Genomic DNA, 72,089 nt, shown 5'->3' with positions numbered 1-72,089 from the left:
AACGAAGGAAAGACTCTTAAGAACTGTGAGACAAAAGCACCAGGTAACCGATAAAGGAAAATCTATCAGATTAACAGTAGATTTCTCAGCAGAAACCCTACAAGCTAGAAGGGACTGGGGCTCTATCCTCAGCCTCCTCAAACTAAAAAATTATCAGCTAAAGATTTTGTATCCAGTGAAAGTAAGCTTCACATATGAAAGAAAGATAATCTTTTCCAGACAAGCAAATGCTGAGAGAACTCGCCACTACCAAGCCACCACTACAAGAACTTCTAAAAGTTAGAGATCTAAATTTTGAAACAAATCTTGGAAACACATCAAAACAGAACCTCTTTAAAACATAAATCTCACAGGACCTATGAAACAAAAATACAATTTAAAAAACAAAACAATACAGGCAACAAATTGCACGATTAATGGAATGGTACCTCACATTTCAATACTAACATTGAATGTAAATGGCCTAAATGCTCCACTTAAAAGATACAGAACTGCAAAATGGATAGGAATTCACCAACCAGCTATCGACTGCCTTCAAGAGACTCACCTAACACATAAAGACTCCCACAAACTTAAGGTAAAAGAGTGGAAAAATACATTTTATGAAAATGAACACCAAAATCGAGCAGGAGTAGCAATTCTTATATCAGACAAAACAAACTTTAAAGTAACAGCAGTTAAAAAAGACAAAGAAGGACATTATACAATGATAAAAGGCCTTGTCCAATAGAAACATATCATAATCCTAAACATATATGCACCTAACACTGGAGCTCTCAAATTTACAAAACAATTACTAATGGACCTAAGAAATCAGATAGACAGCAACAGAATAATGCAGGGGACTTCAACACTCCACTGATAGCACTAGACAGGTCATTAAGACAGAAAAGCAACAACAACAAAAAAACAATGACTTTAACCTATATGCTGGAACAAATGGAATTAACAGATATATACAGGACATTCCATCCAACAACCATAGAATATACCTTCTATACAACAGTGCATAGAACTTTCTCCAAGATAGACCACCTGATAGGCCACAAAATGAACCTCAACCAATTTAAGATAATTGAAATTATTTCAAACACTCTCTTAGACCAAAGTGGAATAAAACTGGAAATCAACTCCTAAAGGAACCTTCAAAACCATGCAAATATATGGAAATTAAATAACCTGTTCCTGAATGATCATTGGGTCAAACATGAAATTAGGATGGAAATTTAAAAATTCTTTCAACTGAATGACAACAGTGACAATACCTATCAAAACCTATGGGACACAGCAAAAGCAGTGCTAAGAAGAGAGTTTATAGCCCTAAACACCTACATCAAAAAGTCTGAAAAAGCACAAACAGACAATCTAAAGTCACACCTTAAGGAACTAGAGAAAAAAGAACAAGTCAAACCCAAACTCAGCAGAAGAAAGGAAATAACCAAGAACAGAACAGAACTAAATGAATTGGAGACAAAAAAAGAAACAAAAGATAAATGAAACAAAAAGCTAGTTCTTTGAAAAGATAAATAAAATTGATAGGCCATTAGCAAGATTAACCAAAAAAGAAGAAAGAAAATCCAAATAAGCTCAATAAGAAATGAAATGAGAGATATTACAACTGACACCACAGAAATACAAAAGATAATTCAAGGTGGCTATGAACACATTTATGTGCCCAAACTTGAAACCCTAGAAGAGATGGATCAGTTCCTGCAACTATACAACCCTTCTAGCATAAATCAGGAAGAATTAGATACCCTGAACAGACCAATAACAATCAGTGAGATTGAAATGGTAATTACAAAATTACCAATAACAACAAAAAAGTCCAGAACCAGACAGATTCACAGCACAATTCCTCCAGACATTCAAAGAAGAATTGGTACCAATCCTATTGACAGTATTCCACAAGATAGAGAAAGAGTGAACCCTCCCTAAATCATTTTATGAAGCCAGTATCACTCTAATACCAAAACCAGGAAAGCACATAACCAAAAAAGGAAAACTACAGGCCAGTATCCCTGATGCACATAGATGCTAAAATCCTTAACAAAATACTAGTGAACCAAATTCAACTACATATCAAAAAGATAATCCACCATGATCAAATGGGTTTTATATCAAGCATGCAGGGATGGTTTAATACATGCAAGTAAATAAATGTAATACACCACATAAACAGAATTAACAATAAAAATCATATGATCATCTCAATAGATGCAAAAAAAAAAAAAAAAAAAGCATTTGGCAAAATCCAGCAGCCTTTTAGGATTAAAACTCTCAGCAGAATCAGCATACAAGGGACATACCTCAATATAAAAAAATGTCATCTATGACAAACTTACAACCAACATAATACTGAATGGGGAAAAGTTGAAAGCATTTCCTCTGAGAACTGGAACAAGACAAGGATGCCCAGTCTCACCACTCCTTTTCAACGTAGTACTGGAAGTCCTAGCCAGAGCAATCAGACAAGAGAAAGAAATCAATGGCCTCCAAATACTGTTTGCTAATGATACGATCTAAAGTCTACCACAGAAAGCTCCTAGAACTGATAAAAGAATTCAACAAAGTTTCTGGATACAAAATTAATGTACATGAATTAGTAGCTCTTCTATACACCAACAGCGACGAAGCTGAGAATCAAATCAAGAACTGAATCCCTTTTACAATAGCTGCAAAAAATAAAATACTTAGGAACATATCTAACCAAGGAGAGGAAAGACCTCTACCAGGAAAACTACAAAACACTGCTGAAAGAAGTCATACGTGACACAAGAAACCAGAAACACATCCCATGCTCATGGATGGGTAGAATCAATATTGTGAAAATGACCATACTGCCAAAAACAATCTACAATTTCAACACAATTTCCATCAAAATACCACCATTATTCTTCACTGGTTAGAAAAAAAAATCTAAAATTCAAAGTGCTGGGATTACAGACATATGCCATGTCCCTAGCCAAAAATTTCATTTTGGATAGCTCATTTTTAGTGTAAAGAAAACCCTGATTTGTAAATGTACAAATGTGTATTGAGTTTGTATTCTACAACTTTACTGAATTTATTATTTCTAACAGACTTTTAATGGAGTCTTTAGTATTTTCTATATATAAGATTATGTTGTCTGCAAATGGAGACATTTAACTTCTTCCTTTCCAATTTGAATATTTTTATTTTTCTTGCCTAGTCGCTCTGACTAGGACTTCCAGAACTGTGTTATATAAAAATGGCAAAAGTAAACATCCTTGTCTTGTTCCTGTTCTTAGAGGAAAAGTGGTTGGCTTTTTCCCATTTAGTATGCTGTCAGCTTATCCTATAGGGCCTTTATTTTGTAACACTAATTTCGGCAATAGTTTTATGGATATGACACCAAAAGTACAGGCAACAAAATTTAAAAAAAAAAAAAAGTTGAACTTTATCAAACTAAAAAGTTTCTGCACAGCAAAGGAAACAAGCAACAAATTAAAATCAACCTGTGGAATGGGAAAGAATATTTACCTAATCATATATCTGATAAGGAGTTAAAATCCAAAAAATATATATAAGTGATTAACAGAACTCAATAGCAAATAATAATAATAATAATAATAGATACAAAATGGGCAAAGGACTGGAATAGACATTTTTCCAAAGAAGACATACAAATCCACAATGAGTATATGAAGAGGTGTTCAAAATCACTAATCGTTAGAGAAATACAGAGCAAAACAATAATCAATCATCACCTCACACTTATTAGGATGGCTATTATCAAAAAGACAAGCTATAACAAGTACTGGTGAGGTTGTGAAGAGAAGGGAATCTTTGTACTCTGTTAGTAGGAATGTAAATTGGTGTAGTCATTATGAAAAGCATATAGAGGTTTCTAAATATTAAACGTAAAATCATCGTATGATTCAGCCATTCTACTTCTGGGTATGTATCCCAAGGAAATAAATTAGTATCTCAAAAAGATATCTCCACTCTCACGTTCATTGAAACATCAGTCACAAGAGATAAGATGCAGATGTTGAAACAATTTAAGTTTTGGATGAATGGATAAAGAAAATGTGAGATATATACACACCAATTCACACAGACACACACACACACAGACACAGAATATTATTCAACCAAAACAGATGGATGAATGGATAAAGAAAATGTGAGATATACACATACAAAGATGCACACATACACACCCAGGGAATATTATTCAGCCACAATTGATGGATGAACGGATAAAGAATATGTGATATGCACACGCACACATACACACAAAAAATATTATTCAGCCATAAAACGTAAGAAAATCTTGCCATTTGCAACAACATGGATGAACCCAGAAGACATTTTGCTAAATGAAGTAAGCCAGAGACCAAAAGATAAACACTGTATGATCTCACTTATATGTGGACTCTAAAAAAATCAAACCTACAGAAGCAGAAAGTTGAAAAGCAGTCACTAGGGCTAGGAGGTAGGGGGGAAGTTGGTCAAAAGGTACAAACTTTCATATATATGATAAATAGGTTGTGGGTATTTAAGGTACAGCACAAGTGGTGATGGATGTGTTAATTTGATTTTGGAAAGCATTATACAATGTATATGTATATCAAATCATTATATTGTACACCTTTAATATATGCAACATTTATTTGTCAATTAAATCTCAAAAAAATTGAAAAAAAATCCCAACGTAAATTAGGGGCCATATGCTGCATTTCCTCATATAAAATAAATGAATCAACCTTCCAGTTTTATCCAAGACATCTCAGCATTCTATGTAGTATTTTTAGATACATTTTCTTAACTTTAAATAAGTTTACAAGAAGGAGAATTTGATCCAATCAACTTTAATTGCCTACCAACATAATCCAATAACCTCATTTCACTTGTATTGTTAGAGGAGTTAATTGGACCTGCACAGCCACCAGCTAAACATATTGGTTTATGCAAACAGTAAATCCAATTTCCGCTATAAACACATCTCTGCAGGAGGAGTACAGACAGAGAGAAGAGATAGAGGATACTGAATGCAACCTCAAAATATCATTAAGTCCAATTATCTGCTTTCATTAGATGGAGAAGGAAAACATGTCATTAATGTATTTAAGTAAATATAAGTGATTGTGCATATGTAAAACAAATAGTATATTTTACATATATGACACGATACATAATGTGATTATGTATACAAATTTATATGTACATATATACACACAAAGACACACACATATGTATTTGATCACATATATTTATCTTGACCCAGATACATTATTATTTTCCAATTGTAATATGTCAGTGTATTAGTTTGTTTACTCACTGCTATAAAGAACAGCCCCAAACTGGGTAATTTGTAAAGAAAAAAGGTTTAATTTATTCACAGTTCTGCATGGCTGGAGAGGCCTCAGAAACTTCCAATCATGGAGGAAGGGGCAGCAGGCATGTCTTACCCATGTAAGTGAGAAAAAGAGAGAGTGCGAAGGGAAAAGAACCCCTTATAAAACCATCAGCTCTTGTGAAAACTCACTCACTATCACGAGAACAGCATGTAGGAAACCTCCCCCATGATGCAATCACCTGCCATGGGGTCCCTCCCTCAACATCTAGGCATTATAGTTTGAGATGAAATTTGGGTGGGGACCCCGTTATCAGTCAAATGTTATCAGTCAACAAAAAAGGATGTGATAAAATTTAGAGCACAATTTAGTTCAGCCAAAATCAGCAGGGAAGGACTTTTTTTCCTCCCAGCCTATCGTGCCTCCTACACATTGTCCCCCAAGGACTTGGGGAATTGTTCTAGGAGTGATGAGAGTTTTGTATTTGATGGATTATTATTATTTTTTTAAGATGGAGTCTCGCTCTGTTGCCCAGGCTGGAGTGCAGTGGCGTGATCTCGGCTCACCACAATCTCTGCCTCCCGGGTTCAAGTGATTCTCCTGCCTCAGCCTCCTGAGTAGCTGAAACATCAGGCACCCACCACCATGCCTGGCTAATTTTTGTATTTTTAGTAGAGATGGGGTTTCACTATGTTGGCCAGGCTGGTCTTGAACTCCTGACCTCGTGATCCACCCGCCTTGTCCTCCCAAAGTGCTGGGATTACATGCGCGAGCCACCGCGCCTGGCTGATGGATTATTTTTAAAACTGCAGTTTTCCTATGGGTATGTCAACATTTGCCTCTAAAGAAAAATGCAATGTATTTAGACTTCAGTGTCTTAATATTGGTGTAATTCAGATCCGTGGTTACTTGATGTATCAGAATGAATTTGAGTCGATTACTTTCTGATCCCATCATATGACTCACTCGTCTTCAGTCTCAGGAAATTCATAAATTGTCTTTAAGCCTCACATTCTTGCTCGTGGAAGTCTAGCAATTCTGCTTTACTTACCTGATAGATCATGCAAGGTATAAATGAGAAGATGCTTTTGAACTGCAAGTATAATACTACACAAAAAGAATAAGCCATTTAGAGGCTAAATTAAATGCAAATAATGTAACAAGTATAAAAGAATACATTATTTTACTTCAGAGAAAATGTTGTTTTCCATTACTCTGGGAACATTGTTCACACCCTAACAATAAATATGCTAATGCAAGCCTTCATGAAGAGTTCCCTAAACAAGCTTGTCTCTGTGGAGCATTTTCCTATAACATTTTGTTTATCAAATTCTAGTTATTGTGCCTTTTAAATATGGTTTAAAATGTGTTTTTCCACCAATTTAAATTGATTTCCATTTTAATTACTTCAAATTAGTGAACTGGTATTCTAATCACATTCACTGTCTGACTTGCATCACATCTGGAAATGTATGTTGAAACACAAACACCTCTGCCTTCTAGAAACTACAAAAAGTACCCCTTCTAAAAGTTTTCTGAACTTCCTCTTTATCTAAAAAGTTACCATAAGTGAAAATTGAAGAGACAGAATAATGATCTTTTCACTCCACTCATTTATAGCAATTTATGGTGAGGGAGGGGCAGAGAGGAATCACTAATGTTACCCACGCCTGTGTCTCGGCTTCCAGCGTGAGACCATTCCATAGCATATATTTCAGTGAGTCTAAGGAAAGAGTAAGTGTGCCGGTTAATTTTAGGTATCAACTTGACTGGGTTAAGGAATATCCAGATAGTTGGTGAAACTAATTCTGGGTAGGTCTGTAACAGTATTTCCGGGAAATATTAGCATTTAAGTCAGTAGACTGAGTAAAGAAGATCTGCCTTAACCATTGTTGGGGGGCTGGAGGGTGGGCATTATCCAATCCATTGAGGGCCCACATAGAACAAAAAGGATGAGGAAAAGAGAGTTCATCCTCTCTTCTGGAGCTGAGACATCCATTTTGTCCTGCCCTTGGCCAGAACTCCAGGTTCTCCAGCCTATGCTCTGGGACTTATTACAGTAGCTCCCCAAGTTCTCAGACCTTTGGATTCAGACTGAGTTACACCATGAACTTCCCTGGCTGTCTAGCTCTCTAACTTGTAGACGGCATATCATGGGACTTCTAAGCCTCCATAATTGAGTGAACTAATTCTCAGGATGAATCTTATCTATTTATCTACTATCTATCTATCTCTTTATTTATCTTCTAATAGTTCTGTTTTTCCAGAGGACTCTGAGTAATACAGTAAGTTTCCCTGGCACTCATCTGTTAGACTTACTGTGAGGCTAGCCAATCTTCTTTGCAAAAGCAATGCCAAGTCATAGTCTCCCAGAATCCATTCTTAAACATGTTTACAGAGAGTACACCTAGCACTGGTTCACCATGGAAGAAATAGAAGGTAGGTGATTGTTGCTAATTAATCGTCATGTATTAATAATGGACTCAATGCATGATCAAGGGAGGTAATGTGTGAATCAAGCTATCAGTACCTCAGAAATGGACAGAAGAAAAATTCAATGAAGAATATGACACTGGGGAAGTATTATTAAAGGAGCAGATATAAATTGAGCCTTGACGCGAGCAGAATTTAAACAGGATAAACTGCAAGAGAAGTATCCAAGTTAGGATTGAGGGGTGAAACTTTTGAGCGCTTAGGGTGGATATATATCTTTGACTTATTTTATGGTGCTTTGCTTTGCAGGGAATGAAATTCAAATCTGTGATTAATTCATGGCCTTACCTATTTTTTATGTAGTTGAGATGACAATTAATTGTTCAGATTGACATTCAGATCACCTTCTAGGACAGGTATTTCTCTTTGTCCAAGGAGACAGCTCCTCCAGGCTCTACTCCATCTATATTGTTTCTAGAGGTATAACATTTTCATGGGACTTCATTCCAGCTAAGTTTGGTTGGGAACTTGACCCAAGCTGGAGCAATGAGTGTCTTCCATAGGGAAAACAACATGATCAGTCTCTCCCTGGGGCTAAATCTGTGAGACATAGAACTAGGCAACTCTTGGCAGTTGTGTTTTGACCATGAGGAGAAAGCTGTTCTGAGGTAGGATAGAAGAACAAGGCTAACACAATAAAAAGAGGATAACATCTTGATGGTTCTAATATTTCTGAAGTCCAGTTACAAAACTGTTGGCAGGCTCTGTTGTTATTCCAGCAAATTCCCTTTCTGAGTAAAAAAGTTCAAGTTTTTGTTAATTTCTTTGCTACCCTATTTGTAACCAAAAATCATCCTAAACTAGACATTGCAAGTTAGTAATTGTATAGCAAACTTTACAAAAGGTCCGGGGCCTGGTCTAGTCTATATAGTGCCACGTAGTACCTTTGTTTGAATTAGAGAAAGATGCCCCCTCTGGCCAGGTGCAACTCCATCAGGGCTGTGTTGATGAGGAGACCACAGACTGGATTCCAACCCTGCCAGCCTCAAAGCCACACGCACAACCATATGTGGGAACCCTCAGCCTGGGTTGCAAGCACCACTGTGGTTTAAAGGCTGCCTCTATTTCCCAAACAGCTTGTCCTTTACTGTGATTTTGCAGCTTGCATAAAGCATCTTTGGATATTCACAGAGAAAGTCTGTGGACAACGACCTCCATGATAATCCACAAATAAGAGAACTTTGGATGAAGACAATGGATAGTGCTAAATGAGTATGCTAAGGAGTCGTGTTATTCGAATCTTCTGCAGGAAAAAAAAAAAAAAAAAAGTTGATTCCTAGCTCATTAACACTTTTTTACATTTACACTTGGCTGAGTCACCAAATTATGTTCCCAGGAAAAATGCCAATTGGTATCTAAAAATTATGTTACAAAGTAAATGAAGTCATAACACACACACACACACAAAAATTGCTCACAGTGGAAAAGCTGTATTTGGACAGGTCTAGTTTAGCTTTATGGCCTGCATAGGCATAGCTCTACTCATAGAGGGCGCTCTTCCCTTGGCCAGGTCTGGGATTCTGGCGACAACCAAATAAGGCAGCTTCAATTCTCAGTGAAAGTAGTCAAGAAAGTCTCCAAAACAAAAAGCCGATTTTATTTGCATCTTAAAAAGGTGCTCTTTTCCCCACACAGCAAGGATCTTTGGAATATATAATCCTTTTTGTAAAAATTTCCTTAAAGAATGCAATTTAGGTTTTTCACTCAGAGAAGGAAGAATGTTCTTAAACATTCAGGTTTGCCCAGGACTGAGGGGTTTCCCAGCACAAAAGACTTTCAGAGCTAAAACAAAACAAAACAAAACAAAATCTCAGGGCTTGAATGGCTCCTAAAGAAGGGCTGAGTGAAATAATGCAGAGTGGTCCCCTCCCACCAAGGACTTCCAGAATCCTAGCTGCAGGAGCCCCCATGACCCCCACAGACATTTCAGTTGGCAGGGAAATGGCCCAGAGAGTAGACAGACAGAGCACAAATCCACATGGAGCCCAGGTGGTTTGGCGTGGGGACAGCTCCAGTGGAACACAGCTATAAGTTCCCATCAAAGCTCTCCATGCTTCTCCAGGTGGTTCTGGCCTTTGTTCACTGGTGGACATGGATAAAGCAGAGCTGTCTTTCTTGCAGGACCAGAGCGAGTCTAATCTGCACATCCCCCTGTCTGCCAGCTTCTCTGAGTCCCTGTCTGGCCACACTGACTCACAGTGCAGCCTCAGCTGCCCTGCCAGAGTGCTTTTGCCAGTGACTACCGTTATAGAACTTTCACTGGTGACCCCCGCTGCCTCACTGAAGCAATTTTGCTGATGACCCACTGGAGCACGTTCACCTATGACTTCACTGCCACCCTACCAGAGCACTTTCATCCACAACCCTCAACAGAGTGCTGTTGCCAGTGGTCTAGGAACACATTGGTGCTCCCCCAGAATAGCCAGTTTTCAACCTCAAGGGGACAAAGCTGTGGGCCTGGTCCCAGCACCCCTGTGTTAGAGCACATAACCCAGGAGTGCCAAGACGAGCCTTGGGTCTCTGAAAGCATCCAGAAACAAAGCCATTTGACTATACTTATCTTGCACCACAGTGCAAAACCTCAAGGGCAAAAAAAGAACATAGAAACAAGAAGCCCTATCTAAACATCCAAGGATAAAGGAACATCTGTCCTCACAGATAAGAAAGAACCCATACAATAACTTTGGCAACTCTAAAAGTCAGAGTGTCCTCTTATCTCCAAATGATCATACAAGCTCTTTAGCAATAGTTCTTACCACGTTGAAATGGCTGAAATGTGAGACATAAAATTCGGAATCTGGATGACAAGCAATCTCAACAAGATACAGAAGAAGGTTGAAACTGAATCCAATGAAGAGGACTCAATGATCTAAACGTTGAAAGATGACACAGCCATTCTTAAAAAAAGAACCAACTGAACATCTGGAAACGAAAAGTTCACTATAGGAATTTCATAATACAATTAGAAATATTGACAACAGAATACACCAAGCTAAGGAAAGAATCTGAGCTTGATGACCACTCTTTTGTATCAGCGAAGGCACAGAAAAATATTTTCCTTGTGAAACTTTTCTTATTACCTCAGGACAACGTTGGTCACCGTTTTCTCTAAGCTTCTGTACCACTTTATATATACCATTTTAAAAGTATTTCTTAACAACATAATTAAATTGTGTGCTAGTTATATGATTGTACATCTGTTTCTTTGATAGACTAGAAGTTGTATGACTCAAGGGACCATGTCTTATTAATTCCTGCTGAATTCATACATATTACAGATTATTAAAGAAATAATGTGTGTAATGTATATTCATTCAATTAAATAATAAATCAACAAGGAAGAAAGTAGCTGCACTTTAAATCATTAAAAGATCATTAGCATGGTAGATTTGTATTACATCAACTCAGTTACGCTTGAACTGCGGTTTCCAGAATTCTGTCTTCTGGATATTTGTTGTACATGTGGCAGAGTACAAGAGAAATCTCGTATTAGATTGGGAAGACAAAGACAACCCAGAGTCACCTTTTGCATTTAGACTCAGAGGGCTGAGAGTAGTACACAGATACTTTTGCAGCTCAAGTATGGCGTCAGTCACCTGTTATCCCACCTGGTTGATATAGGGCTACAGACCAACAACTGCTATTGGATGCCTGCCTTCAACTTTTCAGTTTCTGTGTCAAATTGATATTTAGTTTCATGATGAAATGCACCACCGTCTCCTCCAGTACACCTGTATCATAGAAGGTGGAAGCTTAGAGGCAATAAGAGACTGACCCCAGTTCCAGTTTACCACAGGTACCAGAACAACCTTGCAGATTCCTCTTTGCCATTGTTTGCACCATTCAACTTTTGCCCACCTGCCCCTTTAGATTTTAGTTTCTAACACCTGGCCCAGAAATGGCCACCTCACAAAGACTGTTTAATCAGCTCCCATGAGTACTTAAGATCAATAGCTAATTTTAAACCGTGTGTGTGTGTGTGTGTGTGTGTGTGTGTGAGAGAGAGAGAGAGAGATCCACGTATCCCAGTGATTGCAGTGGTTGTGCTTTTCTTTGCTAATCCTGACGTGATATCACTAGCCATCAATGGCAACAAAGGCTAAAGGTTTAGACTTTCAATAACACAGAATTTCATGGAAGGGAGCAAATTTTGTGTTTTAGAGCATTAGAGAAAGTGTCTGAATGAGAGAGACCTGGCATTGGGTCTTAACATTAGGAAAGAGTTAAGTAAGTGTAGAGAAGAGCCATTTTTGGAACCTTATGGGATAATGATACGAAAGTATGTTTTACTAATCTTAATACTAACTATTATAGACTAAATTGTAACACACACACACAAAATATATTAAGTTGAAGCCCTAACTCCTAGTGTCTTAGAATTTGACCTGATTTGGAAAAAGGGTCATTGCAAATGTAATGAGTTAAGATAATGTCATCATGGAACAAAGTGAGCCCTTAATCCAGTATGAATTGTATTCTTACATGAAGATGACTATGTAAAGACAGAAACACAGGAAGAACACCATTGACAATGGACAGAGATTGGACTTTAGGAAGGCTCAAGCCAAGGGATGCCAAAGCTTGCTGGGTAGAAGTGAGGGTTCTCCTGGGGTTTACACAGGCGCATGGCCTAATCAACATCTTGATTTTGAACTGCTAGCCACCAGAACTGATGTTTTAAATATCTTTTGTTATAAAATATGTTGTTTCTTAGGGCTGCTATAACAAAGCACCACTCAAGTTTCTCTCCGCTGTCTGCAGTCTAGTGGGTGGTCTAAATGGCCACGCACAACACTCAGTTGTATTTTTAATGCAGGCCAACAATAGCAACAAAGAGACCTCAACTTGGAAAGTGGCACAACCACAGTAGAAGAGTTATTATTTATGTATTTTGCTTACATAATAGTCCAAGGCATGTGTTTCTGGTCAGCTGATAACTTTCGTCCTTGTGGTGATTCAGGAATTCAGAAGTTTTATCATGTGATCTCTATTCCTTGCAGTGTAGTCTTCATGTATGTTTGGTCCAGGGCATGGCAGAAAGAACATGGAGAAATCATGGGAGTATGTCTATTGATCAGATCTAAAAGTGGGGCTTTCTGCTCTTATTTATTGGCTAGAACTCAGTCATATGGTCACACCTACTGCAAACAGATATGGGAAATGCTGTCTAGCTTTGTACCTAGAATATTTTTATGGATTTCTCCCAAATAGCTAGCAGTCTCTGCTACTCAGGTCATCTTGTTTTAGTCAATAATTTCTTCTCCCTCTTTCTAACAGTCATTGTCTCCCCCAAATGACTGTACCAAGTTGTCATCCGTATCCAATGTCTGGAACACTACATGTTATACATCACAGTCTAATCATTATGCTGATTTTACAGGCATATTTTCCTCAAAGTAACACTTGCTGCATGAGCTAATATAGGTATCTGCTGACCTTAGACTGTCATATTTCAAAGAAGAGCTGTCATCCAATCTAGAAATAGTTTAATTAATTTCTAATATTTTGTGTTTCTGTAAATGAAGTAACTATTAGTAACAATTGTTGCATTTTAGCCATTATTTTTAGTAACAATTGTTGCATTTTAGCCGTTATTAAGCAACCTCTGAAAAATCACAATTTGACTGTAATCCTATTATGTATTAATAGGATTGTATACTTGGTATTTTACTAGCACTTTATATATAAATCTTAAAGAAAAACTAAAATAATACGTTATTATTACACTATTCTAATGATCCAGTGGCCTAGATATGTTTACAATTTGTTCTAGGGATTTGAATTTGTGTTATTCTAGCTTCAGAGCTTATGCTATTTATTGTAGAACATAACTCATTCTTTTCACATCCCAGTCAAGCATTTAAAATACATAATATATTGTAATTGTGAGCCTTCTTGGGTCACCATGGACACAGAACTGCATTTTGCCCATCAGACCTGCACTAAATTGAGGGTCAAGATTCATATGTATACATCTCTTAGAAGAGTAGTGAGAATTATGCCTTCTGAAAATGAAGTTTATTTTTGTGTGATTGTTAGGCCTCTTTTAGCAATGACATATTTGTGATGTATAATTGGCAGATGATAGCAGTACCAAGAGAAATAAGAGAAAGCTAATGATTCATATGCCTAAAGAGTTAAGGTTTTATTGTTGGGGGCCCAGAGCTAAATCAAATAATTGTTCTTTAAAATGGTAACTGTTATTTTAAGGAGTCAGATAATATTTCCAAAGCTTCGTATGGGGCAGAGTGGCATCTAAAGAATCTCAAATTATTTTAGGACTATTACAAATCCAAACAAAAATATACATTTAATTGCAGTGACAGCTTAATTGAATTTGATTTTAAAATGTTCATTATTCAATTTTAAGCTTAAATGTCATTACTAAAGCACACTGTCAATGCTGAATGATAAGATAATATTTTGTATTGGTTCTGAAATTATCTTTTGAATAGGACAATTGTATTTCAATTTTTGATGTGTGTGTATGTGTAAAAGTACTATTTGTAAACTGTGAACATGTAAAGCATATCACAATTTTGTAAGCCTGTCTAGATGATTAGTTAACTAATTTCTATATACTGGCATTCATGGAAAGTAGAATTAGGCCAATTTTTCTTCAACTACTCAACTACTGAGAAGTCTTGGCTCTACTTCAAGATACTTGGAGATAGTAAAAGGTTTTTTCCTAGAATTTTTTGTCAAGTACAAATGTCATCTGGACACCCTGGAAATGGAATAGCTGCAGGACTGTTCCTACACTGTTATTTGCCTGTGAGCCCAGGCACTGGGTGCCCATAGTTTACCTTCAGAGCATCTGGGCTCTAAGAGCAAGTGATTCTGTGTCACACTCTATGAGGCACACAACATTGTGCAGAGAAAGTACAGGAGCTTGAAGATGAAGAGAGAGGAAAAAGAAAAAAAAAAAAAAAGTCTAGCATGTGACTGGAGGTTATTATTTATCTACTATCCAACAGCCAGCCTGCTTTGGAAAATATTCTTATATGCTCCCCTAAGATGAACCCTTTCTAAAGGAACTATAGCAAAAATTCATCTTTTTATATTCTGTTTACTGCTCTTTTCTGGAATTTGATTTTAGAGGAGTCTAAGAGTCTACAGTATATATTTAAATTTCCAAATGACCAAATGCATGCTGAAGTGATCATTTACGGCCTGGCATGAAGCTATCACAGTGGTGCAGTAGTGGTGCAGTGAATTATCCCTACCTGTGAAACTGTGATGGATACAGCTAATTATCCTTTGAGGGAGAAGTGAAGTCCTACCATGTCCTCAATGTCAATATCAGTAGCTCCTTCATAAAATATTAAACTTCTAAGATCCTGACAAAGAAGAATTTTTGCAAGCCTAGCTTGAGGGTAGGAGTTGACTGCTTTTCTGGAAGAAATCTGGGACTTTAACTTCTGTTCTTTGTTGCTTTTCATTTGAAAGCATCTTGGATCTCTTTAGTAGGACAATCCCAGAACCCGCCACAGGCATAAATTAACTTCTACTTGTACCCTGTTGAGAGTAGAGCGATTAATGACTACTAATGTCCATTACTAGACAGAAGAGGTTTTTCTGAAGTAAACCAACTATAAAAAAATAGGAAGATTTTCACAGCAAATCAGTGTCACTGTTGGGAAGGAGAGACAGTATTCGAATGGCCGAGATTGGTGCTATAATAACTGAAGTTGTTGCTGTCTTTCAATGCTGCTTCTTTGTTTCTTTTCAACAACTGGTTTTCATTATAGGGGAAGATAACTTATATATTTCACACTTGTATTTCAGTTGTTTTGTTTGTTCAGGATGCTTTGGCTGCTTTAAATACCTTATATTTTTCTCACCGTGGTCATGCAAGCTAGGTAATATTATTCTCATTTTGGGAAATATATAACTCAAGCTCAGAAAGATCGAATAAGTTCTTTAAGGTCATCCTTATTAAAACGGTAGAGTCAGGATTCAAAGCAAAACTGAGACTCCGAAGCCCCTATGGTCTTTTGGCTTAGTTATGATTGGTGATTTTCCCCTTCATGTGAAAAGTCTAAATTCAGATTAGGATAAAGAAAAATAGCCTGAGAGGGAGGGAGAATATGGAACCAATAAAGAAATAAAATGGCACATGACCAGATGGGGATTGTGAGCAGGCTGGAGAGGGGCCAACTACTGTAAGAGGGGTGGGAGGGCTGCCTGGTGTCTGCTTGTCATATTTGCCTAAAGCTTTTCCATCAATGCCCCAGGGAAGAAATCGTGACTTGGACAGCGCGTGTGTTTATTCCAGACACTGTCATGTGTACCATTGTCATGTCCTCTCTCTCCCTCTACATTCACTGGCTTAAGGTATTACAACAAAATAAAGGTGGATTTAGTCAAAGGGAAATAAGCACCAGCCATAGTTAAACAGTCAAGGAAGGGTTTATTTTTCCTTTTTAAAGATTTATTTTATTTTTTACTTAACAAATCATAATCATATATATTTATGGGATACATTGTAATGGTACCTGTGGCGCACGGGGTAATGGTACCTGTGGTGCATGTTAGTACATGCGTAGGTCGTGGAGTGATCATGACTATTTCAGTGGAGAAGAGAGATTAAGCAAAACTTTGATGAAACAAAAGGGAGGAGGGTTCTTAAGCACTGGGATGAGCTAGTAGAAAAGGTCTGGAGGACTTTAGAGGGAAGGTTGGTCAATGTGTTTGTTAATTGTTTGTCAAAGGTAGTCTACCTTCCTACAGAAAGTGAGAGATAGGACCCTGTCTTCCTTAATCATCACATTTCAGAAGAATGGCTACCAAGTCCTTAAGAAGGCTATTTCTGGGTTATAAAACTGGATAGGGTCTGGGAGAAGATTTAAAATCTCAAAGCGATTTGAGTAAAGACAAACAATTTACAATTGCAAGTTTTATAAAGTAAGTGCTCTAAAAGCAATTTAAAAAAGAGAGGACGGAGTCTATAGTCAAAAAGAAACACGTCTAAAATTTAGTCAAGCTGAGGAGAATGAGACAATGTCTCCAAACACAAGGTTTCTTGTCTTGAAACCTGGAAGGACAAATGATATCAAGAGAAATTCCATTTTAAATAGTTATGTGATAAAATAGCTTATTGAGTAAACAATGGCTATCTCTGGGGAACCTGAACATAGGGTGGAGAGATGATTCATATTTTTAAGCACTTAGCAAATAAAATGTCTAAGTTTGTTATAATGGTTGTTAATAAATTAAAACAGTTTACCATTTTAAAATAAGTGCTTGAAACAGATTGGTAAGATAATAGTAATAGTAAAAAGTATAACAACTCTTAGTGGTGGGATTACAGGTGTGAGCCAGTGCACCCAGCCATAAATTCACAACTCTGTCAAAGGGAAGAGAGAGCTAGCTGCTCCTGCCTCAAGATACATTAGCCCTTGTGCAAGGATCAAAATCCCAGTATGTGCCAACAAGTCTCAGATGTGTCCACAGGAAGGGTTCAGCTATTGGCACATAGTGGGTTCTCAAGATATGGCTATTAGACTTATCTCATTTCCTTATAGCAACATATAATTGCCAGATAGTTTCCCCAGCCAGTCAATACGTTTCTCATCAAACTTCAATCATTTTAGTTACATGAGATGTTTGCAAGGAAGAATTGATGTCACGTAAGTTAGAATGAAATCTAAATAAGAAATCAAATCTTCCATAAATGAAGTAGCCCAAACATCAAGTTTAAAAGGATATTCTTGATTTTACCAATTCCCTCCAAGGAAATGTGGGGCTCTGCCACTACACTTGTGAGATTTGGTGTCAGTGAGTCAGGAACCACCATCTAAATCATTAAAAGGAATTGTTGCCAGAGAAAATATGCATGGATATTGATGAATTACAGAAAATGGCACACCAGCTTCCAGACAGTTATCTGAGTTTGTTTGTCACATATTTCTTAATTGTGTTACATATAAGTGTGCCTAGACAAGAACTTCAGTGCAAGCAGTTTATTTGGAATATTAAAGAATCACTGTCAGGAAAATTAGTGAATGAGATAGGGAGTAAAAGATATTTGGAAAAGGATTATTGTTTTGGAATGGGGTCAAGAAGCAGACACCAAGATGAGGATGCTTGGGAAAGTGATTAACTATAAAGTTGTGCGGGAAGAGAATAAGCCAAATCAGCAAAAACAAAACTCCCCTAGGAGGTAGGAAAGTGGGACAAGAGGGAACAAAATCAAGCAAGCATGTGATATTCATCTGTCTACATTTGTCTCCATCCATGTCTGTGCCTGACCTCACACTTTTCATGCTTTCTCTCTCTTTATCTTTGTTATTGAATTCTTGTGTTACAAATCACTCATTTTTTATACTTATGCCAATATGCATATTCACATGGGCAAGATACAAAATAATGTTGAGTCATTAGAATGTTTAGGAAAATTATAAACACCTGAAATGAAATAAAATAGTCTATAATTGAGAGGCATCTTTCATTGATTTTGCTTTATTTTAATTTAAAAGTTGTTGTCAATGTCTAGATTTCTTACACTTTCCATCCTTATAGATTCCTTATTATGAAAGGTAAAAAAAAAATAAGAACCCTGAAATGACCTGTGGCTTCTGAGCTGTGGGTTGGGGTGACAAAGAGAAGGGAAGGGTCCTTGAAACAGAGAATATCTGCATCCCATTGAGATTTCAACTTACAAAACCACAGCATAAGGATCAATTTAAAATTTCTCCTGATAACCACTCTTAAATGTGTCACAACGAAGATCAAGATGCCATCTCAGCCATGCCACCACAGCCCAGTTTTTGGGAGGTTTAGAAGCAATGAGGGTTTCTTTCATTGCTTTTAGGGCTACTAAATTATTTGACCAGTGTTTACGGGCCATGATGAATAGATAATTCATATTTTTAAGCACTAAGATGGTACCCGAAACAGCAATGTGTTTACAATATAAGTGCTCTAAGTAAGGGGACAACATTGTCAGGTCTTAGCACCTTCTAGAAACAGAGAAAGCAGTAATAAGAGACAGTGCTTTGCCCTGTTTGAATGTTTGAATAGTTTCCCTCTTCCTCTGTCTACACATTTTCCCTGGATATATTTTGTGGGGAAATGTCTATACCCACAGCATATGCTCCACTTATACACAAGGGCTGAAAGTTATGTTAACTGCATTTGAAATCAGGCTCCTTGATTTCCCCGTGATGTCACCTTGGGCAAGATCCTTAGTTTCTCTAAGCCTTAGTTCCCTTTTCCACTGGTTGTCGAGAGATTAAGATAGCAACCACGTAGCACTTAGCACAGTGTGCACAACTTGTAAGCACTCAGTGAACACATGCTGCTGTTACAGCTAGCCTCTGGTGGTCGTCCATGTATAAAGGACTTGGTGCCAATTGAAATCTTGACTCCAAGAGTGTCTCCCACTCATATCTCCTTCAACTACGTGTTTCAATGAATCTCTGTCAAGGCCCAGGACTTCATAAGTTGTCTAACAAAATGAGGTGCTTACATTGAGCTTGAGATTCATTACTAGTCGATTTTGTTGATATCTGCTCATGTTCGCAGAGTTAGATTTCAGGAAAACTGTCTGTGATCTGGGCTAGGACTTATGTTCATGTTCCAGGTAGGTCACCTTCTATCTGAACTGACCTGCTGTGGTAAACTGAAGTAGTGATCAGAGAAATAAGTGTCTTCAAGAAGTCCCTGAGGTCTCTCGTAATGCCAACTGAGAGTTTATAAAAAGCATTTCTAAGTTATTTTCCTTTTCTCTGCATTTTCTCATGTGGTGAATAGACAGTGGGACCAGGGTGACAAGATGCAAAGCTGGAGGAAATTTAACTGAGCACATGTGGCCATTAAGACATCCTTCTGTGCGCTAATCAAATCATTCCTTTGGGTAAATGCTGTTACCTTGACAATATTATATTGAAAGATAGCTATTTGAAAAATGAGCACACTAGAAGGATGTGGGCAGTGAAAATGAACTTTAGGTATTACAGAGAAATTAGAGGAGAGAGCAAACATCTCAGGAACCGGGGAGCCTATATTAGTATTTGTCAAGAGGCAGTGCTATCCATCTTAGTATATTAAGCAGAAATGTAAATACCGAAACATTCATGAAGGGGGATGAAAGCAGGGAAGCTGAGTTACAGTCTAGGTCTCTGACTTGTGTGGACACTATGCTGACAGGATAAAGGGAGAAGTGAAAAAGGATACACAGAAGGACAATTTTGCATGTTCAAGTTTGTTTTCTGTGTTTATAAAATTTCATTTCTATCATGACAATAACAAACAATTTTTTTAATGTAGTCCAGCATGGAACTTTTGAGACCAAGTACAGGCTTGAACACATCTTCCTGGGATTTCTGTCTCCCAGGAATGTTGCTGTAGATATTTATCTGCACATTACTGGGGGTCCTGTTAGTGGTGAGTGGAGTGAGAGGGGGAGAGTGAGAGAGAGAGGCTGAGGAGCTGATCGTTGAAGTCTCAGCAAAGTGTCACAGCCTGGTAATTTGACTCTCCTCTTACATGCTTGAAAGCTAGAATTCAGTTAGCACTACACTTCAACAACCGTGCCCTGATTGGAATGAGAGCAGATGAGACACTTCCCCCCAAAAAGATGTGCCAATAATACCAATATGGGAAGCCTGGTGGGGTCCAGTCTACAGGACCTTCAGGAATGAGGCTTTCTGTTTGTCAAGACCTCTGTGACCCTCAGCACTGTGCCTCTGCTAGGATTAAACTGAAGTGGTTTTCTTTTCTCCTTCCCATGAAAAGAAACTCATTTATAGAAACAAAGCTAAAATGACAGAGGACAATGCAGGAACATATGAATCCATTCATTAGGTCGAACAGTGATGGCTGTAGGCAACTTTGTTCCCAAAAATGCATAAAGAAAGGTAATAAATTGTGCTCAGATGTGTAAATTGCCTGGAATGCTAAAAATACTAACTGCATTTGCTTAATAACAATTTAAAAGGAGTATAAGCTGCTCTCCACTGATGTACTTTACCTTTCCATTTTATGAATGGGCAATTTAAATTTCCTTCAACAATTTTGATTTAAGGAGAGATTGTTCTCTTCATTATTAAACGTAGATTTGAAAAAAATGTTAAGATGATACCTTGGATAGCGTCTATAGCAGAGAAGAACATTTAGTAACTTGATAAATTAAGGATCAAAAGGATATTAACAGGTTGAATTATGAAACTGCCTTTACTTCTATTATGAACCATAACTCATTTAAATTCTATTCCAAATTAAATATGGAAAAAAACCCTAGTTGATTCATGATGAATAAAGAAATAAAATGTATGAAATTATACAAAAGTTTAGAAATACAAACACATTTTACTTTACTACTGACACTAGTGTCATTAGTTAAAGCAGAAAATCTCCCTAAAATTGTGAGATTGGCCTTGACTGATGAAAGTATGATTATTGAATTTGTTCACTATTTTTTCTTTCAATTTTTATAAAAAATTACTTTTAATTATTATAGATACATCAGAGTTGCACATATTTATGGGGTACCTGTGACATGTTGATATAAGTATACAATGTGTAATGATCAATTCAAGGTAATTGGGGTATCCATCACCTCAAACATTTAGTATTTCTTTGTGTTAAGAAAATTCCAATTCTACTCAGCTATTTTGAAATATACAATAAATTATTGTTAACTATAGTCACCCTATTATATGAACAAACACTAGATCTTATTTCCTATTATTTCTATGGGAATTTTTGTACCCATTAACCATTCTATCTTCATCCTTCCATCCCTAATGCCTTGCCAGACTCTTCCCAGACTCTAATAGCCATCATTCTACTCTAATTTTTGTCAGTTCAGTTTTCTTTTAGCTCCTACATATGAGTAAGAACATGTAATATTTGTCTTTCTGTGCCTGGCTTTCTTCACTTAATGTAATAACCTCGAGTTCCACTCATGTTGTTGCAAATGACAGGATTTTATTCTCTTTATGGCTGAATAGTATTCTGTTGTGTATACTTACCACATCAGTCACTGATGGACACTTATGTTGATTCTGTGTCTCAGCTCCTTTGAATCCTTTTGTAATAAACATGGGAGTACAGACATCTCCCTGGAATACTGATTTCCTCTCTTTTGTAGATACAGCCAGCATTGGAATGACTGGATCTTATGATAGTTTTACTTTAAGGTGTTTGACGGACATTCAAACTATTCTCCATAAAGGTTACACTAGTTTATATTCCTACCAACCATGTATATGGGTTCCCCATTCTCCACATCCTTGCCATCATTTGTTACTGTATTAGTCAGTTTTCACACTGCTGATAAAGACATCCCTGAGACTGGGTAATTAATAAAGAAAAAGAGGCTTAATGTACGCACAGTTCCACATGGCTGGGGAGGCCTCAAAATCATGGTGGAAGGTGAAAGGCACGTCTTACATGGCAGCAGGCAAGAGAGAAAATGAGAGCCAGTTGAAAGGGGTTTCCCTGTGCAAAACCATCAGATCCCATGAGACTTACTTATTCACTACCACGAGAACAGTATAGGTGAAACTGTCCCCATGATTCAGTTATCTCCCACTGGATTTCTCTCACAACATGTGGGAATTATGGAAGCTTCAATTCAAGATGAGATTTGGTTGGGGACACAGTCAAACCATATCAGTTATTGCCTGTTTTGGATAAAAGCCATTTTAACTGGGGTGAGCTGATATATTATTGTAGTTTTTATTTGCATTTCTATGATGATTAGCAATGTTGAGCATCTTTTTACATGTCTGTTGGATATTCGTGTTTCTTCTTTTGAGTAATGTCTATTTAGACTGTCTATTTTTAAATTGGTATTTTTCTATTGAGTTGTTTGAGCTCTTTATCTATTCTGATTATTAAGTCTTTTTGTCAGATGGATAGTTGGCAAACATTTTCTCTTATTCTGTGGGTTGTCTCTTGACTTTGTTGATTCTTTCCTTTGCTGTGCAGAATCTGTTTAGCTTTATGTGATCCTATTTTTCCATTTTTGCTTTTGCTGCCTGCATTTTTGAGGTATTACTCAAAAGTCTGTGCTCAAACCAATGTCCTGGAGTGTGTCCCCCAAAGTTTTCTTGGAATGGTTTCACAGTTTGAGGCCTTAGATTTCAGTCTTAATAAATTTTGATTTGATTCTTGTATATGGTGAGAGATAGGTGTCTATCTCCCAAGTAGCTGGGATTACAGGTATGTGCCACCATGCCAGCTAATTTTTTGTATTTTAGTAGAGACTGGGTTTTACCATGTTGGCCAAAACGGTCTCAATCTCCTGACCTCGTTATCCATCCGCCTCAGTCTCCCAAAGTGCTGGGATTACAGCCATGAGCCACCGCACCTGGCCAATATGAACATTTTAACAATATTTCTTCTTCCATTCATAAATATAAAATTTATTTTTCAGTTTTTCTGTCACCTTTATTTATTTTTTTTTTGTCAACGTTTGATAGTTTTCATTGTGGAGGTTATTCATTTCCTTGGTTAAGTTTATTTCTAGTTATTTTATTTTATTAGTAGCTATCATAAATGGGATCACTTTCTCTTGGTTTATCTTCAGATTGCTCGTTGTTGGCATATAGAAATGCTACTGATTTTGGTATGTTGATTTTGTATGCTGCAACTTTACTGAATTTGTTTATCATTCAATAGATGCCAAAAAAATTCGATAAAATTCAACATCATTTTATAATAAAAACTCTTAACTGCGTAAGTAGAAGCCTCAACATGATAAAAAGCCATGTATAACAAATCCAATAGCTGACATCATACTGAATGGGGAAATCTGAAAGCCTTTTTTCTGGTGGAGTCCCTAAGTTTTCTAAATATACGATCACATCATCTGCAAACGAGGATAATTTGACTACTTCCTTTCGAATTTGGATGACCTTTATTTCCTTCTTTTATTTAATTTATCTGGCTAGGATTTCCAGTATTTGTTGAATAAAAGTGGTAAAGGTGAGCATCCTTATGTTGTTGTAGATCTTAAAGGAATGACTTTCAGATCTCCCCATTCAGTATGATGTCAGCTACTAGGTTTGTTATATATGGCTTTTATCATGTTGAGATATATTTCTACTTCCCCAGTGTGTTGAGAGTTTTTATCATGAAATGATGTTGAATTTTATAAAATGTTTTTTGGCATCTGTTTAAATGACCATACGGTTTTTGTACTTCATTCTGTTGATGTGATGTATCATATTGATTGGTTTGCATACACTGAACAATCCTTGCATGCATGAGATGAACTCCAGCTGATCATGGTGAATGATTTTTTTGGTGTGCTGTTAAAATTTTTTAGTCTTTTGTTGAGGATTTTTGCATCTATGTTCATCAGAGGTATTGGCCTGTAGTTTTGTGTGTGTGTTTTGTGTCTTTGTCTGATCTTAGTATCAGGGTTAGTGTCAGACTTTGTAAAGTGAGTTTGTAAGTACTTCCTCCTCCTCAAGTTTTTGGAATAGTTTGAGTATGATTGACATTAGTTTCTCTTTAAATGTTTGGTAGAATTCAGTAGGGAAGCCATCAGGTTCTTGGCCTTTTTTTTTATGAGATACATTTTATTACTGGATCTATCTTATTACTTGTCATTGGTTTATTAAGGTTCTGGATTTTTATGGTTTAATCTTTATAGGTTTTGTATCTATGAATGTAACCATTTCTTCTAGGTTTTCCAATTTATTGGCATAGAGTTGCACATAATAATCACTAATGATTCCCAGCATTGGACAGATCATCTAGACAGAAAATCATCAACAAATATCAGGTTTAATCTTCCCTACATACCAAATGGACCTAACAGACTTTTATAGAACATTGCATTCAACAGCTACAGAATACACATTCTTCTCCTCAGCACGTGAAACATTCTCAAGAATAAACCACATATTAACCCACAAAACATGTCTCAAAAAAATTTTACAAATAGAAATCATACCAGTTATCTCATCTGACCACAATGGAATAAAGCTAGAAGTGAATAACCAGAGAAACTTTGGACTAGCTTTTTATTTTTTCCTGCTCTAGACATGGGATGAGTCTCTGATAATAGCACAGATTTGTGATGACTGTGTCACTGGTGTGTGTGCTTGAGAATCATGCTGTTGGTTACCAACTGTATGCACCGGTGCAGGGTCCAGTCAAAATTCTCTTGTTCTTTCTATACTGTTGCAGGCTGTGCTTTAGTCTGTGGTCAGAACTACCTGCTTAGGAAACTGGTTGTGGACAACTTTGACACTAGTTGCTGTTTAAATTAAAGCATTCCTTTAGACTCAGCCCATGTAGCTCTTAATTTCATATGACCGAGGCCAGTTATTGCTGTGCTTTTCCGGGTGTTTTCAGTGATGTCTCCATAATGGCACGTTTGCATTAAGATACTTTTAATGTATTACTGATATTTTTCCTATCTTCACACCATATCCATTTGGGCATAGATGTAATGAAATGTACAACCTTAGTCCATGGGAATACTATGAATTTGACAACTGCCTGTATTTTTCACTGTTTGTAGAGAGAACTGAGAGCTGAAATTATAACCTAGCTGTCACAGGTGTATCACACTTCATTTGTTCCGGGTTATGATGGGTGATAAATAAATACATATTTCAATTTAAGTGTGCAATCAGCCTTGTCTTTGTATCTTTTATGCCTTTTTTTCTTCTTTCTTTTTCCCCTTTGGTCATTGCACAGTTCATTAGCGACACTCCTTTTCCACACACCCAGTTTTAACAACCAAATAACAAGGCAAATATGGGTGAATCTAGCTGCTGTGTGTTGTCCACTCTGGTAGTTGTGTGAATTCCTTGCTATTTCTGCTATACCGTCAGGCTGTTTAAAAAAGTCGCAAGATGACTGAGGGCTCATAACTGGCTGAACGTCAGGGATTCTGGCTATCATTTATTTTCCTTCCAATCATGTTAATTTATTGTGATCTGCTTTTAGCATTCACTTTAACCATAAAAACTGTAAAACTTCATAGGAGTCCTATGAAGAATGATTTGTTTCCCCACAGAAGCTTTTTGTTCTGGCATTTTTTTGCTCACTTCTCTCTAAATAACTTAGACCAAAAAAGATTCAAGGTTTTAGAGAGACTTAAATTGTGACATCTGCTAAGGCAGCTGGATTTCCATAATGGTCTTTAATGCTGACTGTATTAGGTCATTCTCACATTACTATAAAGAAGTATCTAAGACTGGGCAATTTAGAAAGAAAAAAGTTGTAATTGGCTCACAATTCCTGGCATCTACTCATTCTGGGGAGATTTCAGGAAACTTACAATCATGGTGGAAGGTGAAGAGAAATCAGGCATGTCACATGGCTGGAGCAGGAGAAAAGGTTGGGGGGTTGCTACACACTTTTAAACAACTAGATCTTGTAAGAACTCACTCACTATATAGTACCAAGGGTGAATAGTGCTAAATAATTCATGAGAACTCTACCCCTGTGATTCAGTCACCTTCCACCAGACCCCTCCTCCAACATTGGGGATTACAATTTGACATGAGATTTGGATGGGGAAACAGATCCAAACCATATTATTGGCCATGAGACTGTACCATACTGGGGTACAAATAATATCCAGAGTTAATGGTGCTCATTGGTTAGCATGGGTGCCTTTATAAGCAACTCATAGCTCATCCTAGAAGTTTCAGCTCTATCTTGGGACAGTGTGTTCAGATTGAGATGAGACAAAGAATTGCCTGTAATGGGTTCCAGTAGTGTCAAAACCTGATTTACATGTCATTACAAAGCCACTGCAAACTTATTTTATTCCACTGCAAATTCTGTTAACTTGAAATGCGGGAATCTTCAGAATAGCAATTCCAATTAGGGAACACCAATAACTCATTCATCTGTAAGAGAATAGAGCACATACCAAGAATTGTGTCAACAGCTTTCCTGATCTAATTGTTCTTAGACAGGTTCATGTGAAGTGAAGTTTCCTCATGTGCTGGTTGTGGTTTTCTCTTCCCCTTTCCTGCTGTCCTAATCTTTCACCTCCTCCTGATGTTCTCTGCTATGGAATTTCCTCATCTCACTTAATAAGACATGTTCCCCTTTCTTTTTATTACATTTAGGCACATGCTGTTGCTACTTAGGATGAAAAGGCGGATTTCTGAAGGCCATCTCCTTTTAGTGTTATTAATACCCACAGTCGAGGCTAGAGTTCTGGCTGGATAGTCTCTCAGTCTTTCCACACTGAACTCCCTACCTCTTCACTTAATCACATTACTAACTCTGTGATCATACAAGTCAGATAAAGTCATCAAAGTCCACAACCACAAACTTTCCTGTGATTCTCACATCTAATTGGTTCACATTGCATATTTGCATTTTAAATATCCTTTGTCCAAATTTATCTGCCCCTTGTACACCGTAGGAGTTACCAACATCTTCATTATTTTGCCTGAATTCCCACAAAAGCTTTCCAACAAACTTCCCTGCTTCCAGCTTTGCTCCATTTCCAATCCATCCTTCATGATGACATCAATGTGATTTTGCTGAAATACAAAGATGAATATGTGTATACCTATTTAGAATCTTTCAGGGGCTTCTTGAGTCTCACAGGTTAAAGCTGAAATTCTTTTGAAAGGCATGTAAGACTCCTCACAACATGACACTAGTCTGCTTTTATAGCCCCATGTTCTACTATTTTCTGCATAAATTCTTAGTTTTAACTATGCTGAATCACATACGTATCCTCTAAAGCAACAAACTTTCAAACAATTTTGTGTTACTACTCCTGAAAAGCCTCTCTGTTGCCTCAATCATATGTCTGACCCCCTGTATTAGTCCGTTGTCACATTGCTATAAAGAACTGTCTGAGACTGGGTAATTTATAAGAAAAGAGCTTGAATTGACTCATAGTTTTGCGTGGCTGGGGAGGACTCAGGAAACTTAAAATCATGGCAGAAGGCACCTCTTCACAGAGCAGCAGGAGAGAGAAGAGTGAGAGTTCAGGAAAAACTACCATTTATAAAACTATCAGATCTTGTGAGAATTCACTCACTATCATGAGAACAACATGGGGAAACTACCTCCACAATCCAATTGCTACTCTCCCTTGACATGTGGGGATTACAATTCAAGACGAGATTTGGGTGTAGACACAAAGCCTAACCATATTATTCCACCCCTTGCCCCTCCCAAATCTTGTTTCTTTCACATTTCAAAACCAACAATGTCTTCTTGACAGTCCTCCAAAGTCTTAATTCATTTCAAAATTCACCCAAAAGTTCAAGTCCAAAGTATCATCTGGGACAAAACATGTCCCTTCTGCCTATGAGCCTGTAAAATCAAAAGCAAGTTAGTTACTTTTAAGATACAAAGGGGACACAGGCATTGGGTAAATACTTCCATTCCAGATGGGAGAAATTGGGTGAAACAAAGGGGCTACAGGCCCCATGCCAGTTCAAAATCCAGTAGGCAGTCATTAAATCTTAAAGCTCCTAAATAACCTCCTTTGACTCGGTGTCTCACATCCAGATCACATTGATGCAAGATATGGGCTCCCATGGTCTTGGGCAGCTCTGCCCCTGTGGCTTTGCAGGATAGAGCCCCATTCCTGACTACCTTCCTGGGCTGGCATTGAATGTCTCCAGCTATTCCAGGAACACAGTGCAAGCTATTGGTGATATATTATCCTGGGGTCTGGAGGATGGTGGCCCTCTTCTCACAGCTCCAGTAGGCAGTGCCCCAGTGGAGACCCTGTGTGGGAGCTCCAACCAACAGTGTAAAGGATTGCCTTTTCACCACATCACCAACATTTGTTATTCCTGTCTTTTAAATATAAGTCATTTTAATTGGGGTGAGATAATATCGCATTGTAATTTTGATTTGCATTTATTTGATGATCAGTGATTTTCAGCATGTTTTCATACGCCAGTTTGATATTTGTATGTCTTTTATTGAGAAATGTCTATTCAAATCCTTTGCTCATTTTTTGATCCAATTGTTAGTTGTTTTTTTTTTTCTTTTTCCTGTAGTTGTTTGAGCTCTTTCTGTATTCTGATTATCAATCCTTTGTCAGATGGGTAGTTTACAAATATTTTCTCCCATTCTGTGGGCCATCTCTTCACTTTGTTGATTGTGTCCTTTGTTGTGCAGAACCTGATGTGATCCTATTTGTCTATTTTTGCTCGTGGTGTATTGCTAGAGAAATTTTTGCCCAGAACAATGTCCAGGAGATTTTCTCCAATGTTTTCTTGTGGTGATTTCAGAGTTTAAGGACTTAGACTTCAGTCTTTAAGGCATTTTTATTTGATGTTTGTATATGGCAAGAGATAAGGGCCTAGTTTTATTTTTCTGCATATGGATATTGGGGTTTCCCAGCACCATTTATTGAAGAGACTGTCTTTTTCCAGTGTATGTTCTCGGTGCCTTTGTTGAATATGATGAGTTCACTGTAGGTGCACGGGTTTATTTCTGGGTTTTCTATTCTGTTCCATTGGTCTGTGAGTCTGTTTTTATGCCTGTTAGGAGAGATCCAAAACATTATTTGATGTGTGGTTGACAGTCCTCAGCCATGTGCTGACCCAGCTGCCCCACCTCAAGGTACTCAGGATACTCATAGCATTTTCCTGTATTTGGAAAAGTGACTTTTATTAGACTCTAAAATCTTGCCAGTGGAAGATGAAGCAGTTTATTGGTACTCAGTTCCTATCTAGCTGCATCTCCATATGAAACCTGGTGCTTGCTTACTGCCAATGATTAAAAAACAAAAACAAAAACAAATAAGCAAACAATGAGTGAAATGAAAACAAAAAAGCACAAAAAATTACAACAATTAACCACCACAACAAAATCCTAAACTAGAAGTAGAACCCTCTGACTCTATCTTTTTCTCTTCAAAAAAATCTTTGGTTTCCTATCTGATGTGCTTCATTTGGAAAAAATGTAATCCTGTCTTTTCTGAATATTTAGATAAGGAAGGAAGGAGAAAGCATTCCCAAAAGTATATGATGTTTGATCTTGTTTCATCTTAGTGTCCTTCAACCAAAGAATGGATTTTTAAAAATGTGGTACATATAAACAATGGAATACTATTCAGCCATAAAAGAAGAATGAGATCTTTTCATTTGCAATGACATGGATGAAACTGGAGATCATTATGTTATTTTAAATAAGTCAGGCACAGAAAGACAAATGTCGTATGTTCTCACTTATTTTGTGGGTCTAAAAATCAAAACAATTGAACTAATGGACATAGAGCATAGAAGGATGGCTACCAGAGGCAGGGAAGAGTAGTGGTGGGCTGGGAGGGAGGTGGGGATGGTTAATAGGTACAAACAATAGGTAGAATTAATAAGAACTACTGTTAGAGTAGATGAATAGCCAGAAATGAGCAAGCAATTGAGCCCCTACGAAAAAGAAGACTTGGAGACACTGCCCACTGATAGTCAGTGCTGCCCATTGATGGCCAGCAAAAAATACATTGGCTTCATTGACCACTTCTAGCCTTATAGTTGGGCTCCTCTGGCCCTAAAGGAGACCTATCAGGCCCTATCTAGAGATAACGATGGTAGGGACTTTCCCTGCTGCCAAGCACACACACTCTTCTAATAACTTACCCTGGAGTAGCCTTTTGCTTATTGTAACAGTAAAACACACACCCCAGGGTGAAGATTTTAAATACTAGTGATACATGTCATGTGTGCACTAGCATGTACAACCACAGAGCCTGCACACCCCAGGGTACCGCCTAAAACATGATTGCACACAACACTGTCATGCCTCCTCATGAATAATCATGTAAGATTCTAATAAAGAGAATGCCCCAGGGCTAGTTGCTGCTGGCTCATTCTTTTCCACAAGCCCACTCTGACTCATCTTTCCCAGTGGACTGTCTCTTTAAATAAACACTACTACTGCTATTTTTCTAGCTATGCCAACCAGGAGCTGTTTTCCAGCAAGCTGGCTGCTCCTCTCTTGGAATGTACTGTATCTTCCTTCAGTCAACTCTGCTACTTAACCCTTGCTGTGCATCTCTTGGCTGAAATCTTTATTTCAAGAAGACAAAAACCAAGGACACTCACGCTGCTCAGTAACACTATTATTTGACAGCACAACAAGGTGACTATAGTCAATAATGATTTAACTGTACATTAAAAAAAAAAAAAAACTAAAAGGGCATGATTGTTTGTAACACAAAGGATAAGTGCCTGAGGGGTTGGATACCCCATTCTCCATGATGTGATGACTATACATTGGATGCATGTATGAAAACATCTCATGTATCCCATAAGCATATATAACTACAATGTACCCACAAAATTTAAAAATCAAAAAATTAAAAAACAATGGGAACCTTCTTTGGTAAATGACCTTGGATGTGGTCTGTTTCCACTTTCCCTGAACCTGAGCATCTTAAGGGGGATTTGCATGGTTCTGACCTGAGACTGGAAACCTTGCTGAGTATCAACCCTGCGTGTGGCCAGTGGCATGAATGTCCTTCCCCCTCTCTTTCCCAAAGACGTTTTTCCTTTGATGACGCTGGTATTTTTTCTCGGTCTTATGGTTAGGTTGCAGAAAGGAAACACTTTCTTGGTACTTCTCAGAGAAGTCTTTTAGAACTATCATTTAAACTTTTAGAACTCAGCAGTTAAAGCTGTGTTCTTTCACTCATTTCTGCCGGTTGGTGTAGCTAGAAAAATAGCACTAGTAGTGTTTATTAAACACTCATTTCTCTGAGTTTGACTTCATTGTATCATCATTATGATTCTTCTTCCCTGATAGAAATAATTTTTAAAAAAATACAGCTCTGCTTACTTGCAGAGATTATGTGGTAACTAGTTTCAATAATATGTATAAATATCTCTTTGCAAAATAGACATTGCTAAATCTATTTTAAGGGTTTCAGTGAGTATTAAATGTCTTACTACAATAAAATTTAAAAAACAGTAACCTAGATCATAGGTAACTATAAACTTTTAAATTTTATTGTCATGATTAATATTGCTAGTAGGACTGTTATAAAGCCTTTACAGATATAAGTGATATTACTATTACAGACATTGCAGAACTTTCCATTGAATGTACTCTAACTTTCTGAGTGGCTTGGTTACATCACTTTTTTTTTTTTTGATTCAGTTATTCTGTTACTAAATAAAAATAAGGTAACAATACTTATTAAGATCATTAACAATACTTATTAAGATCGTTAATCCTCACTCACAGTGTCTTTAACATTCAAACAAATGAACTTTATTATTATTACCAACACCTCTCCCCTTATCAGTTATAAGACAGAGAGGGTGGAAGAGACAGGGAGAAGGGCACTGAGAGGGGTATTGAAAGCTGAAAAAGAACACGATCCCTAATCCCTATACCATACTTTCCACCACACTTGGATGATAGGGAATCATGCTGCTATGTGTACAAAATTGTTAAATGGGAAAAAATGAAGTAGATAGTATAGTCAGGCAAAGAATCAATCACTGCATAAATAACTAACAAGGCCGGGCACGGTGGCTGACGCCGGTAATCCCAGCACTTTGGGAGGCCGAGGCAGGCGGATCACAAGGTCAGGAGATCGAGACCATCCTGGCTAACATGGTGAAACCCCGTCTCCACTAAAAATACAAAAAATTAGCTGGGCGTGGTGGTGGGCGCCTGTAGTCCCAGCTACTCGGGAAGCTGAGGCAGAATGGTGTGAGCCCAGGAGGCGGAGCTTGCAGTGAGCGGAGATCGCGCCACTGCACTCCAGCCTGGGCAACAGAGCAAGACTCGGTCTCTAAAAAAAAAAAAAAAAGTAACAAGCAAACACTATGTCTTCAGGTAGTGATAAGAACCATAAAGGAAAAGGAAAAGGAAGTTGTATTGAGAGAGAAAGTGACAGTACTTGAGGAGGAATGCCATTTTCCATAGGAAGGTTGGGGAAGGTCCCCTGCGCAGGGCACGTGGAAGTTGAAACCTAAATGCAGTGAAACAGTGCACCATGTGAAAATGTGGGGGGTGGATAAGAAGGGATAAAGATAGGCCTTGGCATCAAAAAATTGGAAAACTACTAAACAAACTCACTTTGTAGCTGTGATAACTTTTACTGTGTTCAGAACCAAATACATTTTAAAAGCATCTAGAGAAATGTTAACTTTTTTAAAAAAATAAAATTATCTTAACATAATTTGAAATCCAAACTAAAAATTGGGAACAAACAAAACTTAAAGGGATGAAGCAAAATGTGGCTGTGTTTTCAAATAATATATGACTTCAGTTGTCCCCTTTCCTGCTTCCATTTCATGCTCCCTAAAATGAAATTATTAATTGCCACCAACATCTCCCAGGTTAGAAATTCTTCTAGACTCTAGAATTAATTAATGTTATGAAGTTATACTTCACAATTATTTAGCACTAGAATTTGAAAATAAACTATTATCTAGTCCAACTTCTTCATTTTACAAATGAAGAAACTGAGGCCCAAAGAGAGCCATTTATGTTTTCACAGCAGTATGTCTAATCAGCAGCAATAGGTCCACACAAGGTTTCCTAGATCCTTAACTCCAAACTGCTTTCTAAGTTTTCTTTGTAGAAAATGAGCTTTTAAATAGTTTACCTACTTGAAAAATCAGGAAAAAAACCTGAAAGAGATCTCAATGGCCAAAGCCAGAATAATTTGAACAACAAAATAAATAATGATGGTGTTGGATAAAAAGCAGAAGGATAAAATAAATATCATGAAACCCTTACTACATAGTAAACAAAGCATTGAATCAGAGATAAGAAGTAACTTATTCTTGCAGAGAAATTTAATTAATGCACATGGAAAAAATGAAGGAAATAGACAAATTATCCTTAGAAAAATACAGTAATAATTGCTTTAGGCAACATCTACCAATAATTACAAAATTCAGTTGACTAAAGTTTAAGAAGAAACAGGATATTTGCATGATCTCAAAATATTGGCCTCCCCAATAAATATTTACTAATAACAAAGGGAAAGACACTAATTTCATAGTGAAGACTACCTAACCAAGTAATCAGAGTGACAGCTCCAGCAATAAGACATATATACATAATGTCAATATGTGCCTGACATAATGCACTAAAAGAAGCACATCACCTCTATGGTATTCTGCCCTAAGACGAGTATCATCAATCTAATCATGGGAAAACCTCAGACCAACCCAGTCTGAGGGACATTCTACAAAATATCTGACTTTAATACCCTCAAAATCATGAAAAACAAGGAATGACTGAGAAATTGTCATAGGTTGGAAACTCAGGGAATATGCCAGCTATATGCAAGATGGCATCTTTGATTAGATTGATTATATTTTGAAACAGAGAAAAATCATTTTGGTGAAAAACTAGTGAATTCCAGTTTTATAGCTTTATAGAATTCTAGTCTATGGCTTAGTTAATAGTATTACACTAGTGTCAATTTCTTAGTTTAGATAATTCTACTGCGGTTATGTAAGAAAGTAACATTAGGAGAAGCTGGACAACATATACAGGAACTCTAGGAACTATTTGTGCATCTCTGTATATTCTAAAGTGAGCTCAAAAATAAAAAAAATAGATTATTAAATATGGAACTAATAAAATTATTATGAGAAATGGCCTATTCTTCATTAAAGTTAAGGTGATAGCTTGTGTGCAACAAATAGCATGCCAAGAGGAATGAAAACGATAGAAGAGAAAGTAAAAATCAACACCAAATCAATTCCAAATTGGAAACTGAGGATAGCACTCCTTGAAAAATGTGATGTGCATTCAGTCTGCACGACCTCTAACGGGTGTTCTTTTACCCCAACTCATCAATGTATGGTAGAGAACAGTGCTTAACATCAGAGGTTATAGCAGTTATTCCATTGTGGATTTAATCCTGGCTCCATGTTTTACTAACTGTGTCAACTTAGGCAAGTGACAGTTTCCTCGGGAATAAAATGGGAAATTGGTTGAGCAAGGATGAAATGCATCCAGCATTGTGTCAGAAAGAGAAAACTCAATATATGGTAGCACTTATAATAAATATGCACTTCTCTGAATTTCTTAGTCTTAATTACCTCCTTTGGGCACTTAGAATGTTTCTCCACAGTGGATACTGGACAGCCCCATCAATAGGAGAAAGGGCTCCTTTGGGTGGTAGAAACACAAGTCCAGCAATGTGCCGTGAAGTCAGGGGAAATTCACAGGCTCCCAAATGGGAGCAGGTGCTAGTTAGTTCTTTCTGTTTTTATTTCCCATTGGAGTCTTGGCTTACTCTAATCAACAGAAAATACATTTTGCTATATAACTAATAATCTGATTATTAGATGATCCATTCATACATGTATTCAGTGATTGTTCTTTAGGAGTCTACTATATGTCAGGCACTGTTTTAGCTTCTCATAATTGAGCCTTAGGAAATACAGAGAATATGGCTTTTCTTAGGGTTTTATGGTCTAGATTGTGTGTGTATGCATTTTGGGCCACGGTGTTAAATAACAATATTAACTTCTCATTTAGCAAGATGATTTGAGAAATTATAATTTTGATCAAGTTTAATACATTTGACAGAGAGGGGCTGTGTGTTAGGGATGTTTGGTTGAGTGGTCAGGGAAAGCTCTCTGAAGAGGGAACATTTGAGATGAGACCTGATTGACCTAAGAGACTCTGCCATGGGAAGATCTGGAGAAATATATTTGGGAAAATGTGAAAACCAAGTGCAAAAGTCCTTAAATATGAGTGAACTTGGAGATATGCAATATGACCATTGAATAAAATAGGTTAGTAGTTTGCAAAATATAATATTAAAAGGCTATCTCTTTTCTGATATATATATTTTAATGTTTATTACATACTTAGGTGTTCAAGAGTTATCCAGAAAAAACAAACAAACAAACATTGAATTCATCATGTGAATGACCCCTGAGATCCTTAATGTCAACCCTGAGAGGGGAGAGGGGTACTGTGTATGAGTTTAGATTGAGACATGGTACCTATACTATCAATATAGAATCAGAAATTTGGATTACATACTGAATTTATATGTGGATTAGGTTGCCATCTCTTAATGGTGCACCATCTCAGATATTATCAATTGCATGGAAAAGTCATTTTGATCTTGGCAATGAACAGTTATGCCTGCACATTTCTGGTATTTCTCCTCCTTTCAATCGATATTAATGTTTCAACAGGGCAACCAACCCACCTCTTCTCTCCCTGTTGTCATCAATGTGATGAGTTTGCAAAGTTCTAAGTTAGAATAAAAATCTAATTGCTTTTGTAGCCTTTTCTGTCTCTGAAGTTTTTGCTCTATGAAGTGAGACACTAAAGCAATAGGAGGAGATTTGGGGAGGCAAAGGGAGGAAAGAAAGAAGTTTAATTTTACTTCTTAAAAGCTAAAGGTATTTGGGCCGCCTGAGATTATAGTAAATTTTTCATCAACTATCTTCTTCTGATCTATTAAATACCTCAGCAAGAAACTAGATGTTGACTAGGAAATGGGCTCTGTGCACAGAAAGACAGATGCTGGGGCTGGGAAGAGGGACCGTTAGGCCATAGTGCTTAGTCGCTGATGACAGTCAATCATAGGGCTCCTGGGCTGTAAGTTGGCTGCTCTACTGCCTGCTGAGATAGAAAGCAATGCCTGGCCAGAAGAAAATATGGCCTTGGATAAAAGAGAGTTCTGATACCTGATAGGAAAAATAAAGAATACTTTGATTCAGCAGAATCATGATGCTTGTCAGTATCAACTTAAAGCAAGGTAAAAATAATTTTAGAAACAGTATAAGTGTCATGCATTACACTATACTCAAATCAAATACAGGTATAATAATAAAATTAAAGATCAATACATTCACTAATATATATGCAAAAAGATTTTTAAGTGATATATTAGTAAATCATATTAAGAATCAGATAAAAATAACATATAATCAGTTGAAGTATATCCCATGACTACAAACTTAGTTTAAAAATTGAAAATTAATTAATACAATTCACCACAGTAGCAAATGACAACAATGAACATATGATACACTCAATAAATTCAAAAGGGGTATTTGACAATATTCAACACCTATTGATCATAAAAAAATCTCTGCATACTAAGAATTGAAGAAAATTTCTGAATCTAATAAAGAGCATTTATTAAAACATCTGCAGCTAACATCACACTTAATAATAAAAGGTAAAGTGCTCTCCTACCAGGGTTGAAAGCAAGACAAGAATGCTTGTTCTTACCATTCCTATTCAACATTTTGTTGAAGATATGCTAAGTGCAATAAGGCCAGGAAAGAAAAAAAAGCACTACATTCAAAATAAAAGAAGTTAAGCCTACCTTTATTCTCAGATGACATGATCGTTCATGTAGAAAATCCTATGAAATCTCCAAAATCAGCTGCTTGGAATAGTATGTTAATTTATCAAAGTCAGAGAATAGAAGATCAATAATTAAAAACATTATTGTATCTTACATATGAGAAATGAGCAATGGGATAATATTTTTCAAATACCATTTACATTACTTCACAAATAGATACTTCTTAGGTATAAGTCTAACAAAATTTGTGCAGAATCTGTAGGCTGATAATCATAAAACATGAATAAAAAATTTAGAGAACCAACTAAAATGGAATGTAGCAGTGAATAAATCTCAGATAAATAGTGAATATGTATCTATAAGAATGTGTGTGTGTGTGTGTGTACACACATATAAACCAAGAGACACAATTACTATAAAGCATTGGCTCACTTGGCTCACGTAATTATGGAAGCTGACAAGTCCAAAGATTTACAGTTGGCAGTCTGGAGACCCACGAGCTGAGGATATAGTTCTAGTGTGGAATCAAAAGCCTGAGAATGATGAGAGCTAAGGATGTAGTATCAATCCAAAGGCCAGCAGGCTCAAGATCCAGGAGAATTCCATATTTCCATATAAGTCCAAAGGCAGGAAAAATCTGATATCTCAGCTTGAAGGCAATCAAACACAAATTCTCTCTTGCTCAACCTTTTTGTTCTATGTAGGTTTTTAACTGATTGCATAAGGGAGGACACAGTAGAGAAGACAACCTGCTTTATTCAGTCTATCAATTCAAATATTAATTTCATCCAGAAACATTTTCCCAGACATACCTGAATTAATATTCGACCAAATATCTAAGCACCACATGGTCCAGTCGAGTTGACATAAAATTAACCATCACATGGAGAGATATACCACGATCATGAACAAAAAAACTTAACATTGTTGAAGTGTCAGTTTTCCCCAACACAATCACAAAGTCCCAGCAGTCATTGTGTAGCACGGACGAGATCATTCAAAATTTATATGGAAATACAAAAGGTTATTATAATAAAATTCTTCTGAAAAAGAACAAATTGAAGACTTTTAGTATTTGATTTCAAATCTATAAAGCTATAATAATCAGAGCTATGTGGTATTGGTATAATTATATATTTTTATATATAATAGATATATATAAAATAGAAAATACAATTCACCCTTGAAGAATGTCAGGGTTAGGGGTGCTGATCTCCGTGGAGTCAAAATCTACATACAACTTCTGACTCCCCCCAAAATTAACTACCAACAGACTACTGTTGACTGGAAGCCTTACGGATAACATAGTGCATTAGCATATGTTTTATATGTATTAGGTACTGCCATCTTATAAAGTAAGGTAGAGAAAAGAACATATTTTTGAGAAAATAGTAATGAAAAGAAAATATATTTACTATTCATTAAGTAGAAGTGGATCATCATAAAGATTTTCATTCTTCATGTTAAGAAGTCTGAGGAGGAGAAGGGGAGAAGGAGGGGGATGGAAAGAGATGCAGGAGAGATTTATTGAAAAAAGTCTACATTTAAGTGGACCCTTGAAGTTCAAACCCACATTGTTTAAGGGTAAACTGTGTATTCAAAAATAGACCAATATATACATATACAATACCAATATATGTATATATTGGTACATGTATATATACCATATACCAATATATGTATATATAGTCCTTATAGGAAATATGCTAAAGCAATGGGGGTAAAGGATAGGCTTTTAAATGAATTGTGCTAGAACAAACAGATATACATATTTTTTTAAGTGAGAAGGAAACCTTAATGATTAGCTCACACTTAATTAAAAAAACAACTTAAAATAGACCGTATATTGAAATTTAAGAGCTAAATCTATGAAACTTCTAGAAGAAAACAACAGGAGGAAGTCTTAGTGACCATGTTTTAGGCAAAGGTTTAAAAAGGTTATGTGTACTTTGTAAAATAAATAAATGTTTGTAAACTACTTCAAAAAATGAAAAAGAAAGCCACAGAATGGGAAGAATTATTCAGGAAAAACACACTTGATAAAGAACTAGTATTCATATATATGATGAACTCTTACAGCTCAATAAATAGAAAACAACATCAATTTATAAATGGACAAATACTTTTAAAGTATTTGAAAATATTTGGAAAATAATTGCATAACAAGATACTCAATATCATTAGTCATTATGGAAATAAAAATTAAAACCACAATGAGTTACGTGTACATACGCACTAGAATGTCAACCTTTCAAAAGTACATATAGGCCCGGCGCGGTGACTCAGGCCTGTAATCCCAGCACTTTGGGAGGCCGAGGTGGGAGGATCACAAGATCAGGAGATCGAGACCATCCTGGCTAACATGGTGAAACCCCGTCTCTATTAGAAATACAAAAAATTAGCCAGGCGTGGTGGTGGACGCCTGTAGTCCCAGCTACTCGGGAGGTTGAGGCAGGAGAATGGCGAGAACCTGGGAGGCGGAGTTCGCAGTGAGCGGAGATCTCGCCACTGCACTCCAGCCTGGGTGACAGAGTAAGACTCCGTCTCAAAAAAAAAAAAAAAAAAAAAAAAAAAATTCTAATATCAAGTGTTGAAGAAGATGTGTAGCAACTGTAACTCTCCAACTTTGATGGCAGATGTGCAAAATACCATAGCCACTTTGGAAAGCTTTTTAGTAGTTTCCTATAAAACTTAACATTCACTAATTCTGTAACATGGTAATTTCAGTCCTAAGTATTTTCCAAAGACAGATAAAAGCATACATTCAAAAATGATATGATAATATTCATAGCAGATATTTACAATAGCTAAAAGCTAGAAATGTCACAAATGTTCATCAGCTGGTAAATAGATAAACACGTTGTGGTATATTTATCCAATGGATTTCAACTGAGCATAAAGGGAATAAAACCAGAGTGCAATCGTACAGAGGAATCCTAAAACCTTTTTCCTAATTAAAGAAGGGATATACAAAAGAATGAATTATGTATGAGTATGAGTTAATTTATAGCAAATTCTACAAAAGAAAATAATAAAATGACAGCAATATGATTTCTAGTCCCTAAGGACTGGATACAGAAATGTTGAATTGACTGCCAAGAGGCATGAGGAAATTATTTAGGAGATTTGAATATTCTATACAGTGATTATGATTATGTTTACACAAATATATACATGTGTAAAGACTCATCAAATTTTACCTTAAAATTGATCGGTTTTAATGTACAAAATTATGGCATCTTAAAAGTATAGTAAAAAGAAGAAATAGGGTATGTGTGAAAGAAGGGAAGAGGCTGATAAAGGCTAATGTTTAAAAAACAGTAAATAGTTGTGGGAATGATTTGATCAATATTAGGTAGGCTTCCCTCTTACCACATTTCTTCTTCACTTGCTAGTTCTTGTCTGAATTCAACTACTACAATGCATTGCTTTATTAATAAAACTATAAAACCTGTTTTAGTCCATTAGTTTGGATATTATTGGCATATATACATATATGTATCAATGACCTATTTATCTAGATATAGAGAGATATAACAATACCTTCTGTTGTTCTATTGGTCAAATGATAGGAAGAAGAGGATTCTCATGCCTTATCGATTTCTGGTGGGAAGATGCATTTTTGCAATGCTCTGAGAGGGAAATTTGCCAATATCATACAAAGCTACATATGCATTTACCTTTTTCCCTACTGATTTCACTTCTAGGAATTTACCAAGAAAATACATTCTACACATATGCACACTAACACACAATTATTCAGTGCAGCATTGCTTGTAAATAGTGGCAAAAATTAAAACATTAAAATTTAATATATAGTAGTGTAGTTCAATAAACTATAATAATAAATCCAGTGAAGTACTATGCAGCTTTATAAAAAAGAAGGAAGCTCTCCGTAAACTATCAAGGAGTTACTTCCTGGATGTATATCTTTGCAAAAGCAAAGTGCAAAGGACAACTATATATGTTATCCTTTGTGTAAAATATATGGGGGAAAATGTATGTACTCATTTGTGCACAAAGAGAGAAAGGACACATTACAAATTTATGAGATTGGCTACCTCCAGGGCATGTATGGAAACTGGACGGAAAGGATTGGGAGAGGGAAATGATGTGGAATGAATGGAGGGAGAGGATTGAGATGGAAAGGATTGAGATATAACCCTTCTTCTAAGTGCATCATTTAAAACATAACTTTGGCTTTTAGAATCATGCTCTGTTTTAAAAAGTAAATAATAAAATTAGCAAGGATTTGGGAGAATTGGGATAGGAATAGAAACATATTAATCTAACTGTATTTCAAATTAATTATATAAAGAAGTTTGGAGGAGATAATTTTTGGACACTGTGCTTTACCTTTATATCCTCAGACTGAAGACAAAAAAAAAGTTTTAAAAATAATGATTGTATTAGTCAGTCTGTTTTCCACAATGTTATGGGTCAGACATTCCTCAATGACTTGTATATTTCAGAGCTGAGCACATAAGTGAATGTATTGTGAATAATGACAGCTAGGTTCCTCTCTGTCAGAGAAGAAAGTCCAAGTTGTGGACAACCAGAAGCTGAAATAAATGCTTTGGTGTTGGAATGAAATTTCAGGTATTCGTGTGAATACTCTTTTAAATATCTAGATGTAGATATGAATGTGTGCATGAATGTATATTTGAGTTTAAATTTATGAATAAGGAAGCATACAAAAATGAATATTAGTGGTACATATATATCTTATGTCATTTAATCCTTTTCAGTTCTGCTAAAAACTATTATTCAAACCACAAATATTTAAAATAAAATTTCTAACATCTCTGTGTTCCTCAACTCGTTTCCTTCCACCAAGTTCTTTGTTTCATCATTCCCTTGAGTCCTCCTTAATTTATCTCAATTGCAAATTTGACAGTTCTTACAGCAACCTTAGCATTCTGAAGACACACAGTACAAATTTATAAATCCATAGTAAACACACAGTTAAGGCAAAATGATAAGAGGAGACTTTCAGTGCAAAAATTGTTTCCACATGACCCTGATTAATAGGTTTCTTAATGTTATATGGATGTGGGACAGGAGGAGGGAAGAGAAGGGGAGAGAGAAAAATGATAATAAAGTATTTGGTGGATCATATGGTGCATAAAAAGAGGTGAGCTTGTGCGCTGAGGGTGTGCCTGGGCTAGAGAGGGATATGGCTTGCTCCCTTGATGAAGCTTTATTATTTTTTATTCTGAAGGTCAAATGAAAATTATAATTATCTAAGAATGGTTTTCTCATTTTTTTTATTCTATTAATGCTTCACAACTCTACGTGTGCATAAACCATTTAGCAAAATACCAACATAGGGCTCAGAATTTGTAATTTGAAAAAGCAATAACAAAGATCTGCTGTAACTTGTAAAGTATTCAATAAGGGGTTTTGAATAAGATTGAAAAAATTGAAGGAAAATATGTGTTCCCAGCAGGCAAAATATTACTGACATTTTTAATAATAATGAAACATAAGACCTAGGTAGGGCAAAATGAAAATCCATTTTGCATGTCAAAGACTTGTTTGCAACAAATTTGTTTAGATTACTTTGTTAGATTTTGTGACTCTAATGGAGTAAGTTCAAGGTTAAGAAAACTAAAATAAATATCTAAATGACTGTGGGGAGGCTCACTTTCCCAGAAAGATTCTGAAAGATGAGACATCTTTATGCAAGACATAAGGTCTCCACCTTTGCTTCATGAATGCAGTTTTGTTTCCCTTTCAAGACAAAAAGGAAATCAAAATATCTGTTAATTTGCTTTTATATATCCTATGATTCTCCTAGCCGTGCATAAATTTAAGGAGTTAGACTATTTCTTACTGTATCTGGAAATATTTTTCTACTTGTCACATTTTTCAACTTTCCTTAAGAAAGCAATTCAAGTACCCTAAAATTTAAATATATGGCAGTTTACTAGCACACTATTAAATCCTTCTACTATAGGAAGAAGTAAGGAGAAGATTAGCATTTTATGGGCTCCCAAAATGAGGGATCATAGTTGAAGAAACACATTGATGGAGCTACACTTTGCCTGAAATAAGACAATTTAAAATATATTTAAAAGTCTTAAAGTGTAAATTAAAGATTAATCATCTTCATATATTTATGACTACTTTCTATCAGTTACCCAGTCAAGTGCCTTTAGATGACAGATAATTGATATGAGAAAAATATCTTCCACTGCCTTTCATCTTTCAGTTAATTCCAGAGTCTTTTTTATTTAAGGAAGATCTTTGAAAGAATGTGATTAATGCTTAAAACATTATTTCCACTTAATAAGACATCATGAGGTCCTTTGAGAAGATAATTCAGTTGGTTATAATACCTTGAACAAGAGAAAACTGTTTTCAAGAGCAGATATCAACCAGTAGTTTCCCAAAATTGATCCTGAATTCCATGCAAGCAACCATGTTGATTTGCTGTTATGTGTTGTCATTGACTCAGGCTGATTTAGGTTAATGTTCAAGACTGCTGGCCTCATGGATAGAAACTGGTCGCGTTTAAATACACAGCTTTGGCCGGGCATGGTGGCTCACGCCTGTAATCCCAGCACTTTGGGAGGCCGAGACGGGCGGATCACGAGGTCAGGAGATCGAGACCGTCCTGGCTAACACGGTGAAACCCCGTCTCTACTAAAATACAAAAAAAAAAAAAAAAAAAAAATTAGCCGGGCATGGTTGTGGGCGCCTGTAGTCCCAGCTACTCCGGAGGCTGAGGCAGGAGAAGGGCGTGAACCCGGGAGGCGGAGCTTGCAGTGAGCCGAGATCGCGCCACTGCACTCCAGCCTGGGAGACAGAGCCAGACTCCCTCTCAAAAAATAAAATAAAATAAAATAAATAAATACACAGCTTTAGAATTTCAGCGTGGATTTTTATCGTTTGATTACTGAATTTGTTTAAAATGGGGGTACCAGTGTCAATTTCCTGATTGTGAAGTTAGGTGAAGTTTCTATTAATATTTCATTGGATGTAGGCATGGCTTTCCTTCCTGGCTCCCTGTGGCTCTCATGGGCCTCTACTGGGTGTTTTTCTAGTCCCTATCTCTTCTCTTCTGCCTGGGTTTCAGTTCTGGCATGGCTTTCCACTTGTTGTCTCAAGAAAATTATCTAACCTCTCCTACTTACATAAAGGGGTAGAAATTCCTGCCCTCAGAGTTGTAAGAATTAAATGAAGTATGCATGCCTAGTGCTTGGCAGAGAGCCAGGTGCATAGAAACCTTTCAAAACATGTTAGCTCCCATCCCAGTTGGTGTCATTATGAACAAGCAGAACTGTTTCCTTAAAACCTTGCTACCTCAAGCGGGAGCTATGCGTCAGTGGGTAAACTAATCTGAGCAACACGTTACTCTCTTCAGGGGATGAAATGCTATAATGATGGTATATCTATTCTTTTACATTTATTTATTGGATATTGGCAAATTACAATTGTATATAAGTGTGTATATTTATAGGGTTCTTTTGAAAAATAAGATCTTTTAAGAGTTTCTTTGTAGCATTTGCTTCCATGTGATGACATTGTACTAGAATGTTGTGATATAGGAAAGCAGCATTTGTTGCTCTAACTGTGTTACAATAGCCATATAAAATACAAAACATTTGGCTGTGATATAATATAAATTTACTAAATACTTTTCATGGCATATGGGGGGGGGCAGGGAAGAAAAAATAAAAAAACCACATAGTCCTTAGTTCATCCTAAATGTCTCCCCATTGTAGAGGACTTCCATTAAAAACATTGTTATAGAGTTCTAATGGAATTATCTTTTATAGGTTTTTACAAAGTAATGTTTAAGTTTTAGAGCTAGATTCACTTTAGTATCAATTTGGTCACTAGACTCCTTTTTAAGGGAGATTTATTATAGTAAACTAAAATATTTATTTTTTGAAAGTACTGAGAAAATGGTTAGAAATTAAAGATTTCCTCTGAAGCCTGAATGTCAGGAACAATATTGTGGTTCAAATATCTCTATCTGACCTCCTCGCACTCATATCCCCCCAAGTATTTACTATATTATATAGGCAAATGTTAGCAATGCTAGAGAAATTCAGGTTTTCAAACTTCATAGTTTCAAAAAGAAAGTGGCATAAGATAATGAGCTGCCAAATCTATTAGTAATTAAGAGTAAATGATTGCTGTCAATTATTTTCAGAGAAAATGAGATGTTTAAGATGTAAATGTACTTTGAGAATGAGGACTTTGCCTAGAATGACTGATAAGTTACGAACCATTGTGAAGAAAAGAATGTCCTGGTTTACTATATTTAATAAATTGGAAAATCTGTATGTTCGTCAAATAGTTACTCTTTACTGATTGCGTGCCAGGTGGGAGTGTGCTGGAAAATGAGGCAACTAAGTCAGAGCTTCTGCTTCCCTAAAGTTTACATTTTAATTAGAGGTGGGAAAGAGGTGGGAGCTGAAGGAATACAGGTAAGAAGTAAAGAAGTCGATGGACATGGGGATTCCAAATAGTGAAACAGGTGATGACTTAAATAAGGTCATGTGAGAAAGAGTGTGGCTGGGATGCTGTCTTAGTTCTGGTGGTCAGGGAAGGCCTCTCTGAAAAGGTAACAGAATGCATGTGCTTTGCTTGACAAATGATGACCAATGGCCTTGGCATTGCAAACCTCCCCGTACCTTGCAGAACTGACAATTCACCACCAGCAGTGACTCATGAGAAAACAGTCACATCAAAACATGGAGAAATCTGTTATATAGAGAGAGGAAAAGATAGAAGAACTGAATGGATTGAGAACCTCTAAGCATACCCAGTGAGAAGAGGGTGAAGTCAAGAATTCAAAATAGTTATGGGAGGAAGAATAGAAGCCAACAAATGTTCTCTGTCCCAGTGGGCATATTTGAAGGTTTCCAGGTATGTGCTGACTTTGCTGGAGATGCGGTAGGCTACACCATGTTGCGCCCTCTGGCATCTGACACTAGGAAGCCACACTAACCTCAAGTGTAGCCAACAGTAAGAAGGAGAGAGTGAATTGCTGAGAGCATTTCTCTGATACCTCAGAATTTAGCATCTGCATAACATTCTCAAGAATATTGGGAGGCATCATGCAGGGGAAAGGGCAGTGAAGATCACAGAAACCACTCCAGCAAACAGAATAAAGCGACAGTTATTGTGCTTTAAGTAAACAGGCTTTGCACATCTCACAAAAAATTTTCAGTGTCAATATCCGGTCTCTAGGTTAATATTAAATGTTTCACAAATGCTGGATACTATATTATATTGTAATTAAAAACCATTCTCAAAGTATTCGTGGAAATTGTAGATGGACTCTATAACTCTGAGAAAGGAGGGTATACTAGCCGGATATACTTCACATAGCTAATTACCTTGGGACATTTATAATAAAAGAAATAGATGAAGAAACTGTCTTTGGCTCTTCAACTAGTCAGTAAGTTCCTAAGGGCAGAAACTATGTCTTATATGACTTTATATACATAAATATCTAGGAGTGTGTTGACTGTTTTATTTTATATAGTAATTGGAGATATCTGAATGGAAAATATTTTAACTACGAGTATTAGTTGATATTAGAATAGAAGACCATAAGCTTCGTAAGGGCAAGTACTATGTTAAATTATGACCTTAGGATCTGGAATGTAGTACATCCTCAAATAATTACTATGTAATTAATTTATTAAGGATTCTTAGCCTGAAGAAGAGAAACCTTGAGCAACATACTAGTAAATTTCAAATGTTAAGAAATGTTGTTCCATGGTGTGTCAATTAAACTTGATGTGTGTCCTGCTAGGGTATTAAACTCAGGACAGTAACTGAAAATTATAGGCAAGAAGCTCTAAAACAAGGATAACTATTATAGTATTGTTGTTTAATTGTATCTCTTAGTAGCTTCTCAGATTCCTAAGTTAGGGGTTGTGTGGCTGAACTGATGAACACCAACAGAGCAGGGGAAAATATTGCTTCTGTGCAAAAGAGAGGGAAAGAGTGAATATTTCCTGCATAACAATCTAATTTCTACAGCATAATGCCCATTTGAATGCTAATCTTGTAGAATTTTATTATATTTTGTATCTTTATGTTCCTCTACATAACAATTCATCTTTACATAGCTATCAGTGAAATGTTTCTCCTCCAACCTACAAAGCGTTCTGCAAGACAGAAAGTCCCTGGTCCTTGGTGAGGAGGTGTCTTCCTTCTTGGAGTCATGGGAAGAAACAGGATTTGTAAAGATCAAGTGATCCTGATTCATTCCATTTTCTAAAGCTCCTTCATCTTGACTGTTCCCTTTGTTGTTGAATTTTCTTGGTCTGTGGTACAACCTCTTCCTTGCAGAAGTACAGATTAATTAAATGCTTTTTCTAAATAATAGCAAGTAATAAAACTTCTTCAGGGAGTTCATCTGAGAATCTAGGATATAATTAATACAATTTAGGTGATTTAATGGTTTCTAAGGGTAGCTTCTGTTCTCCAAAAATCTAAATATTACTCTAGTGTATACGTGTGCTGTTTCTCATGGACAGATTGGTAGATTCAGGTAATAAGAGAATAAATGAGTATCCATATTGCTTTTTAGGTTCCAGAAGAGCTTCTTCTTTGGGAATATCACACTATGTCAGACATATTTTTTACTGTATAGAAGTACTTTGGTATTTGATATTTGAGCAACGTCTCAAAAGCAGCTTCATAGCATTCCCTACCTCCATATAGGAGGTGATCTGATTTAGAAATAGCACTTACTGAGGTGGCTTAATCTAACTGGAAGTGGCTATTTGCATGTTTACTTCATCTCTTATGTAGAAATGCAATATTTGTTTGTTTCATCCATTCTTAATTTTAAATGCCTTTTGGAGTTTGGGAGAAAATATAAATAAACATTTTTAAGAAACATACCAGAATACTAAAATAAATGAAATGAGGGCTGGAATCCATCATTCTTAGCAAACTATCACAAGAACAGAAAACCAAACACCGCATGTTCTCACTCATAGGTGGGAACTGAACAATGAGATCACTTGGACTCAGGAAGGGGAACATCACACACCGGGGCCTATCATGGGGAGGGGGGCGGGGGGAGGGATTGCATTGGGAGTTATACCTGATGTAAATGACGAGTTGATGGGTGCAGCACACCAACAAGGCACAAGTATACATATGTAACAAACCTGCACGTTATGCACATGTACCCTACAACTTACAGTATAATAATAATAAATAAATTTAAAAAAAAAAAAAGAGAGCATTTAAACACAACTTTAAAAGCCACAAAATAAATAAAATTGCACCCCAGATAACCCTCAGAACACAGTAGATAAAACCTCTAACTTCCCAAGAAGATAAACAGACGATGATGAAATAGTGATATTTCTTTGTATAGTATTTATTACATTTAACGTCCCCTCTCTTAAGATGAATCAGACATTCATGATAATAGTACCATTTGACAGATGAGTCCGTTGAGGCACAGTTAGTGACTAAGCCTACTACAATGATCCTATTTTCTTTACGTAATATAAAGTAAAATACATACATATTAAATACGTGATTTGTTTGATGAATGTTGACTTATATAGGCAATATATCAACACGAATAAAGAACATTTCCATTAGCCCCAAAAGTTTCTTTGTACCCACTTAATGTTAATTCCTATAAACCACAGGCAACTGCTGTTATGACAGCTGTCACCATAGATTACCTTTGTCTGTTCTTGAACTTTATTTAAAAACAAATGGAATCATGAAATAGGTATACTTTTTATGTCTTGGCTATTTCTATTTACCATTATGATTTGAGATGAATCAATGTTACTGTGTTCATTACTAGTTCATTCTTTTTATTGCCAAAGAATATTTCTTTATATGCATATGACATAATATGTTTATTCTCTAGTTAATAGACATATGGGTTATTCCATCTTAAACAAAGAGCTTTAAAACTCTTTTACAATTCATTCAGTAACCACACATTTTTGTTTCCCTTAGATAAATTCGTAATAGTGGGCCATGGGTTAGGGATACATGTATGAGAAAAAGCTGAAAAATTTTCTGATGATGATTTCCCATTTTATATACTAACAGCATTGTTATGAGAGTTTCAGTTGTTCCACATTCTCATCAACATGTGCTTCTGTGATTATTTTTTATTTTATTCTTTTTTTTTTTTTTAATTAGACTGAGTCTTGCTTTGTTGCGCAGGCTGGAGTGCAGTGGCGCAATCTCGGCTCACTGCAACCTCCTCCTCCCGGGTTTAAGCAATTCTCTTGCCTCAGCCTCCCGAGTAGCTGAGATTACAGGCACCCACCACCACACCCAGCTAATTTTTGTATTTTTAGTAGAGACGAGGTTGCGCCATGTTGGCCAGGCTGGTCTCAAACTCCTGACTTCAGGTGATCCACGCGCCTCAGCCTCCCAAAGTGCTGGGACTACGGGTGTGAGCCACCGTACCCAGCCTATTTTATTCTTTTGTAAAATCTGTTCGTTTCTTTTGGGCATGTTATTTATTTGATTTTTTCCCCATTTTATTACTAATCTTTAGGTGTTTTATATATTCTAGTTACAAGACCTATTTCAGATATGTCTATAGAAAGTATTTTCTTAGTATCTTATCTTTGTCATGGCTAATAATGATTTTGATGAGCAGAAATTTTAATGTACATGAAGTCCAGTTTACTTTTTTCCCCTTAGTTTTTTAATTGCCAAATACAAAGTCTATGTATTTGTCATGTATAACATGATGTTTTAATATATATGCATTTTGGAATGGCTAAATTGAGCTTATTAGTATATGTATTACTTTATAAATTATCATTTGTGTGTGTGTGTGGTCAGAGCACTTAAAATCTACTTTGTTAGTGATTTTTCAATAACGTAATAATACATTGTTTTAAACTATAGTCACCATGTCATGTCATAGATCACTTGATCTTTTTCCTTCTATGTAATTGAAACTTTGTAGTCTTTAACAAACATCTCTCATCCACCTCCCTAGCCCCTGGTAAGAACCATTCTACTCTGTACTTCTATGAGTTCAACTTTTTTATATTCCCCATGTAAGTGAGATCATGCTGTGTTTATCTTTATGTGCCGGGCTCACTCACCTAACATAATGTTACCTTTTCTAAATACCTTTTCTAAAAATTATGGTTTAGCCATTTGTATCCCCTGTTGGAAATCTTGCATATCTCATATTTGTGAAGTATTCTATATTTTCTGAGAGTTTTAATATCTTAGGTTTTATTTTTAGATTTTGCATCTCAATTAATACAATTGTTTGAACACTGTTTCTTGAAAATACTTCCATTGTCCCTTGTGTTATGTATATGCCACTAATTTATATATAATCACATTTTGATATGTATTTGTATCATTTTGGTAATTTTTATCTTTCAAATAACTTGCCTACTTAAACTCAATTACAAAATGCATTTGCATCCAATTGTTGATTATATCATCCTATTTCCTTGTAACGTCTGTAAATATGCTATTCCGTCTTTTATTACAGATACTTCTAATGAGGCTTTCTATTAGGTTTCTGTTTTCTATTTTGTCAATTTTTGCTACAAAACTTATTTCTTTCTGTGTATTTACTTCAAGTTTAATTTGCTCTTCTTCCTCTAGCTTGTTTTTAGATCTTTCTTCTTTTCTAAAATAAGCATTCATGTCATTTTATTTTTTTCTTCAGGCACTACTCTAGATGCTTCTCACACATTTTTACCAGTTTTGATTTCTGTGTTTCCTAGATTTCCTTTTATTTTTGATTTTTAATTTGTTAACATATGGTCAGATGACAAACTCTGTATGATTTCAGTCTTTAAAATACATTGAGACATTTTATATCCTGGCATATGGTCTGTCTTGGTAAGTGTTCGATGTACAGTTAACAAAAGTTTGCTGTTGTGGAAAGGTGGTTGATGATGTTGTTCAAGACTTAAATCCTTATTGACTTTCTGTATACTCGTTCTATCAATTACTGAGACAGAAATTATGAAATATTCAACTTTGTTGATTTACCTTTTTCTATTCTGGAGCTATTTTGCCTATATATTATACATTTATGATTGTTATATTTTCCTGTTTTATTTACCATCTTATGATTTTGAACTGTCCCTTGTTGTTTCTAGCAATATTTCTTGTGTCAACCTGCTTAGTCTGATCCAACTGTAGCCATGTCACCTTTCTTGTACTTACAGTTTACATATTTTCGTATTCACTCCTGTTAATTTCATTATATCTTGCCTTTAATTTTAAAGTGCATCCCTTGTATATAGAGTGTATAGTTATTAGAATCTTTAATTCATTCATTAAGATAATGTCTGTCTTGATTGAGTGCTTTAGTCCTTTCAAAATTATTTATTTTTATTGTTGAATTTACATCTACCATTTTTCTCTGTTTCAATTTGTCTAATCTTGGTTTTCCTTTAATTCTTTCTTCACTGCTGTCCGTTATGAGAAAAATGTTCCTATATAACATTTTAATTTCTCTGTTGACTTTCTAACTACAATTCTCTGTAATTTTTTGTTGTTGTTAGTACTACTTTAAGTTTTACAATCTGTATCCTCAACTTACTAAGCAATCAACTTCAAGTAAATCCTGACTTACTATTACTTCCAATATGATCTAATAAAATTGTATGCATTTATGCATGCCATCTATCATCTATTATTCCTCCTATTTGTTTTATACTATGTATGCATATGTGTGTATATTTGTGGTTCACACAAAAGTATGTCATTATAAATTATAAATCAACTGGCATACTGTTGTCATTTTGACTTTAAGCCATCACCAGCATGATTGGTAATAAGTAAATAGTTATTCTTAGATATTTTATAAGTAAAGCTATTGAATAAAAGAGGCTCATAAGGACAGAGAAAGAGGAATGAAAAATTTTTGCCATGTAAATTTTTACATAGGTAAAGCAGTCATATGAATTATGAAGTGGAATCACAAGGACAACCCAAATCAAGGAGTATGTTTTTCAAATAGCATGGTCAACTATCACTTGAATGGAAGGCTGTTGGGATATATAGCAAGCCAGTTATTTGCCGGGGGTCCATTGTTTATAACAAAAAATTAGCCTTTAAACATACTTACTCTCCTTTATGCAATAATTTCACTTTTCTTTTACTGCTTTCAAGATGAGCACCTTATCTGTGGCTCTCAGCTGTCTGATTGTGATTTTAATAGTTTCTTTATGTTGTTTAGGGATTGTTGAGACTCTTGGAGATATATAGTATCAAAACATCCAAAAACAATATGTAAGCTAATGATCATGGCTGTGTTCCAAACATAATTTTATTTAAAAATAATGAGTTTTCCAGCTTTGGTCCATGGCCAGAATTTGGTGAATGAAAATTTAATCCAATCCAATTTAAATGTTTTAAATTAAAAATATTATATTGTGTTTATTAGTTCATATTTTTTATTGGCTGATTTTTGTAGTTTCTACTTCTCTACCACGATTCCCTATTTTTCTCGTTACAATTATACATTTTTAAAATTCCTTGAAAATGTGTGTAAAGCTTGTTTAGTGCCCTTGTCTTTCATTTTCCTACCTTTGCCAATCTAAAGTCTTTATCTTTTGGATGACATTTCTCATCAACATCATGAGTTGAGGAGAATGGGTCAGTGGGTCTTATTTTCTTGCTTATTTTTCTATGACCTTTTTGTTTGACAGTGTGATTATGTTGTTGATTGTTTGGGTTTTCTGTCTGCCTTAATAGTCTTAAGTTTGGTCTAGCTGTCCATTCAGTTACTTGCAGGTCAACTTGATTCCTTAAAGTTTTGCCTTTAAGCTTTTTAAAGATAAATCTCTAGTTGCTTGTGCTCCATGACTAGATATACTACTTAGAAGGTAGTATCCTTCTAAGGTTTCAATAGAAACCTTTACAGATTTCTAATGAAAACTTTGTTCAATTAGATGTTTTGCACTCCGTGGTCAGACCCTGTGCAAATTTTGAAGGTTATTTTGTTCACTAATCACATCTCTCTCAGGTAATTGTTGTTTTGACGGTGATTTTTCTCCCTAATTATTATTCTTTTTTTCTGGAATTCTTAAACTTTACCTGTGAATACAAAGCTTTGTTTTTGTCCAAAACTCAAAGAGATCCCTAAGCAATTTCCTGGAAATCCTTCTGCAAATAAATCCCTCATCATCTCTTGTACCTTGCACCACATTTTAACTTACCCAGAACTACAAACTTTGTGTAATCACCTTAGGAAAAAAGAAAAAAAAAAAAAAAGCTGCTGTATTTTGTTTGGTATTCCCTGCTTTTTCTATCATTCAAAACATGGTTTTTATGTTGTTGTTGTTGTTGTTGTTGTTTTGCTAGAAAGCCTAGCAATGCTCATTCCATTTGTTCACCTTATCTAGTGATCACTGTCCTGCATTGCCTGTTACATAACACCTTTAAACAGTTGGCTTTCACATGTCTCTTTTAGTTCATTATTATTATAACACAATAGGCACAAATTGCTTTACTTTGGCTAGATATATTAATCATTCATAATAATGTTTCTTTATTTGTTTGTTGTATCATGTATATTATGACCCTGTCACTGTGCCCCATATATCTTCCATAAACTGATAAATGTTATGTTTATATAAAATTAGAATACAGGTAGAGCATTAATGAGATGAATTTTAAGTATGGACCTGTGTGGTACAGAACAAGAAACAAAAATGAGAAGACTGCAGCCCAAGAGGTACGGAAGACCACTACAGAGAATCTTTATCCTATCCTGGGAATTTTAGACATATGGTGGAAGGGTGTTTTTCTGCCAAGGGCCATGTAATTGTGCATGTAATAAAGATGAAGATGTACTGTAGTTAAGGCTATTTTGTCTATAGTTAATAATCAGAGATCTCCAGATAAATCCTTACTGAGATTTACCTCTTTTTCACTAGGCATATATCTATAACTAAATGATTGGAGGTACACATGCAATAGTTTTGAAAATTACTGAGTGGATAACATTAGGAGAAACACCTAATGTAGGTGACGGGTTGATGGGTGCAGTAAACCACCGTGGCATGTGTATCTCTATGTAACAAAACTGCATATTCTGCACATGTACCCCAGAACTTAAAGTATAATTTTTAAAAAGTATTGAGTTTTCAGACTGTGAAAAGATATTCTGGTAATGGAGAGCCTGCTTGGTTATAAAAGCCATCCAGAAAATTTAGCAAAACTTCCACTACTCATGACTATGATATTTACAGAGAAGTTTTTATTTCTTGCCAAGTGGTACAAAAGAAAACATGAGCTTAATTCAAGACTTCTCAGAAGCATAGCTTATAAATATTCTGGACTCTCAACTCTTAGAGCCATCATTTTTCTGGGGTTTAGACCTCACCTTGCTGGTGAAAATGCTCAGATAATCACTGTTTTGACTGCTTCTTAGTGGGTACTTTGCATAAATATTGGTGGTAATAGTAGTCAGGCAAGGAGATGCAGCTCTTTTTGAATAAATTTGGGAAGTAGTAGTTGTTGGTGATATTTTATAGGATAGTAAGGCACTGCATTGTTTTCTCCCTCTATGCTAATCATTTGCAACTTACTAGGCAAAAAATTTGAATGTAAAATGTAAACAACAATCAGAGGAGTTTTAAATTCAGACATAGGTTCCAACTGAAGCACATACAAAGCACACCTCCTTCTGATGTTACAGTCATAAAACAGTTGATCTTGCTGGGACAAGCTGTGACACACAATGACTAAACTCAGCCAAGAATAATCAGAACAAATTAGAGTTGTATTCTCTTACACCTCCCTTTTTAAATCTACCATAGTATTTCTCACAATCTCAAATTTTAGTCTATTTATGTGATTATTTGATTTGAATCTGTTTCTCACATTAGACTTCCAAAATCCAGGAAGTCAAGAAGGAGGTCTCCATTTCTCAGCAGTATCCTCAGTGTTCTATCTCTTAAGAATCATTTCCTTAATGAGTAAGTGAATGAGAAATATCTTGACACTGAGGAGCCAAATAGAAATTACAGAATAATTTTGGTATAGTGAAAACTAAATTTCGGCCAGGTGCAGTGGCTCATGCCTATAATCCCAGCACTTCGGAAGGACGAGGCGGGTGAGTCACCTGAGGTCAGGAGTTTGAGACCAGTCTAGCCAAAATAGTGAAACTCCATCTTTTCTAAAAATACAAAAATTAGCCAGACGTGGTGGTGGGCACCTGTAATCCCAGCTACTCGGGAGGTTGAGACAGGATAATCGCTTGAACCCAGGAGGCAGAGATTGCAGTGAGCCAAGATTGCACCACTGTACTCCAACCTGGGCAACAGAACAAAACAAAAAGAAAACTGAATTTCATATCTATATAACATTGTTTACAAAGTGCTTGATTTGATTTTCACAAAACAAAAGATAGACAAAGCTGACACCTTTTTATTTCTAAGCTAAACACAGGGAATTTGAGGTTCAGGGAGGTCAAACTACTTATTACTAAAGGTATAATTGAAACTAATAGAGATAACTTCCTGTTCTCTTTTGCAAGTTTCCTTTCTGCCATTAATATTATTTGTAACTCAAGTAGAGATGGGATTGAATGCTGACTCTTTGCATATTGCTAAAAATTATAGTTTTGCTGAAAATATTAGGCTAGTTATAATAGTAAATGAAAATTCATTCATTTAAATATCTTTAAGCAAATGATTCATTTTCCACAAAGTACTAGGCAGACTTTATCACCTTTTCTGGCAAATGCATTCACAGTTCTTAAGTATTTTAATTTAAGAAGCAAATTTTAAAATTTCCTTTTTATTAACCTAATTGCACACATATTCTTCCACCCTTCTTTTAGGAAACTATTTAGATTTTTTAATAAAAAGATATATTAACATTTAATCATATATATTTATCTGCATACAACTGATAAGGGGTTAGCTGTGTCCTCATTCAAATCTCATATTGAATTGTACCTCCCATAAATCCCTTGTGTTGTGGTACGGACCCAGTGGGAGATAATTGAATTATGGGTTGTTTTCTTTCATACTGTTCTCATGGTAGTGAACAAGTCTCACGAGAGCTGATGGTTTTATAAGGGGAAACCTCTTTTGCTTGGCTGTCACTCTCTTCTCTTGTCTGCCACCATATGAGACATGCCTTTCACCTTCTGCCGCGATTGTGAGGCCTCCCCAGCCATGTGTAACTCTGATCATTAAACTGCTTACTTCTATAAATTGCCCAGTCTTGGGTATGTCTTTATCCGTAGTGTGAAAATGGGTTAATATAATAACAAAAATGTGGTTATTATAACGTAATTAAATAATTTTACTCATGTAATAAGTATTTCATTGGTAAGTAACCCAGGATTGGTAGAGTTACCTAGGAACTAGGTTCCCTCTAACTTCATGAACTATTAGGTTTAGCATGTGACTTTTATTATTTACCATGCTTAGAATGCAAATTCTATTTTCAAAGTTGTGAGATGGTTTTATCTCATCTAGCTTATTCTCACATTCCAAGTAGAAAGAAAAAAGAAGCATCAAAGAGAAGGGCAGCATGCCACCATCAGGAAAGATAAAACATACCTAGGAATATTCAATTAGTTTTCACTTATAAAGCATTGTTCATTAATATGTCAATAGTCTCTCTTAATTGCAAGGAAAACTAAGAAGTACACTATTTCTTTTTATTTATTTTGAAGTTTGGCCATCACTGCCCCCACCCAAATAAAAGTAGGATTCTATTGTAAGAGAAATAAAGGAAAATGGACGTTGGATATGTTAAAAACTTTAGCCAGCTTTGTCTGCTGCATTTGTTAATGTTTTCACACCAATGGACTCTGTTTAAAAAAATATAATTGATAGAGCAATAAGCATTCATTCACTTATTCATTTATTCCTCCAACAAGCATTAACTAGAAAGTTTTAACAAGAGAAGTGCAGAAAAGAGTAAGACACACTGCCAGCATTCAATAGGTTTATGTTTAAGTGGAACAAATACATATATGGATGATTGTTCTGCAATGTAATAAGTACTATGAGAGATGAAAGTATAGAATGCTGCTATGGACACAAAAGAAAGTCAGCAATCAGATAAGACTTCCCAGAGAGGCTAACAAATTCTAGGGGAATGACTTTAAATGTCATGCCTATGAAATTTATTCTAGAAAATTCTAGAGTAGGTGGTCTTGAGTCATTCATTTACTGCATATCATGGGCAAGTAGCTTAATCTCTCCAAACCTCACTTCTTTTCATATATAAATAGACAATAATAAATTAAGAGTGCTATCATGAGAATTAAATGCTAATACAAAAAAAAGGCCCCTTGGCCAATGCCTAGCACATAGTAGACACTAATAGACATTGAATGAGTTACTGAATGTATATTGAAAATACTATAATCTTCCTTTTATATGTGAGGAAATTGAGGCACAGATAGTGTAATAAATGCAAAAAAGACCTCACCATCAGTAAGTTATAGAAGTGGGTTTCTAACAATGGCCATCTAATTCTAAAGCCCACAAGTGTTACACCCTCCCCTTCTGCTTTGGGTTTTAGAAAATTTACAAGTAGCAAACAGGATTTTTATGTCATTCTTTTAACAATGACAATTCACCTTTCTATCCATTCTTCTCATGTCTCAATGCATTGCATCAACGGAATACCTTTCTGTTTTTAGTAAAGTGATTGAGCACCATCTCTGTCAAAGAAATAATGCTTGGCACTGTGCAAAATGTAAAAATAAATTATGCAAAACACTGTCTCCTAACAGTGAAGTACATGTTCTATGCATGTATGTGATATTCATTTCTGTGGGTTTGTAGATACCTATTAGAATTGTTTTATTCCTCAAGAGTTTTCAAAAGGATTTGAAGAAACATACATATAATGTAGGCATACTAAAGCAACAGAATCCTCCTCAAAATCAATAATAATCAAAACCACTCAAATAAAGCAAAAATAAAAAGCAGAGTTTTAAAAAAAGAAATATATGGTAATGATTGATGGGAAGTTAAATTAATATATCACAAAATCTCAGACTTATAAGTAAGTTTTGTTATGGGGCATAAAATTGAGCTATTAGCAACCTGATAACCATACAAAAACTAACACAGGGTATATTGGGTGGTTCTCACTATCTATTCAATGAATTTAATCCTAGTTTTTTAAACTATTATTATTCTGTTCTTAAAGGACATTGGGCAGCCTGAATATAAAATTTTATTATGTAGGTGTATTCACAATTCAAATATTTGACTTCTCTCTAAAACCCTTTGAAAAAATATTCCATATTGACACATATCTAGGGCCCATTACTAGCAGAATGAAAACTTTGAAAGTATCTTTTCTTTCTGCCAGAAGTTTAGGTCTTTTGTGTCTTGATTAGTTGAAGCATAAGAGGAGAAAGAGCTCTGAATAAGACAGAAACTGTTTCTGCCCTTGAAAAGTTTGCAGTCTATTAGGAAGACTGACATTACTCAGATGATTATAAATATGCAACAGAAATGTGAAGAGTTAGTTTACAGATATGTGTGACAAGTACACTTGATCTTTTTTGAGACAAGCATGTTTCAAAAAATACAGAAGAATGAGTAGAATTATACTAGGAATTTACTAAACAAGGAAATAATAGGAAATGAGTGATGGTGTATGATAGTGTGGGAAGTGAAACTCTCCATAATTAAAACAAAACCAGATAAAATGAACGACATAGGCAAGTATTCACTGATGGGAAAGAGGAAAATATGTATGTGCAACTTATAAAGTCCAGTGTGGTTAGCAAGTAAAAACAGTGGAGGAAAATGAGAGTAGATAAACAAGCAGGAATTATGAAATAAAAAAAAATATATATAATAAAGGACTTAATAGTATATGGCAATAACAGTGAATATCCAACCAAGTTGATACTGTTATGATCTGTATTATTATTAATTCTACCACGGGCTTAACATTTTTTGTGTCTTATTCATGGTACGCTTATAAAGAAAAAGTAACGTCCCCTGGGTTGTTTGGTAAGGAATAAGAAAAGTATGCTATGATAGAAGATACCTCTCAATAAAAGATTATATGGTCTAGCTCTGCATCAATCTGAGCTTCATATTTTATTTTACACATGATATATAATATATGATATAATAGGAATTATATATTTTTATAATTTAAGATTATGCTGGGTCTCAGAGAATGATACCACAAAAATATGGTACCTTGGCAACTGAGCACTTAGAATGAAAAGAAATTTGAAGGTCTTAGAATCAGGTCTCTCTGACCTTCCCTTGTTTCTTCCCAAGTGCAAGGAGGTGCTGTCTCCAAAATTGTCTGATCTGACTGAGGGAAGCTCTTCCAAAAAACACAAATGCTATAAACACCCTATCTGAAATCTCATTAACCTGGGAAGATTACTCATGAAAGAAGAAATGAAGGATCATCACTAGCACAGCCAGACAAACTTTTCATCTGTTCTTCTGAGGTCTATTACCTGAGAGACTTTATCTGCATAATAAGACAACCTCTGTTCATAGTGCAGTTCCACCCCTTACCTTCACATAAGTTGTTGCTACCTTCTTCAAAGCTCCGAGGAACTTAGTCTCAGGTTAGTAGGTCCATTTACCTTCCTAAAAATTATTTACTCTTCCTCTAAAATTGCCTACATCCTCTACTTTTCTCTCCTATAAGAAAAGGGTATTTAAGCTTCAACCATCTGGACCATCATTGAGTTTTATACTTTGTATGATTCCCATGTGCTTGCACATCAATAAGTTTTTATTCTTTTTCTTCTGTTCATCTATTACCAGTTTGTTTGTAGACTCAAGTTCTCAAAACTGCTGGAGGTGGAAAGAAATTTCCTTTCACCCTTACAATTATCAGGACCCCAACACCAGTTGCAATTTTCCAGACAGTTCTGTTCAGAGAAAACAAAAAGTCTTTTCTAGAGAAGGGGCTGAACTACTTAAAATTATAAAATATTATATCTAAATATTCTTGTCCAACATGTCTGGGTCTTTGAGGAACAGAACTTGTTTTATACCAATTTTCATTTCATTGAGGCAAGACAAAAAACATATGAACCTTTGATATATGATCAGAGCTGTTTTCAAATATTGCTTTAATTTATAGTTTATTTTTTAAGTAAGAGGGTCTTTTTTTAAATTTTTTTTGAGACAGAGTCTTACTTTGTCACCCAGGCTAGAATGCAGTGGGGCAATCTCGGTTCATTGCCTCCCAGGTTCCACCTCCCAGGTTCAAGTGATTCTCTTGCCTCAGCCTCCCAAGTAGCTGGCATTACAGGTGTGTGCCACTGCACCCAGCTAGGTTTTGTAATTTTGGTAGAGATGGGGTTGCACCATCTTGGCCAGGCTGGTCTCGAACTCCTGACCTCGTGATGCACCCACCCCGCCTTGGCCTCCCAAAGTGCTGGGATTACAGGCATGAGCCACTGTGCCAACAGGGTCTTAAATATTTATTAATTTTATTCAAGTTTCAGGAAGATGATTGCAAAGTGCAATGCCTCCACAGGAAAGAATAATACTGTGAGTTATAGAAAAACCCAGGAAGTTTTGCATGGGTTTGTTAGGGATATAGAATACATGTTTCTAAATGAGGGTTTGGAAAGCTATGCCAATAAAATGGCAACAGAAAAACAACAGTCATGCCTGTAATTGGAGAAGAGTGAACTAGAAACACTTATAAGCATTCTCACTTGTGAATCAGTGATTGGGAGAAGAGAATTAGAGAAAGTATGTGTTTTCATAAAAACATCCAACAAAAAGCAGTCTTATCTACTGCTAAGGATGGATACAGGCTCTGGCTTCAGTGTTATTTATTTATTTATTTATTTATTTTCTTACTTAGTTTGGAGGCCAGTGAGAATTGTATTTCAACACTGACACTTTCCTCTTTGCAGGTGGGATTGCAATTTGCATGCAAATGACTGGCAAACCAGTTAGGAAGTCCATTGGTATTCACAAACGGTAGGAGCAGTCCCTAGCAAGACCTGGAAAGCAAATTTACTGACTGACCCTCAGTAACGGTAAATATTCAGAGTCAGAAACTACCTTTAAACAAACAGGCCAGTGGAGAAAAGGCTGGAATTCATGTGCAGGTTAGGAACTGTAAAAGGAAAATCAATCTTGGGAGCTCAAATTCACTAAGCCAAAGGGAAAGTCAAGCTCAGAACTGGGTCATGCAAAACTGCCTCTCATTTTGTGTCCTAGATTAGATGGCTAGAAAGATGAAAAGCTACATCCCTCCCTCATATTTTGCCCACAAAGAAATTCCTTGTGGACCCCAAGATCTTTACCCTAAAGTATTTCTGTTAAAGTTCACCATGTCGGTGTAAATTGATAGCTTATCTTCATAGGTGCAGGGACATAGGGCAGAACTCAAAGTCATCCTCCCACCACCGGAGACAGATGCATATCTGATTGTTGCCTCTGCCCTATTGTCTATGTAATCTTATGTAAAAATGCAGATTCACTGAGCCAGACAAAGGCATGAATGATTCTATTCCCCTACCCCCGCTCTCACGTGAAAATTTAATGTTTCTCAATATCCTGCCCTTTCCCCTGTGAATAGGAACCATCTTCAGGAAAGGTCTCCCAGGTGCGTGTCCTTAACTTTGGCAAATAAACCTTCTAAAAAGATTGAGACTTGCCTGGGTCATTTTTCTTGATTGACAGAACTCTTGGGAAAGCTTGGCTGCATTTGGCATCTGGCTACCAGTTCTTGGTACTCTCATTCAAACCACTCTCTAACTGCATTTCTTATTCCATAATGACCTTAATCAACTCTCATTTTCTGGACAAGTCGCTGTTTTCTTTTCTCACCGTAGGCACCTCTTGGTCCACACAAATTGGACCAATTTTCAGTCTGCATGCCAAGTCTGTTGGTGATACAGCATTCAGGAGCCCCATGAGAAAGCACAAGTAGTTCTTTCCTCTCCATTTAAGTTCCACCTCTTCTTCAAGTCACACCTCTTCAATAGATTCCATTAGTTCCTCAAGTCATAGTGATTTTTTCTGTCCTTCTTATTACGTAGAAACTAATGGTACCATTTGGTAACAATTTCAATTGCCTTGTATATTTATCATTTTATAAATATTAGCATGTTTTACCCATATATATATAGATTGTAGCTCTCCCAAATTAAGCAAGAACATCTGTGAAAGCAAAATACCTGATCTGATATAGCAACTATCATCCCAATAATGTTTTACCATCCAGTGCCTGTCATTAAATATGTGCCTTAATAAAATCTCGTTCATAATTGAGAAAGAATTTATTAATGTCTTCATTTTAAAGATAAGGATGCAATGATCTACGGGTAACAGTTTACAATAATAGCTTCTGAATCAAATCATTTTTTCTACTAGTAGTTTGTTCTAAACTTCTTAATTACCATTTTTAAAGTCAAATGCAAGAGCTACCTTATATAAAATCTCACAAAGGCTTGTGACTGAATAAATAAATATGGCTGTAAACTGTGTTTGATAAGTATCTCTGTTTTCTAGGGTTACAAAAATTAAAAAGAAAAAAACAACATATCTCTTCTGCCTTCAAAATGCTGTAGTCTCATGGAGTCATATAGACAGAATATCACAATATAACATAACATTCAATAACATAATATGACATAACACAGCATAACATACAACAAACCATAACACATTAAGTAAATTCATTAATAGAAACCGTTGTTATGGGGTGTAGTTAAAGGTGACAATTAATTCTCCTCAGGGGTATGGAGATCACATTGTCAAAGTATTGAAGGATGAGTTGGAATTTGCTGGGTGGACAAAGAGAAATAGATATTATATAGCAAAAGGGCAGTATGTTTAGAAAGACATGGAGTTATACAAAGGCAATAATACACACTCTTAGAAGGGTGGAAATTATAGCTTGCCTGAAGCTTGGACGTTTATGAAATATTATATTATAAGAAAATGAGGCTGGAGAAATAGATTTTGGTCAAGTGGTAAAAATATTTATGTCTCATATAAGGGAGTTTATTTTATGAAAGTCTGTTTCAAAACCTACTTTATTTTTTCTAAGCCAGGGAACCCACATAACCCTTTTTACAAGGTATTTTATAAAGAACTTTTAGTGCTTCTTAAATCCCTTGACCTTTTTTGATAGGAGATACATGGTTGTCATCTCATAATATCAATATACCAGTATCACACTATGAAGTAGATAATATGAATCTCATTTTACAAGTCACCAGTCTAAGTTCAAAAGAAATTAAGAAATTTGTGTCTGTTCACAAATTTGGTAGGCATTAAATTTTCCTTACGATCCAACTACTAAGCTTCCCATCAAGGATGAGATCAGGGTATTATAAGTGAGGTGACTAGGGTTTAAAATGTTAGAATTTAAACAGGCAGTCATTCTCAGGGTCTTGCAAGTGTTTACCCTACACTCACATGACTGACAGGGAGTGTCTCCTTAAATTTTGCATCAGTCCTATTTCCCCTGTGTCTATTGGCGGTGAGGAGTTCTCTCTCACCAACCATAAAACACAAGATGTTGAAAATCTTGTATATCTAATAAATTTCAAAGGACCAATTTCCTAGAGCTTTCTTACTCATCTGCCTACCTCCATTCAACCCCTCGAGTTGTTATCTGCAAACCCAACCCATATATTTCATATAAGTCCTATCAGATTATGTATCTTTCCTGCTTAGAGCATTTTAATTTTACTCATGCAACTTACAAATGAGCCTAAAATCCATGTGGCCAGCAAATTCTTGCCATTTTCTTTCAAATACATGTCTCTTTTTCTCATTTTCTTCCACTTCACTCCCTTTACCACAGTCTTTTTCAGACCTCAGGGCCTTTACGTTGGTGGTTTCTCTTCCTGAATATTCTTCCCCATCTCTTCATAGCCTGCCAAAACACACTGTTGACATCTTAGCATCCAGATCTCTTTCTTAGAGATGCATTTTGTTCTTTTGTTAAACATATTTTTATTGACATATAGCTCATGTAAGATGTAATTCACCTATGTGACCTATTTGATTCAATGATTTTTAGTATATTCACATGCAATCAGCATCATATTCAATTTTAGATTTTCATCATCTCAAAAAGAAATCCTATATCCTTTAGATATGAATTCCCCTATCTCCTACCTGCACTCCTTTTTCTAAACAACTGCCATTTTACTTTCTGTCAGTATAGATTTCCCTATTCTGGACTTCCATCTCAATAGAGTCAAATAATATATGCACTTTGTGGACAGTTTCTTTTACTTACCATAATATTTTCAAGGTTCATTTATGGTGTGGAATGTATCAGTACTTCATTCTTTTTCAAGGCTAATAGCCCATTGTATTAATACACCTTATTTTATTTGTCTGTCTATTGATGGATACTTGAGATCTTTCTACCTTTTGGCTATTATGAATAATACTGCTGTAATGCATAAGTTTATATAAGTTATATAAGTTTATATAAGTTAATTATACTGCAGTCATGCATAAGTTTTTAGGTGTACATGTGTTTACACTGTTCTTGGATACATGCCCAGAAGTGAAATTGGTCATTTGTGCATCTTCGTTAGAGAAATGTCTATTGAGATCTTTTGACCATGTAGTAGTTGAGTTTTCTTTTTATCATTCAATTGTAATACTTCTTTGGATATTCTAGCTACAAATCTCTTTTTAGATCTATAGTTTGCGAACGTTTTCTCTGTCTTTTGTGTTATGCTTTCACTTTCTTGATGATATCCTTTGAAGAACACTTAAAAAATTATTTAATGAAATCCATTTTTCTTTTTATTTCGATTTTTGTGCTTTTGGTGTCATATTTAAGGGTTATTTGCCAAATTTAGTATTGGAAGCCTGAAGAAAAATATTTTAAAATAAATAATGAAAGTTGTATTTGTTGACAAAAACGTTGTGATCAGACACTCATAAAAAACTCAAGTTATATTTCCCCTAGGATCAATAGTATAGTATTTGTTAATTCAGTGTTGATGATTACTTCATAGAGCATAAATACCATATATAACAAAAATTGACTGTATGTTATTCCACTGCATCTGACCTCCATTGTTTCTAATGAGAAGTCAGCTGTTAATCTTATCGGGCTTCCCTTGTACACAATGAATCCTTTTTCACTGGTTGCTGTCAAGAATTTCTCCTTGTTTTTGACTTTTGGCATTTTAACTATGATATGTCTGTTTCTGGATCTCTTTGTGTTTATTGTATCTGGAGCCCCTTAAGCTTCTTGGATGTATTGTTGCCTTTATCAATAAATTTGGGTACTTTCCTGTTATTACATATTGTTATAATTATTTTCAAACATTTTCCTTTCTCTCTTTCCTCTCCTTTTCACACTTCACCACAAATGTTGGAGCTGTTGATGGTGTCCCACATTTCTCTGAGGTTCTATTCATTTTTCTTCATTCCTTTTTCTCTCTGTTCTTGGCTTATATAATTTTTATCAACCCATCTTCAACTTTACTATTTATTTTCCGCCATTTTAAATCTATTTGTATGCCTTTTTAATTTTTTTAATTTCAGTAACTTTTAAACTTTAGAAATTCCATTTGATTTTGGGGGGACTATCTCTTTATTGATGTTCTCTATTTCAGGCCATGTTATCATCATAAATTTTCTTACTTATTTAAGCATGCTTTCCTTTAGTTCTGTGAACATGTTTCTAATGGATATTTTTAACTCACTATTTGTGAAATCTGACATCTGGTTGCTCTAACAGGCAGTTTGTTCTGTATGCTTCTTTTTCAACATAGATTTTACTTTCTTGTTTCTTTGCATGCCTGATAATTTGTTGTTGGAGGCTAAACTTTTAAAATATATTGTAGCAACTCTGAGTAATGGCATCCTATCACTTCCTTTTCATTCTTATGCCTAAAGTTTATCATTTGTTTGTTTGTTCATTTGTTAGTGGCTGATTATTTTGGTGAATTTTATTTCCCCCTCAACAATGTTAAGATTTTATTGTTTCTCCTAAGGGAGGCACAGCTTCAGATATGCCCACAGTCATCCCAGGATAACAGTGGCATATGTACGACTATCTTTCTCTTTTTCCTAAACACACCAGATTTTAAACTCTACCAATTTCCAATTGACTGTTATACTGTTTCAACCATGACCTGGGGCATAAATTACTATACAAACTAACCAAATTGCAGCTTCTTTGAATAATAGTTTATGAAGTCCATGGTAGGTATTTGTTGTAGCTTCAGAGGACCTCCTCCCAGCTGTCGTATTCTCAAAATCTCTCTTGCAAACCAACTGTCCTGCCATCTAAACTGTACCTTTATCAAATCCACAAATCTTCTAGTTGTTTTTCATTGCAACGCTTTATTTTTGACAGCACTTTTAGGTTTACATTTTTCCCATCTCTTTTGCAAATGAAGCCAGTTTCTTTGCAAAGAGATTAGAAGCTATCTGTTTTACCATTCACTCATTTTTTCTCAGGAAAACATTTTTAGCCAGAGCTCTGGAGCAGGGGGTGGCACAATGGCAAGGTACTTCTAAATGCCACCCCTGCTCTAGGAGTTCAGCACTCAGTGGAAAAAATCGAAATAATGGAAAGTCATTTCAGTTTACCTCTCCTGCCAAGAAACTGCTGCCTCACAAGCTGGGCAAGGAGAGTTGCAGGGTTCATAGGAGCACCTGTATTCTCATATTGACATGTTCAAGATAAAATTTCCCTTCCAATGTACTTGCCCGGGACTCAGCCTTAGAAACCAGTAGTTGAGGACAGGGTGAGAAAAGTTGAAAGTCTTGTTCTGCCTATGAGAAAACCCTCTGACTTGAAGCTGAGGAGAGAAGGGGTTCTTTGAGTATAGCTCTAGCAGTCTGAAGTGAATTTTCTGCCTTGCTAAACTGGGAGTGTGGATTGGAGAGGTAGTAATTTTCATTCAAATCCATAGAGCCTTGCCTTTCTTATCATTTTTTATAGATTTTTCTTGGATAGATTTTTTTTAAATTTCCTATTTGCCCTCAGTAGCATTTCATAGAATTTCCAAAAAAATAAAAATAAGATTGTTAAATAATTTTCACCAATTTTATTGGTCAGTAGATCAGCAAAGCTCTTCACAATGTGATGCTGGAAGTCAATTGAGAAAATTTTCTGATCTCCTGTTCTGAATTGCAGTCATTTGTAATACTAGGTCTCATCCCTGTTATGTTTTTTTTCATTTATATTATCATTGTGGTATGATTTTTATAATTATTTGATGCTGGACTCCTCATTTACCCCTAGATTCTTGAGGTCAGAAACTATGTATTTACTTTGTGCACAAATATATTACTATTAACTAAATTATTACCTGTTTACTAGACAAGATTTGATTAAAAATAAAATATTTGTTGAATGACTAACTGAACTCAGTAATTAGAGTAACTAGACTGTATATGATGGGGGCTGGGTGGAGAGGAATTTTAAAATTACTGCAGGCTCTCAAATCTGATAGATAGTGTAGATGGTGACACACTAAGTAGAATGGAGAATATTGAAGTGAGATCATATTTGTAGTAAACGTTTTAAAGTCTGAGTATTATAAGACATTTTGCAATGTAATTATACACACTTGGCTGTTAAAAAAGTTTTTATATAGAAAAAGCTCAGGTTGAAATATCAGTTTTCATAAAGTCCTAGTTCAGATAAAAGAGACCATGTTTCCCTATCCTGAGGGAGTCTCCCTAGGGTAAGGGGAACATCAGGCATTGACATTTCTGTTTCTTTGGCTTACACAGCCCCCATGTGGTTTGGGAAATTTGGAGATCTGCATTCTTCAGTTTGGACAAGTCAGAACTCTGGGTAAGAATCGAAACTGGAAGGCAGCAAAGATGTCTTAATCTAGCACACAGAACTAAGTCAAGAAGCTATAATTAGGATAAAATAAAAACATAGTGAAGAATGTCAATAATTTCTGAGTATTTCTGAATACAAACAGTTGGGGAAAGGAAAACAAGAATTCTGTCTTATGTGGAATCAACCTCAGTGCCCATCAATGGTGGAACGGATAAAGAAAATGTGGTAATGTACACGGTGGAATACTACACCACCTTAAAAAAGAATGAAATTATGTCCTTTGCAGTAACATGGATGCAGCTGAAAGTCATTGTCCTAAGTCAATTAATACAGGAACAGTAAACCAAATACCACATGTCTCACTTAGAATCAGGGGCTAAACACTTGGTCCTTATAGGCATAAAGATGGCAACAATAGAAACTGGGGACTACTAGAGGGAGGAGGGAGGGGGAAGGAGGCAAGAGTTGAAAAGCTAACTATGCTCACCACCTGGATGATGGGATCAGTTGTACCCCAAACCTCAGCATCATGCTCTATACCCATGTAACAAGCCTGCACACATACCCACTGAATCTAAAATAAAGTTGAAATTACTAAAAAATTTTTAAAAAGAGTTCTGTCTTACAGGATTCTATATTACCTCAATACTAGTGGAATAGATGGACAGTCCATTAAGAAACAAACAAAAAAACAAAAAACCTTACTGTTATCTGGCCAATAGGCATAGGATGTAGGAAGATAGGTAAAGTAGTCATTTATCTGCAGGATATCTTTATATCTTAATGAACCTATTTACAGTTAAAATTCTGAAAGGGGCATCTCCAGTTATTTCTAGCAAAAATGATAAAAACAGCAGTAACATATCAATAATAACAATATTTCAATACGGTCAATTGATATTTCCTTAAATTTATGTAACACTGGAGTTTCAAAAAAATGTTAGAAAACAAAGTTGCTATTTTATTTGAATTAACAGAATTCATGGAGCATCTGGTTATGGGAGTTGGAGCTCATCTGTTCTGTGTTGAGATCCCCAAGACCACCTTCAGATTTGATGATTCACAAGAATGACTCAAAGGACTCAGAAACTGTTATACTCACAGTTATGGATACATGAAAGGATACATATCAATATCAAAATAAAAGGTGGGCCAGGTTTGGAATAAACCAGGTGCAAGCTTTCAGGTGTCCCCTCCCATAGGAATCATCTGGAACAAACTATGTCCTTCCAGCAACAATGTGTGACAGCACGTGCAAAGTAGAACAGATCGCAGTAGACTACCTGATCCTTGGTGTCCAGAGTTTTTAACGGAGGCATGCAATATTGTGTGACTAACCTCAGCTCCCAAAGCAAAATCCATGCATTTGCCGTAAATCACATTGTTAGCATAAACTATCTGTTAAGACTCTACAGGGCGACTCAAGGCCTCAGGGATATAAAAACACTCATTAGCCAGAGCACTCAGACTGCCCAGAACTCAGTTGCTAGGAGCCAGTCCTGAAAACAGGACTTGGAAATATGCAAGATTTAAGAACAGTCTTTTGAACAAATGCTTTCCTGAACGTTCTCTGTTTGGTTATGCACCTAGATCCTTAACTCTCCTGGTACACTTGAACTAGAGTTCCTGGAAGCCACGTGTGACTATTCTCTTGATCTACAAGGAAAAAAAAAAAAAAAAGTAAAACCCTGTGTTCCATCTTGTTACTCCTCCCTCAAATCCATTTATCCTATACTCTTCCTATTTCTACTCTGTAAGGATCAGGATTCTGTGACTAACATTTTGTTGTTGTTGTTGTTGAGATGGAGTTTTGGTCTGTTGCCCAGGCTGGAGTGCAGTGGTGCACTCTTGGCTCACTGCAAGCTCTCCCTCCCGGGTTCATGCCATTCTCCTGCCTCAGCCTCCTGAGTAGCTGGGACTATGGGAGCCCGCCACCAAGCCTGGCTAATTTTTTTTTTTTTTTTTTTTGTATTTTTGGTAGAGACGGGGTTTCACCCTGTTAGCCAGGATGGTCTGGATCTCCTGATCTCGTGATCTGCCCACCTAGGACTCCCAAAGTGCTGGGATTACAGGCGTGAGCCCCTGCGCCCAGCCAACTAACATTTTTGTTGACCACTTATTACATGCTATGTTTGGTTCTAAGAACTTTTTTGTCATAATTAATCCTAAAAACAATCTTAGTGGCAAGCCCTATTATTAGTTTTGTTTTCCAGGTCCTGAAATCAAAGTTTAGAATTCTTAAGGAAATTTTCAATAGCACACATTATTTGGTGTGAAGGTGGGTTATAAACCAAGATAGTCATACTCCAGGGACCACAGTTTTTATCATTACGTGAACTATTAAAAAAAGCAGAATGCTTGCGTGGCCACTCTAAATTTAGCATCTCTCCTGTGCTACTATATAAGGTCTCTGCCTATTTCTCCACTTTGTTTTGTATTACTAAATGCTACCTTAAGTTAGCCTAGTGTTGGTTCGTATCTTTCTTTTGAGACACACACTCTTTTTGCTTCTGTGCTATGTCTGAAGGTGAAGAACAAAGATGGGTACATGTAAAAGAAAGAAAGTCATTTTTCTTCCACGTTCCTGAAACTATAGGGCTAGGAAGGTACCTGAAAGGATATGCTAGGAGAAGTCTGTTTAAATCTGATCAGATACAGATTTGGTTCAATATAAAGAAACATTTTTAATAGCAAGATTCAACTACAATACAAGACGATGGTTCACACAATAGTGAGCTCTTTGCAGCTAAGAGTATTCAATCAAGAGTCGAGTCAGGGATATATTCTCTTTCCTAAGATTAGGAGGGAGGAGCAGACTACTCTGAAATATTCTTTTATTTTAATAATGTTATACTATATTTAGAATAAAGAAGCCTAAAGTTGTTTTTGATTTCTCCAACTTTATTCAACTAATTAATAACAAGATCAGGGCAAGGTTTGACCTACCTGTGCTGCCTCCTGGCCTAAGACTTATGGAAGCCCATAAGCTTTAGAACTTAAGCTAAAAGGTAAAATAGATATTGATTTTGGCATTTCAAAAGCTAACATATTTGGGAGGCTGGGACCCACAGATGGTTTGTTTCCTAACAGATGTTATCTATGCAAACACAATAAGCTTTTGGAAATTTATTATCTGCAAATTTTTCCTTCCTTTTGAATTTGCTTTTTAAAGTCACTCTATTAGCTATTAGAAGTTTGACTCTGGAGTAGCACTTGAACCCATAATTACTGATTGTTTCTCTTCTACAGAAAACATAGAGTTAGTCACAGAAGGGGTGAAAAAGACGGAATCATCCCTCATGTTACTAACATCTATAAAGAAAAACATGCCACGGGAAGAAAGTAGGTCATTATTTAAGGTGTATACCGCTAGTAGGAAAAGAGACACTCGGAAGTAAGTGCTATGGAATATAGAGCAGGAAGCCTGTTAAAGTATTACTTCAATAAACGTTAATGAAATAGTCACATTACTCTGTGCTCAGTGCTAGGTGCAGCAGACATACTAATGCAAAAAACACATCTGATCCCTGACCTTTGGAAGTTCTAGTTTGCCAAGAGACAAACAGTAAGCAAAGAAGATACATACAGTGAACAACTATGCAATCGTTACAAAGCAAAAGTATAAAGTCCTAGAGAAAAATAATACAAGGATCCAATTTACTTTAGGATCATGGAAGGGATGTTCCCTCAGAAGTAATGATGTTGATGTCAAAGATAGGAAGGAACCTGTTTGGTAAAGGGGGAAAGTGCGGTTTTGAAAGAGTTAAGACTAACTTTCTAGGAATAAGGAATACCTTATGCATAATACAAACTGAGGTGAAAATATGTTTGGTGCATTCAAATTACTGAAAGGTGTGCAACATAACTAATAGAGGGGTGGGGAGAGAGAGAGAGCACGAAAGAGAGAAAGGGGACACCAGAGAGCAAGACAAGACTGTGGTTGTATGTGAAGGTTTTCTGGAAGAAACAGGTTTGAGATTTGATGCTATATGGAATGGTGTCCTTGATATCATAAGGTAGGAGAAGTTTAACGCTCACTCTTAGGAGGAAAGAATTAAATTATCTTCTCCTGAAGCAACTCAGAGTTCAGCAGTAGCCTGTGAGCCAGGCAAATTTTATTCATGAGTTATATTCCACCCATCCTGAGAAATTTCAAAGAAACCTTTTCCTGAAAAAGCAGAGTACAAAAGAGATTAAATCAAAATGTTTCTTGGAGAAGGTCAGGTACGTGCTTATAAATCTTCCTGAGTTTCTCATATAAAAAATATTTCAAACCATTTTCCTTCAAGTTCTTTTGTTCCAGGCAATATTGTTCT

Source organism: Theropithecus gelada, chromosome 9 (assembly GCF_003255815.1).
Source record: "Theropithecus gelada isolate Dixy chromosome 9, Tgel_1.0, whole genome shotgun sequence".
NCBI lineage: Eukaryota > Metazoa > Chordata > Mammalia > Primates > Cercopithecidae > Theropithecus > Theropithecus gelada.
The sequence above is the reverse complement of the archived record's forward strand: the minus strand, read 5'-3'. Positions refer to the sequence as shown.